A 64,832-nucleotide genomic window follows, 5' to 3' on the forward strand; every position below is an offset into this window, starting at 1 on the left:
AAGTTGAAAAAAATAGGATGTTACAGCTCACTATTAATGAAGATAGTGTTTTCTTCAAATCAGGTGATCCGCATGAGGCTACACGATAATGCAGAGGATCCCGTGCGTAGTTTCTTCATCCAGAGGATTGTTCTAGATTATCCTTAAACTACATTCTAATAAATGTTTTATGTATTAATATTATTAATATTATGTTATCTACATTCAAGTTACTTATCTTCACAATTTTGAATATGAAGTTACTTTTCTTCGGTTGCTTATTCTAGTTCTAGTACAATTTGCATTCTCTTCATTATATTTTATGTTGGTAGTATCAATGCCACTTATAGTTACCAATCATTAGTGATAGACTTTCACTGCCTCGATTACTGCACTCCTACCAGTGAGACAATCACTGCTAATTGTAGTTATGAACCAGCAATGATTGTATATCATTACCGTTTGTTTACTTGATCTGACAGTGATAGTGTCACTACCCTATATAACTATCCTTCTATGCCCATCTTCATCAGTTAGCTTCTCCGCCCTTCTTCCACGACATTGACTCCTCTTGTCCCTCCCTCGCCTCCTTTGTCTTGAAGCATTGGCTTCTACGTCGCGCTGCCATGGGCCTCCATGACACTGACTCTTCTGCTCCCTCCCAGGCCTCGTCCATCCTGAAGCATCGGCTTCCGCCCCGTGCTACCATGGGCCTCCACAACAACCACTCTTCCATGAACCATATGTGATTTTTTTTGTGGGTGTGTAATTATATCACTACCGGTTCGAGCCAATAACTGCCTGTGATATCACCACTTTCACTACCAGCTTGACCCACGAATAGGCAGTGATAGTGGAGACATCACTGTCGGTTCATGGATCCAACTAGCAGTGATGGTGGTAATATCGCCAGTTCTTGGCTTAAATCATAGTGATATTAGGCTATCGCTATCGGTTCGTGGCTCAAACCAGTAGTGTGAGCCTATTATCATTTCCAGTTCAGAATTCAGTAGTGATAATACTAGACTATCACTATCGATTACGCATTGTGGTTCAAAAACTGGTAGTTATGGTGGTTCTGAACCGACAGTGCTAGCAATTTCTGTAGTAGTGTTGTCTTCTAGAGATGATAGACCATAAGAGCATGACATGGATCAACACCCTACTTGCTCTCCACACGACGTGCTTTGGTGCCCTTATTCATCACTCTTATTCGCGAGTGCTCTTGGGTGATTCTTTCCTAAAGGTACTTCATTTTGATCCTGACCTACGCCTTGTTCGTCCTTCTACCTTATAGATTAAAGGGAGCCCTAAGGACATTCCACTACTACGGTAACCCTAATCAGCGACCGGCTATAAGCGCCGGTTTGGCTAGCACTAGCAATGATACGATATCATGGTTGGTTTATAACCACCAACAACCAAAAAAACTGATGAGTTTATTGGAACCAATAGTTATATCACTTATCACTGTCAATTTCTACCATGAACCGGCAGTACAAGATCACTGTTGGCTCATTGCATCAATCAACAGTGATGTATAAATGATGGTTTCTTCCACTAACTAGCAATGATGTATTAATGTCGGCTCATGGTATCGACCGACAATATTATAACCTTTATCACTGCTAGTTGATTACACAAACCAACAATGACATGAGACATGCCTCCAGATAGGACGTGTTGGCCAAACGTGGAAGTTCAAAGTTCAGATTAATTAAGCTTGGAAGCATAAGATTCTATTTATATATATATATATGGCAGATTACAAAAGAAGTTCTTGATTGCTAGCTTTCGCTTCTTCAATAGTTGCCCGTCATCCTTTGACGACAATGACAATGACTCCTTCTTATCATCATCATCGTTGTCAATGATGTTAGGGGTAATCGCAACCTCTAAAGGTGATGACGACCTCCTCCTCCTCAGAGCTCATCTTTTCGAGCTCGTACCAGTCAATTATTCCACCATTGTCATCATTGACGATCATCCTCCTCAGAGGAGGAGGATGCGTCATCCTCGTCCTCTGGTGAGTCCTCCGAGCTCACTGGTGCATGACAATTCTTCGGTAGAGGCCCTCACCTAAGAAGTTCTCCTAGTCATAGTCATGTGAGGAGGAGGACTGGTCATTGCCAGAGGAGAAGAAGGAGCGATCATCAGAGGAGGCCGCATTGGCTCCTCCTCATCCGATGAGTACAATAGTGGAGAAGGAGTAAAGCTTGGAGGTTGTGGCAGTGGAGGAGGTTGGGTGCCCACAATTGGACCGAGAGGAAGAACGAACTAATTTGTGCGTGGTGGATCAGAGGAAGAGGAGCGACATTGTGGATGGAATGAGGATGGCCAGGGAGGGCGAGGATTATAATGGCCATTCAAGGAAGATGACGGGTTGCCACGCATGCAGAATGAAGGGGGCATATGAGTTTAAAGGAGTAGTTAAGATATCACTTTCGACACAATTACTAACAAGCAGTAAATCAACGCGCTGGTATATCACTATCGGCGAAGTTTTAGGGGGCACGTGAATCAACATGTCAGTATATCATTGTCAGTTGGTAACTTTAACTAACATAATTATGACCTCAAATTAATCCTCCACCCTTTGTCATTTTATATACGCCAGTCGGTGTGAAGAATAATTGAGTGCCCTGTCAGGGGGGTCCACACCGGCAAATGCCAGCTGGCAGTTGATATTATCAAAACCGTGGTCCCATCGTACGACCAGGCGAGGCTCACACGACCAGTCCCCTGATCGCAGAAGGAAACCCCGCAACCAACCCTTGCTGGTCGTGGGGCAGGTAGTCACCTAACCACTCTAATCTCATTTAATGTCATCCACTCAAGTACTCTCCTTCCTCAGGCATATCCTCTCAGCAGGCAAAGTCGTGGCCAGCGTAGTGGTGCAGTGCCCCGTCCCATAGCATTAAATTCTACGGGATGGCCCTACAGGGCGGCCAAGCAAGTGGGATGGTCTCACAGGAGAGCGTGCAACATGCAGTGATGGAATAGCCACACATGCGAGTGTATAGTGTGCATTGATGGGACAAGGTGTACCGATCGATCGGAGTAGGGCAAACCTTCCTACCCTTTGTTATCATAGGCTAGGAGTAGTTGACTCTGTCAGTGTGAGACCGGTCTCAGGGTTTGGCATAGTCTGTTTGTATGTACCCCTCTCCTCGTACTATATAAATGGAGGAGGAATAGGCTTGTAAGATAAAAAGGGATTGAGGGAACTCATTCTATAATAAGTTCATCCAAGTGATAAGAAAATACACAGGATGTAAGGCTGTTATCCCATGGGAGGCCTAAACCTGGATAATTCCTTGTGTTCTTGAGTTTCCTTTGACACACACACACACACACACACATATCCACCAAAATTGTTGATCACGGAAACATTGTCATGGATTAACCCTTGACAATGCAGCAAGTGAGAATTCACTCTGACACTTGTGATAGGAGAGTTCTTTGTTCTTCCTTACTCTTCCTTACTTTGATTGCGAGAGGTTTGTGAAGATACATGGTTTTATTTTCATCATCTTCTGGTGCTTCCTTCTTCTTTACTTAGATCAATGTTCCTATTCTCTTATGTTTTGCAAATCTTCTTCTGCCATTGCAATAGCTCGTTTTAGTCTTCGAAGGGTTATGGTCAGCTGGATCATCGCTCATCACCTGGGTCTCGTTCCAGCACCCCCAGGAACAATTGCTTTTTATTTGGGGATGCCAAGTTCTTTGAACCTAAAGCCTGTGGATGACTATTGTTGTTGTTCTCCAGTATGCTGTGGGACCAAAAAAATGTTATGTTCTCTGCCTATTACCTGAAAATGTTCTATTTCTATATGGTCATCAATACAATGTTGATAACAACAGTGTTGTCTTCACCAGAGTGAGCCACATTAGACTGGAGGAGCGTGCACATGCTCCAACAACAAGCTTAAACAATAGGAGGATTTATTAAATTGGTGTCATGAACTTTTATGTAATAAAATTTTATGTATTATGGTTTACTTTGTATTTATTAATATAATATGGTTATACTATAGAACTAATAGTTTCTATAAACTTATTGCAATTGAACAAACTCATCACTCTTGTGTTGCCTAGTCATGTTTGGGCCAAGTGATCGGTGTCGTTGTGGGCCAATATTCACTCAATTTCACCTCCCCCTTTGCATCCCTGCTCATCGTAACTTGCTATACCTTTACTATCATTTAGAAATAAAGTGCCTATCGAGGAGAAACATGCACTCTTTATAAACCTCAACTCTAACTTGTGGAACTGAAAGGTTATGTTGGGCTTGGGCTTGCAATAGTTTGAAACGTACTAGTGGCTTTCATGGCCCTACAGCTCAAGGACCCTTTTTTAAATTTATTTTGATAGTATTATTGTCAGCTACCGGCTCTAGTTACCAACCTGTAGTGATGGCCTGTCACTGACACATCGGTTCCCACACCCACAGCATTCATACCATCACTGCCGTTGTTAGTTGTGAACCGGTAGTGATGTCCTATCATCAATGCCTCGATTCCTGTACCCCAGGCATTTAAACTATATACACTACTAGATCATGTCCATTATTGTAGGTTGGTTACTTGATCTGGCAATGATAGTATCTTTGTCCTATATGACTATCTTACCCGGCAATGATAGTATTGCCGCTCTAGAGCCACCGCATCGATGCCTCAACCTCCACCACGTGACCTCCTCCACTTCTTGGATCCAACGTTGCATCCTCATCCATCCCAACACTAGCCTCCTCCACACTGACACCTCGGCTCCCTCCACGTCACGCGTCTCCATGGACTCCTCCATTGTGCAATCTCCTTCACATCTCAAAGCTGACATTGAGTCCTCATCTACCTTGGCATCAACCTTCTCTACATCAACACCACGACTCCCTCCATCACTACGTGAAAAACAAACAAAGAAGACATGATTTAGTGATGAGTCATTTTGCGATCAGTCACTTATGTAGCCTCGAGTTGGGATCAGACCTTGACACATCACCGATAACAAATCATCAGTGGCGGGTAATAATGTTACTCGTCACTTATCACAATATTGACAGGTCATAACTACACCCATCACTTATTACCTAATCATAAGTGAGGGATCTTCCTACATCAGTTATAAGTGACGGGTCATAACTACACTCAGCACTTATTACCTAGTCATATGTGGCAGGTCTCCCTACACCAGTCATAAGTGGCGGGTCATGTTATGACCCATCACTTATGACCTGATCATAAGTGACGGGTCATGTTACGACCGATCACTTCTAACTGGTATAGGTGACAGGTTATATTGTGACCTGTCACCAATGACTTAGCTCTATTATAAGAGCTAGCTAGCTACTGTGTGCGCAGAATAGACTCAACAGCATTGTGCGCACAGTAGGTCTGGCGATTTTATTCGATTTCATCAGAGACTCTCCAATATCTTGTTGATTTGAAGTTTGAATTGTTGCTAGGTCTTTGAAGGTTTGCATCTCCCCCTTTCCTCCTCCTCTAACCCCTATTTAATATTTATTTTCTGTGCTTTGAGTTGTAATCGACCATTTTGCATATTTATCCAAAATCTTACTACAAATGAGTTGTATTTATGTTAGATTTGATACTAGGTTTGCACGATATACCGTGACATGCCATAGATCTAGTGTAATTGTATGGAAGTTTTAATTGTATCCTTAATCATGCAATTAAGGTAAATGTTAATGAATAATGAATGTTTTACATTGTAGATGGCGGACATAAGTTGGATGTACCTTGAGACCCAGACTTGTCTGAAGTACCTGAGTGGGATGAAGTATTTCATGAGTGTTGCTTTGGCGGATTTGAAAGATCATGGTAAAACGGCAATGTATTATCCATGTTGCCATTGTAGAATTGATAAGAAGTTCCCGAAACCAGACAATGTCCATGCACACTTGGTCATGCATGGATTTAAAGATAATTATACATGTTGGAACAAACATGCTGAAGAAGGCCTTAACGAAGGAGAGATGGATCAGGGCCTCTGTCGGTGACATGGGAACCAGGGGTCCCCGAGTCCCGAGGCCAGAATAGTAGAGTGCCACGTGGCGCCCTCCCTCGGGGGTTATCTCCCCGAGGTTCGAGAAGACCAAGTTCCGGGAGAGGGTGCTCGGGGCCATGAACAGTGGTCCCTGAGTACCCGAGTTCCCCAATGACCCAAGAAAGGCCAAGTTCCGGGAGAGAGTGCTCGAGGCTGCGAACAGTGGCCCCCGAGCACTCGAGTCCCCCGAGGACCCAAGGGAAGTCAGTTCCGGGAGAGAGTGCTCGGGGCCGTGAACAGCGGCCCCCGAGCACTTGGTTCCCCGAGGATGCAAATAGTCAGTTCCAGGAGAGAGTGCTCGGGGCCGTGTACAGTGGCCCTCGAGCACTCGGTTCCCCGAGGACCAAGAGATGGCATATCCGGGAGAGAGTGCTCGGGGCTGCGAGAAGTAGCCCCCGAGCACTCACAGTTCCCCGAGGGCCTGCTGTGTCAGGCCTGCTTTGACCGGGCGGGCACGCGAGGATGCTTGGTGGCTGCCCGGTGGGCCCTCCCCGCAGCTCTCGCCGAAAAGCCAAATGATGACCAACAAGACCGGACGGGGGCGCGTTTTCAACCCTCCCTGTCACCTCGCGCAGCAGCCCATGATGGTTGCTTTCCATTTATAGCGCCTTGGAACTCGCGCCATCCTTTCTGGGCACAGTACCGCCCCGGCAGGTATATAAGAGGGCGGGCTCCCCGGAGAACGGGAGAGTTTTTTTCCGAGAGGACGAACAACAACTGAAGCACGGAACACATCGACGAGTCTAGATCAACCGAAGAACAAGGAGCACGAAGCTCTAGACTTAGACAAATATTGTTGTACACGACAGATCCTCTGAGAGTCATTCTCAGAGCATTTATAGCATACACACAGGAGTAGGGTGTTACGCTCAGTGCAGCTCGCACCTGTCTAAAAATCCCCTGAGCATTTACTCCCTCCTGCATCCGATCATTCCACCTCCACCTGCATCTCATTTACTCCTATTTATTTCACCTATGAAGCGGATTCAGAATCATCCCCCCGACCAAATCTCAAAGGGGGTTCCTCCGGATCCCCGCTTGAGGAGTTCACCCTCCGACAGCCTCCATGCCGACAGTGTGGATCAAGGACTTACACCCGATGATATGGATCATGATCTCAGGGAGGAGTACATGTTAGGTTTCAATGATAATGATCTCGAGGATTTTGTGGAGAATGTGGAACAGATGGTGTGGGATGTCGAGCAGCAGGACGAGTATAATAGTGTTGAGTTTGCTAAATTCCAGGAATTTGTGCAAGATTCCAAGGCGCCCCTTTATCCAAACTATAAGGAGAAGTACACATGGCTATTTGAGGACCTAAAGCTTCTATTGCTAAAGGCAACCCGTGGTTAGACTAACAAGAGTTTCGAAGTATTACTGGATTTGCTAAGGGACATGCTACTGGAGGGGAACTTGGTGCCCAAGGGTGTCTACGATACGAAGAAGATAATTTGTACTTTAGAACTAGAAATAGAAAAATACATGCATGTAAGTAGGATTGTATCTTGTTTTGTGCAGAGCATGCATAACTGGATCAATGCCCCATTTCTGGAACATATCGATATAAGCATAGAAATGACGGTGGTGACGGGGATGGAGACAAGAAAAGTAAAGGGCCTCCTAGGAAGGTGGTGTGGTATTTTTCTGTAGTTCCTCGTATGAAGTGTTTCTTTGCTAACAAAAAGGAGGCACAATTAGTGCATTAGTATAAGGAGGGTCGTAAGAACGACGCAACGATACATCATATGGTGTATTTCGCTCAGTGGTGAACCATTGATTCTATATTTAGTTGGTTCGCTAAAGAATTGAGAAATATTAGGTTTTCTATGAGCATAGATAGCATGAATCCATTCGATAACATGAGTACCTCACATAGCACCTGGCCTGTTGTATTTTGATCTACAACCTTCCACCCTGGCTTTGTAACAAGCGGAAATACATTATGTTGTTGACCTTAATATCAGGACTAAAACAACCTAGCACAATATCGATGTGTACCTTAGGCCTTTAGTCGATGATCTTAGGAAACTCTGGTCAGAAGACCTCGAGGTTTGGGATCAGTACAAGTAAGAGTACTTTACCTTGCACGTCATGTTGTTCGTCACCATCAATGATCTGCCAGCACTTCGGAACTTGTCAGGTCAGAGCAAAAAAAAAGGTGAAGCTTATCCCCATTGCTTAGATGACACAAGCAATTTGAGGTTGAACAACTCAAAGAAATTAGTGTATATGCGGTATCGATGCTCCCTTCCCAGGAAGCACCCGTACGGAAGCATGGACAAGTAGTTCGATGGCACAAGGGAGAAAGCGTTACCTCCAAGGCATTTTAGCAGGGAAGATGTCCACAATCAGGTTAAGAATATGAATATTGTCCTTGGCAAGCAAAAACAATCCTCCAAGGATGATAAATAAAAAGGAACATGGAACAAGAAATCAATACTATTCGAGCTAGAGTATTGGTAAAATTAGATGTTCGCCACTCTATTGACAATATGCATGTAAAGAAGAATATCTGCGAGAGTCTGATTGGTATATTGCTCCAAATGAAGGGAAAAGGAAAGAATCATGAGAATACATGAGCTGACCTTGAAGAAATGGGCTTAAGGCCGGAGCTCCATGCACATAATACGGACAAAGGAAAACACCTACCCCCAGCAGCTATCACTCTTTCTAAGAAGGAGACAAAAGAATTCTATGAGTTCTTGCACAGTGTGAAAGTTCCCTCCGGTTACTCGTCTAACATCGCAAGACTTGTTTCGATGGAAATTAATTTCACCATGATGAAGTCCCATGATTGCCATGTGATGATGACCTAACTCCTTCCGGTAGCTAGTACGAACATCCTCCCAATTAAGGTTTGCAAGACTATCCTGAAGCTGTGCTTTTTCTTCAATGCAATTGAACAAAATGTACTCGATCCAGAGTCGCTGGAGGAGCTAGAAAAGAACACTTTGAGACTCTATGTATTATTGAGGTGTATTTCCCACCATCCTTTTTTTATATCATGGTACATCTCACTGCTCACCTTGTGAAGTAGATACACTACCTTGGCCCCATGTTTCTGCATCACATGTTTCCATATGAAAGATATAAGGGTGTTCTCAAGTCGTACGTACGGAATCGAGCATTTCCTGAGGGATGTATCGTGTAGGGTTACGCAACGAAGGAGCATTGGAGTGGTCTGCTGATTACATTGACCCAAATAATTCAATTGATGTGCCTAAGTCTCGCCACGAGGGGAGGGTCGCAAGTATAGGGGTTCTGGGGAAGATGACAATAACTCTTGATCCCAAGGCATACGACCAAGCTCATTTCCTCGTACTACAACAAATGAGCGAAGTGTGCCCATATATCGATAAGCACAAGAAGATGCTACTTGAAGAGAATCCAGGGTAGACCGAAGCTTGGGTTGCGAGTTAACATATGCAAAGGTTCACCACTTTGTTTCGAGATCGAATCAGACAATCAAGTACTCTTACAACTGCCCTGATAAAAAAACTTGCATCGGGCCCTATGTACACAATTGTGACATATCAAGGGTATGATATAAATGGATACACATTTTACACAGTTGCTGAAGATGAGAAGAGCATATACCAGAACAGTGGTTTTCGTATAGATGCTTATGACAACAACATGCAGAGAGGCACATACTACGATTAAATAGAGGAGATCTGGGAGCTGAACTACTTTGGATTCAAGGTAGCCCTATTTTGATGTTGTTGGGTACATGGGGCAAAGGGCATCACTAATGAAAAGTATGGATTCACTAGAATTGATCTCAAACATGTTGGATACAAGTCTGAACTCTTCGTACTCACTAAAGATGTTCGTCAAGTCTTTTATGTGACTGACACAATAAAGAAGAAACGCCATGTGGTTCTCGCTGGTAAAAGATGCATTGTCGGAGTTGCAAACGTCGTTGATGAGGAGTTCAATCAATTCACTGAAATTCCCCCTTTTGCTACTGCAATCATGCCACGTCTTTCACTGACCGAGAAAACTCTAGACTTGCGCTCCGACCATAACAAAGGGATCCATGTCAAGAAAGCACGAAAATGGCGAATTTGAATTTGAGTGTCAAATTTGAATATTAGGTTTCAAGTTATTTTAATTTGTAATTTAATGTAAAATTTGAATTTTAGGTTTCAAGTTATTTGAATTTGTAATATTAATGTCAAATTTGAATTTTAGTAAAATTTTATCTTCGCTGGATGGTCCAGCGCTCTCATTTTTGTCCTCAATGGATCATAAGTAATAGTTGATAGGTGGTAATATTCACCCATCACTTATTAGAAGTAATAGGTGACGGGTGGTAATATTCACGCGTCACTTATTATAAATATCATAGGTGATAGGTGGTACTATTTACCCATCACTTATTATAAGTAATAGGTGACGGGTGGTTGTCATAGTATGATCAAATATGTATATATATGCCATGTCATTTTCCCTAAATTATTTCCACTCTAGGGTTCGCTACCACCCGCTCCACTATGCCTCCAAGCCGCCCAGAGCCTCTCCACCACCCTTCGCCCTTCAGCACGCGCCTCCATCATCGACCTGAGCCGCCTCCAAGCACCCGGTCGCCGCCGACGCCCTCTCCTTCGTGCCTACGACCACCCTCTGGTCCCCGCCACTCTTAGAGCCTGCCACCCTCTGCTCTCCACCGCACACCTCCTCCATCGACCTTGAGTCTCCTCCGATCACCCGGCCGCCGTCAACGCCCTCTCCTCCGCGCCTCCAGTCACTGCCTCCGGTCACCCTTCAACCGAGCTGACCACACCATGATCTCCCCCCACACCAAGGTGAAGCTCGCGGGCCCCTTCCCCCCTCTCTCTCTCCCTCCGCTGCTCACCTCAGGTGTTTCCCTCTTTCTTCCTAGCATGTGTTTCCCTTCTAGCTCGAGCTCACCTCAGGTGTAGGCTTGGTTTCCCTGTGCGCAGATTTAGGAATCGTGGTCGCGATCAATGTAACTTTGTTTGTCAGCTTGGGTTAGTACTTAGTAGCATAAGTTTGGGTGCAAAGTTTGAAGGGTTATTTTTGTGAGATCTGGTTGGGTCATCCAGCTGCTCAGTAGCTTCATCGATGCTTGTGGGTTGTTTGGATTTTGAATTTAATCATGACAAAATTTTTGTTAAACTAGTTTTAAAGCCTAGGTACTTAAAAACTTGCTTAGATTGGAATAAAGCTTAGATATCAAAAATTAGAGTTCGCATGCATTGTTAGTGATGTTTAGTTTTTGCCGTCGACGCCCTCTCTTGTTAGTGATGCTTAGTTGATTATTAAGGTGAAGTTGATTGCTCTTTATAATCAGCAAAGCTCTCCATTGCATGCATTGAATGTTATAGCTTGCGAAGTGGTCACATGTCATGTACCAAAGATCAAAATTGCAATCCACGCTTTTACTGCACATATTGCACTATCTATGTTGTTTTCTACTTTTCTCCATAATACCTCTAACTAAAGTGAGCCATATATGATGTTTTCTATGGATTTGCACAATATCAGGTGCGTGGCGAACATGCAAAAACTAGGCCAATATTTTCTTTTGAAATTCTGAAGTGTTTTGACATGTGACTATGAAGCTATACTTATTTTTTGTTTACTAAATATGCTAATTTTCCATTAATATGCTGCATATACCAAAAAGTTTACATATGTCTTTCCTTGAAACCTACTTAGTTTATCTAGAGTTTTTTTTACTATTTATTGTATTTTTATCATGAGGCAACCATAATGTCCCCCTTGTTTTCTCTCTAAATGGAGGAAGCGCAGTTTCCAAGCCAGACAACCGGTAGTAGTGCATGAGCCTGAAAGCCAATGTCACAAACATAGTGGCCGACAGATAAGGTTACCATCACGTGAATCGATGTTGATAGATAGCCTATGGATGAAAAGGCCTTGAATAGATTTAAGAGGGTCACAGTGCTCATTGCTTGGGAGAGGGTGCCAATAACAACTAAGTTTGATGACCTCAGTGATGAAGCGAAAAGGAACTTGTTCGATAATGTTGTCAAGGAGTATTTGGAGTACCATGGAAACATGAGTGAGTGTCAGATGACCGCCGCTGTCAATGTAGCAATGAAAGCGATAGCGAAACTTCATCGAAGCTTTAAGGGCAAGCTTGTTAATCGGTACTTGGTTAAAGGGTTGGCTCCCTTCGAGAGCTATAAGCACTTGCAATAGAAATATTGGGATGTTTTTGTGCAAATAAAGAACTCAAAGTAGTTCAAAAATGAGAGTGAGAAGAAGAAGTAGCTTTGGGCTAGGAACGAGCACAACCACAGGACCGGCGCAAGCAGGTATGTGGAGAAAAGGGCGAAATGGCAGGTAGAGGATGAAAAGTTAGCCAAAGAAGGACGCGATAATCCTTGGTTGTAATTTCAGGGATGATCGCGGTCATATTTGCGTGCAAGGGGTGAGCTGTTCGAAAGCGGAGAAATCATATTTAGAAACAGCGAAACCCAGTCAATATCAGACAAAGTAAAAGAAAAGGCAGCCGAAGCTAGCCAAGGTTTTTTCATCGGGATCAGGAAACATGATATTCTCTTAGTGGCGCTGGGAATCTCGGAGCACCCAGGTCAAGTGCAAGGTGTATCCAGTTCCCAGGACTGGAAATACAGCTTTCCCAAAGACCTTGGAATGTACTAGAAGAGGAAGAGGTCGGGTGCAGTGGACGTGGATGTATTGACGTAGGACATCATCCAAAAAGTTTATGCAAATATCATGTAAATGCTTGCAGTACAGGGAATATAGATTCAGCCCAATGGAAGCAAGCCCCAAAACTGCACGGAAGAGTAGCTACGCCTCCAAAAAGATCAATCAATGAAAAATAATTAAGTAAGACTAATTAAGTAAAAATAAAAAATAAATACGCTCATACATAAAGTTTCTATATTGGAGCTTGCTAATTAAATAAAATATAAAAATATAATTGGAGCTTGCTACATACATGAATATCATAGCTAATTTTTCTTATTCATTAAAAATCAACCATAAATATGCTCATACCTAAAGTTTCTATATTGGAGCTCGCTAATTAATTAAAATATAAAAATATAATTGGAGCATGCTATATACTTTAATATCATGGCTAAATTTTCTAATTCAATAAAATAAAAAAATAAATATTTGCATGCCTAAAGTTTCTATATTGGAGTTTGCCAATTAATTAAAATATAAAAAAATATAATTAGAACTTATTATATACCTTAATTTTATGACTAATTTTTCTAATTCATTAAATATCAAAAATAAATATGATCATACATATAGCTAATATAAATCAATAATAAAGATACTTTCTACCATAAACTACTAATCGAAACTTTCATATCATTTAAATATAATTGCATCTACGTTGTCTTCTTCATCTCCCTCGGTGCATTCTTCTCCTCCTGCAGCACGCATATCGCAGATGTGGTACAACGCATCATGGAGGGTGGAAGCAAACTAGAAAGGGGAGAGGGAGGTGCTGGTGGCGGCGCAAATTATGGACGATTTGGTGGTCGTGGCATGCAGCGGTGGTCATCGTTGTTATGGAGGAGGTAAGTTCGGCTACAACTACGACTACAGGTATGACTATGGCGGCTATTGTTTTGGAGGTGATCATGGTGATGGATTCTTTGGCGGCCTAGGCTTCAATCCTAGATACGAGTGGTAAGTCGTAACTATGGTGGCACTTTTGGCGGGCGAGGCCACGGCTGGCTGTGTATGAACCGGGCCGACGTGGTGATGGAAGAGGACCTCCACAGGGAGCTTCGATGGGCCTCATGTGCCTCGGCATCCAGTGGTCGCTACAATTAATAAAGCAACGACTGCGGCCAGCATTCCGGATGAGGCTATGGTTAACGGTGCACTGATTGCAGCTGGAACTCCGGCAGTTGTGGTTCCAGCGGTGCAGTGTGTAACAATGGCCCCTGCTATAGTCTGCTACGATGGGTCGGTCTTGGGGCTCCACAGGCCACTGTTGTGAACACTCCTGCTGCGCCACAAGCACCCGCACTAACGGTTACGGCGACATGACAGACACAAGTACAGGGTGCTGCAGCAGCTTGTGTACTGCACAGCACGTGGCGACGATGAAGGGTCAACATGTGGCCAGCGGCTCTTGTGCAACAGCAACAGCAGGAAACGAGATGGTGCCACTTACAATTGAGAAATTTCATTATTTGTCATGGGAAGGTAATGTAATTTTCTATTTGTCGTCTTATAAAATAAACTTTCTTATTTGTTACTGTTTCTAATTTTCATTCTTTTCTCGTGACTGCCGTCTATTTGACACATAGAAAAGACATACTTTTTCTCGAGGAGGACGACAGCGGCCTTGGGAGCAGCCACCGGTAGCTAATCGAAGTTTACAAATCTTTAGATGCCGAATCTTAGAATGTGATCTTTTTGCTTCCATAGGGTATTTGGAAGAATATATCAGGAGATATGAATTTTTGAAGTTGTGTTGTTTGTAGAACATTAAGGGAGCTGCATGGTTACACTGTGACTATGATTAGGCATATCAAAAGCCAAAATTAATTTTTGTGATGAATACCAAAGTGGTAGATAATTTTCTGTAGATAATTTATGTGCTTATTTGTTATGTTTCCTATTGTAGAAAAATAGATATGAAAATAACAAGGTGATTGTACTGCAGTGGATGTATTAGTGATGTGATTATTTTTTAATATGATTTAGTTTAATATTCACATACTTTATAACTAGAAAATATGATATATTAAGTACGGTTTCTGTATATAAGTTGTTACATATGAATATACTTCTTAGTTACAAGTTTTATGTTTTTATACCATGTGGACAACAAGTCATTTACGTATGTGGCAAGGAAACAATGCTTTTAACGTGTCTGCCCGAGATCGCTGTCCTCCTCTCCAAGGAAAAATGTGTCTTTTCTGTGGGTCAAATGAATGGCGATGATAAGAAAGGAATGAAAAATTAGAAGTAGCAGCAAATAAGTTGTAGCGAACAAATAGATTTAAGTGAAGTTCCAATGGCTAGTTTGTAGTGTTGTGCACACCGGATGGTCTGGAGTTTATACTGCTGTTGACACCAGATCATCCAGTGTTCACAGTTTGTTGGAGTCGTTGGAGCAATGGCTAAGTCATGGGGTTAAGGCTATAAATATCCCTCCCTCTGCTTGGCCATTTGAGTGTGTTGGAGTCCAGGAAAACTCATAGACACTTGAGAAGATATCCAAGCCACCAAAGTACTTAAAGTGATCATCTAAGGCAATTAAGCACAAGGTTAGGGAGTGATTAGTGCTAATAGGCTAAGAGAGAGTTGTTACTAACTGTTACTACCTAGAGAGAGGATTAAAGAGTGATCCTAGCTTATACCAAGTGGTACGCCGACACCTTTGAGTCTTGGTGACTCGCTGGCACCTTGGGTCTTTGTAGCTCAAGCTTGTTGATCCTTCGACTTTGTATGGAGCGGCTGCAAGACTCTTGTACAAGGACGTGGAGACCCTATCCTTGGTGGATCAAGCTCTGAACTGATGACAACAGCAAGTGATAGGAAGAGAGACTTGTGGCGAGTCTTTGCCTTGGTGCCTTGGTGGCTCAAGGACCGTGACCGGGGGCCATCCGGGAGCTATAGCCTAGGTGGGTGCTCCAACATGGACTAGAGGTGGCACTTATGCCATAGATACCACGGGATAAAAATCCCTTATGTTGATTTTGCTCTCTCTACCTTATTTACATTTTCGCATTTACTTCTTGCAATCTATCCTTGCATATTTACCTTCATAGAGTAGTTTGCTATGATTGACTATATGTTGTAAACCTTTCAAACGGTAGAGTAGACACACTAGATGAACCTAGAGAACATTTAGATAGAAATTAATATAGGTTTATCTTATGAAGTTTTTAGACCCGAATAGTTTTAAGTGTCCTAATTCATCCCCCTCTTAGGACATCACCGATCCTTTCAATCGGTATCAGAGCCGAGGCTCACACCTTTCACAAGAATACGCCAATTCAGGTGGTATATGAGCCGTGTTCTCATTTTGATCAGTTAGGCTTCACTGCCTAGTGAGTTGTGCTGTCCAGGGTAGGGATGGATACTGGCAGTGCTCCACATTTTGACGGTACTCACTTTCCCCGTTGCAAAATTCTAATTACTTGTTATTTGCAAGCTAAAGATTCAGATGTTTTAAGAGTCACCGAAGAGGGGATGACGCAATGTGTCACAAACAAGGAGAGACAATTTGATGCTTTAGGCGAAGAGTATTCTTTTATCATCTGTAAGCATTGATGCACTTAACCGAGTTTATTCTCTCACCAATGCTCATGATATTTGGACTAGTCACATTGAAATACATGAAGGCACAAAGGATGTGTGCAATGAGAAATATCGTATGCTAGTCTCTCAACTCAACTACATTAAACAACTTCCCAATGAAAGTGCTATTGATATATACTCATGTTTGAATATTCTTGTCAACGAGATCAATGGGCTAGGGTTGACGCCAATTAGAGAACATGTGGTGAGAAGAATACATCAAGCTCTTCTTCCAAAATACAAGTTGATAGTCTCCATCATCTGTGAAAACAACAACATTAGCAAGATGACTCCAAACCAAGTTCTCGGCAAGATCACCGCTTATGAGATGATCATAAACATGAAGGTTGAAGGCTCTTCCTCATCTGATGCCAAGAACTTTGGCCTCACAAGCAATCAAGCTCCTTGCCCACACACGAAAGAAAAGATGAGAAAACAAGAGCAAGAGTCAAGCTCAAGCGAAGATGATTGTGATGAAGATGAAGAGAGCGGTGAAGAAGATGAACAAAGCATCTTAAGTGATGAAGAAATGGATCCCAAGATCGCCAAGCTCATCTCAAGATTGGACAAGAATCTCAAGAGGATCAACGCTAAGATTGATCATCCAATATCCATAAAAAACTTGGTCAACACAGTTGATCATATCAAGAAGGAGAAGAAGAACAAGAACAAGAGCAAGAGGGAGACAAGGGGAACAAGCAAAGCATTTACAAACATAGAATGATAGGTGAGTAAAGATGAAGATTTAAGCTTAAATGATGAGAACTTCACCATCCACTCCTCTAAAAAAAGCTCTTCCTCAAAGTTGTTATCATGCAAGTCATCATCAAACAAGTGTCTTATGACCAAAGGTATGAAAAGCGATGCAAGTCATGATGAATCTGATGAGGATTCACTCTCTCAAGAAGAATTTCTTGAATTGATCAAAGAGCAACAAAGGATCTTAAAGAAATAGGCTAAAGAATGTAAGAAATTCAATGCCCTTAATGAAATTCATGCTTCTTTTGTTTCCAATTATTAACAATTGTTGAACAAATTCTAATTGCTAAACAAGGAGCACGAAGAGCTTAAGGCAAAACTTGAGGGTATTGAATCTCAAACTATGGCTCCTTTGAAGAAATCTACCTCTCTCTTTGATTTTAATTCTAATATAGATGCTTCTAATTCTTGTGATGATTTGATTGATCTATTTAGTTCACCTCTTGGCAATCAGACATGTGTTAAGAATGTCGTAGAATCATGTAATGATCTCATTGCACAAGAAAATGATGAGCTCAAGCAAGAAGTGGAGAAGCTCAATAAGTACTTAGCAAGATTAAAGGGAAAGAATAATGTCCAAACTCCTCAAGATAACTGTAACAACATGGAAAACAAGCTTGCGTAAGGGTCCACCGTAACATGTTTCAAGTGTCGTCAAGAAGGCCACAAGTTCTTCCAATGCAAGCAAGTCAAGAAGCAGACCAAGGAGAAGAAAAACTGATGAATCTCTCAAACAAGACCTCCAACATCTACATCAAACCCAACTACAAGATCGAGACCAAGAGCAACCACTACAAGCTCAACAAGAAGGATAATGGCAAAGTGGTTACACATATGGTTGGGAGAAAGGATTGGAGGTGAAACCAACCATTTAGGTGCTCGAGAAAGTCATCAGTAATATGAAGAGGTCCTAATCGGTTTGGGTTCCAAAGAAGACTTGAAGTTCACTAGACAGCTTGGGGGATTTAGAGACTTAGAACACAACATGAAGTGCATGTTCAAGCAAGAAGACAAGTGTACAAGATTGGACACATTGATGAAAACATTGATCATCATATACCCAAATCCCCATCCAAAGGTTAAGAGCTAATGGTAGCTAGATTTTTATTTATGCATTTTGTTTGCATCTAGTACATTTGCCTTGTCTAGTATTGCATGTGCATATTTCATTTCTTTGCAATGCCTAGTGTAGGTTTTTCGTATGGTAGGTTGCTTGTGTTTTTCTCTAACTCATGAGCACCTACATGGTTTATTAGTTGTAGATTCTTTTCATGGCACTTGTTTTCAAGTCTTTTATTTATGTGCCATGAGTCAAATATATAGGGTAAATTTCTCATTATTATCAATGACAAGTGCATATTTCTCACAAGTATTCGACACTTGTATGAACACATTTAGGGGGAAAATATCCTGTGGATTGTGATTTTGAGACTAACATATGTTGCAAGTCATATCTTTTGTAGTCTCATAGAATAATCTACAAGTTCTCGAAGGTACGCAATGCTTAAAGGCTTCAATTGGTATCATTGTCAAATCATTCGTATATTTAATCTACCTCCATGCATAATATGGCTTAAACTTCCTATCTTGATATATTGTTTAGTGTGCAAGTACTGTTGCATATCTACAAGTTGTTCATCACAAGTGGGTCTAATCATATGCACACACATAGAGGGAGTTTAGACCATATTATATGAGTTTCATGACTTGTGATCTATATCAATTCCTACAAGTGGTACCATCTTATTGAATCATGATTTATGAAGCTTCTCCCATTTGTTTTAATATTTTTCCTTGAATTCAACATATGTTTGTAACCTTTTTGAGATTGTTGATAAAGGGGGAGAAGTTTAGTGACCAAAGCAAGATGGCATGCCTAGGGGAAGAACAAGTAACGAAGCAAAATGCCAAGGGATGCCAAGATTGACAAAAGGGGGACAAAATTGAAGGAGCTTTTGCATAGGTCAATCAAGGTAGATAGTGGTGATAGGAGGAGAATTGTCTCCATGGCGGCCACAACAAAAGAGGGATAAAATGAAGGTAAGAATAAGGTGTGACAAAGATGAGATCTTTCCCTTACAATTGCTATCATTGTTTGTTCTTACCATACATCCAAGTAAGTAGGTAAGGCCTTGTTCCATTTACATTTGGTTTCTGGTTTTCAATTGGTATATTTTAAGTATTTGCCGTTCAGCAGATACACCGCGTACACCGCCTCCCCCCAAAACCTTCCAGGCACGTTTAGGCTCTTGAGGAGGGACCTCGCCATCGCCATCACGGTCCTATTCCTCTGCTCCACCACTCCGTATTGTTGTGGCGTGTATAGCGCAGTGAGGTGTCGTTTGATCCCAGCCTCCTCGCATAACTGGATGAACTTAGCAGAGAGGAATTCGCCACCGCGATTAATCCTCAATGTCTTGATGCGTTGCCCGCTCATGTTCTCGGCCTGTAACTTGAACTTTCTGAACATGGAGCAAGCTTGGTACTTCGACTTGATCACGAACACCCACATCCATCGTGAGTAATCATCAATAATTAGCGTAAAGTAACTATTACCGACGAGTATCGAATGTGTGATTGGCCCGTAGAGGTCAGCATGTAGCAACTCCAGTGGCTTCTCTGCCCTGAAATTTGCCACTGTTGGGAACGGCAGCCTCGCCTGCTTTGCCAGCAAACACCTGTGACATAACTCATTCGGGTGTCTGATTGGCGGCACTCCTGCCGCCATCCCCTTGTCGACAAGCAGTTTCATAGCAATGAAGTTGATGTGACCGAGCCTCGCATGCCAAAGCCACACTAGGTCTTCAAGACTGTCTAAGAGACACACCAGCGTTGCTTGATGTAGCTCAATCTTGTAGAGGCGTTTTGGAGTTTGCATCACTTTCATCAGCAACCGTGCAGGACTATTATCATACACATGTAGATGTTTAGCATCCATGATCACCTTGTGTCCAACTACGGTAATTTGTCCAGGGCTGATAATATTGCTGCACAGTCTTGGAATGTAGTAGACTTCCTGCAACAGCCACTGGTCTTTGTTCTTGCAGCTGAACACAACAGACCCTAAGCCCATGATCTATACCGTGGAGCCATCACCAAATTTCACCTTTCTAGTGACACCTTCGTCCAGCTCTCTGAACTTCTCTTTGTCACCGGTCATGTAATTACTGGCCCCATTGTCCAGGTACCAGACCTCAGAGCTGGAGCCTCCCTCCATTGTGTCGCGCAGTTCCGACTTCACTTTCTCCTAATTTAGCATCACGGCTCCCCGTTGGTGCTGGTATTCTTGTGCTAGCTCTTCTGACACCACGAGTAGCAAGGCCAGCTCGGTGTCATCAGCACGAGTGAGATGTGTCTCTTCTTCCTTCTTCTTTGGAGCCATGCACTCATTCACGTAGTGCCCCATCTTGTGGCAGTTGAAGCACTTGATGTGGCTCTTGTTGCGGCGAACGTTGCCCGAGCCGCTCTCCTTGTCATTGCGCGACATCCCATTGCGACCACCTCTGCCACGGCCTCTACTGCGTCCACGACCACCCCGATCGCAGTTGCTGATATCTACAGCAAGGTGGAATTTACCCTTGTTACTTGATGAGGAGTTGCCACCATCCTTCTTCTGCCGCGCCTGCCACTCGGCCTGAGTGAATAGAAGCTGGCTGTCACCGATGCTATTGCCACCGGATGCACATGGGCGAGTACGTTCTTCAAATGCCTTAAGCCGCCCCACGGCTTCCTCGAACGACATCTTATCAAGGTCGTAGAACTGCTCGATCCTGGCGACCACACTCAGGAATCAATCCGACACGGTGTCGAACAACTTTTTGACCAATGCAGCGTCGTCGAGCATCTCCCATAGGTTTGCATACCTGATAGACATGCTATTGAGCCTTCTGACGTACTGGTCCAGGCTCTCTCCCTCCTGCATGTTCATGGCGTTGAAGTTGCTCTTCAACGTTAGAAGCCGCGCGTTCTTGATGCGATCCGCACGAACGAACCTTGTGTTCAGACAATCCCAAACCTCCTTCGCAGTTTTCTTCCTTACCACCTGCATCAGGAGATCCTCTGGGAGCGCTTGGAAGAGATGCGATCTCGCCTTCTTGTCCTTCTTCTTGTCGACTACCGCACCGGCCACTAGCTCGATTGCTTCCCAAACGCCTTGATCTTCCATCATCGCCTGCACGCGAATCACCCAGCTTTTGTAGTTTATCGTCGTCAACTACGGGTACAAGAACGGCTCACCGCCGCTCTCCCACGCCACCTCGCCCTGAGGTACGATCGATAACTTCACAAGTTAGTGCTACGCACTACGAGCTCTGATGCCAAATGTTGGGTCCGACCACTGGATCACGTGCACGACCACTGCGGATTCGCGACAATGCAAGCGACCAGGCTTCTCGACCACCCAAGCGACCAGCTTGAGCGACCAGTCGTACGTGCTTGACCATGACTAGTCTGGCTATCTGCCATGTACGTGCTGCTCTCGATCACGCCGATTGACCAGCAATGCCCAGTTACTCCTGACTCGCGTACTACTCGGCGAGAACAAACTCGCGTATCTCAACGAGAACAATAAAACAAGGCTCTATTCAACTCGTGACTTGCACGATTCTATGTCTTGCTTATAATTTATAGATTACAACTCATAGTTATAGCGACATGCTAACTCCGAATCCTAACACGAATCGTGCCATCACACGATCTGACTCTGACTCGAACTCTGCACACATACGAACGACGTTATAGCTGTATACGAACCGTGTACGAACTTCTTGCTTTCGCACTATCGTGAAACGAGTCTCCGAAACCTACGACAAGGATTAAGTTCAACACAGCCACCATTCCTTAGGCAGGAAATAAGGCTCGGATGGCCCTGAGATGCTGCTCAGACAGAGAATGACCGAAGAGCTTGATGTATGCCTGATGTAGCTGCGGCGAGATGGCCTCGCCCTCCTTGAGAAGGCCCAACTTGCGCATGAGTAGAAATTCACCCCGTTTGGACGATCTTACTGACGAAACGCTTGGCTGTGCAGCGAGGCGTTTGCTTCTCAAAACCTGAGCCGTGCGCGTGGACTGTACATTCCTGCGAGGAGGAGACACCAAAGGCACCGGTATCTCCCAGATCAATCCCTGGAGAAAGGTCCTGACCGCCGAGTCATCAGCAGGGAGCGTTGGGGTATCCACGGATGCAGAGCTATTTTGTAGTTCAGCGTGGTCGTCCGACAACGAGCACGCCAGTACTTGGAGACCTGTTAACCAGCCGACAACAGGCACGACGACGGACCTGCGAAGATGTGCAGCTGCGGCCAGCAGAGCGAGCATGCGTTCTACTTACTCGGCCCTCATCGCAAAGGCCCGAGGACGCGCGGCCCCCAGATCGTAGGCTAGCCCGGTCATGAGCCATAGCACCACCGCGGCACCGACGCCGCGAGTAAACGAGAGTAACAGGATGAAGTGTCGCGGACCGTAGAAGAGGATGGGCAACCATCTGGGTGCCCACAGGCACCATAGACGGAGTGTCATCATGGCCGCTGGAGTGAACGACCGCGGAATCTGGAGTGTTAGCTTCACGGGGAGGAGACAGCGCGCCGACCACGCGTGCAGGTTGCAAGGGAGTTTGAAGCAACCCATGGGTGTGAGAGAGTCCATCGCAGACCTTAAGGCCAAAAGCCTGTTGTGGAGATGCTTCACTGGCGCTCACGGACGCGGCCAACGGGTCCTGAAAGCCTGTCTGTGGAGAGCGGATGAGTCATGAGTGGCGTAGCACAGTCTGCGTCCACGGATGGGGCCGAGCGACGAAACTCGACAGTCATCGGGTCAAAGGCCCTAGAACAGCCAGTGTCACAGACGGGGAGTAGGAGAGCAATAGGATCATGCTCCCTAGCCTGCAAGGCTGCAACGCGCCGAACGAAGGGTTCAGCATGGCAGCGCGTACCGGCTCAGACATGTGAGGGCGCCTCGCCTCAATGGACGCGATCTGAAAAGAGCCGAACGTAACGTGCGTGGAAGTCGAGAAAGAAGGCAGCACTCCGGCGGCCCACCGGACGCCGCGAGAACGGCCATGGACCGACGAAGCAGTTTTTGGCCGCCGCGGCCGGCAAGGGTAAGTGAGACAACCGCCTCCCCCGAGGAAGGCCAGAGCATCCCATACCGCTAGGCAGCTCCCCGTCAAGGCCGCCGCCCCCATCACCGGAAGAGGCCGCGCCATCACTCTCGGAAGAGGAGGGAGTACGAAACTCAGCCAGCAAAGAGAGGTGAGCAGAAACGTTGTAACGAAGAGTCTTTGTTTCCATGACAAGCGGTGGAATGGCGCCGAACAATTGCTGCATGTCGGGCTCGACATAGCGAATGGCAAGAGCAGGTTCGGCCACCTCCATGATCACATTGCCGGGAATCCTCTCGGGGAAGTCACACCACGCCAAGACTCGGAGAACGGAGAGATCTGTCCGATCAGCAAGGATGGACTCGTCCTCCAGCCGCTCTACGCAACAGAGGTGCCTGAGAAGGTATTGGGCCATTCTCCTAAGATCAGGTCATAACTGTTTAGCTGGAGTAGCTTAAACGAATTTAGGAATTGAGTCCCTTGAATATAGTATTCCAAATTTTCAGTGGCCGTGTCCATTAAGAGTTCTCCTCCAGCTACTGTCACTCTTCTTCCCTCAATAGTCTTCAGTCGACAATTACTCAGTACAGCAAACTGGTAACTCATGAAGGTATTTGTGCTTCCACTATCCACTAGAGCTACTGCCCTCTTTCCATGGATGTGAGTGATTAGTGAGAAAGTCTGATGACCAGAGGTCCCTTCAATAGCATGTGTGGATATTAGCATTACCTGCTCCTGTTCAACTTCAGAATTAGTCTGCACTTCACCTTTGCCACCCAATGGACTACTTGGAGCTGTTTCATATGTTGGTATAGTGTGGTCCTCTTCCTTTTCTTCCAGGTCTTCACCAGAAATCTCCATTAAAATGGTATGCAATATTTTCTTGATTTTTCAATTATGTTGAGGGCTCTTGACAATTCCAATAAGTTTTCTTGTCTGCACCCCATCTGTTACCCTTTTCACCAACGGGTGTGACTTTCTTCTGATGCCCATTTCTGCTAGGTGTGGTATTTTGCAAACTTTGGGTGGTGGGTTGAATACCCTTTTGTATATACTAGCTTGTTCCAAAAGTTTTGCATACAAAAAAACTTCCAAAAGGTTGTTGGGTTGGTAACAGGTGACTTGGTGTGAATTTGATTCTTCAGACCCCCAATGAAACTGCTCAAAAAGACATTCATGTAGATATGGGTGTTCCCTCTTAAACGAGGCCATACACTTCTCAAACTTATCAATGTACTGGGTGACTGTCCCTATCTGTTGAAGATTTATAAACTTAAAAACTGCTTCATGAATGCTGAGCTGCTGCCAAGAAATCAATTGCCAAGGTACTCCTAAATTCCTAATCCCATGAACCAATATTCAACTTTGTCCACAAAATGAGCAGATGCTAGGTTAACCCACTGAGAGTAAGGAGTTCCTATCACCTCAAAAAAACCCTCACATTGCCTAATCCACCCACTCGGATTATCTCCACTGAATAATGGGATTTCCAACCTAGGCCCTTTTATAATTGCTTCAGCATATACTTGATTGTTACCCTATGGTTCGTTCCTAATTACTCTCTACTGCTCCATCACATTCACTCCAGGATAAAAACTATTTCCTGGCCTATGCCCAACATCATCGTGACTTGGGGCTCCCAACCCATATAGATTATAGTTTGGCACACATGGGTACCGATTTTCTCTCAAGGGAAAAACAGTGGGTACTGATGAATGGGTGTATATAGGCCGTGGAATGAATTGGGTGCTCTGAGGGATCCCACCATGCATCTGATTCACATCCACTTCCCTAATCACTCCAGGAACTCCCCTTGACGCAACAGTATCAGAGATAGCAGGTAGGTATGTAGGTTGGGATTCAGTATTCAGGATACCTGAACCACCAGAACTTGGTACCCTGACCATGGCTTCGTTGGTGCCAGCTTCTTCAGATTCTTTCCTCGTCATCACCAGCAATATCTTCTTGATCTCTGCAACGTCCAGATCTGCATGCTGCCTCCAAATCTTGTTCACTTCAGTCTTCCAGCCATCTTCAGAAGTTGATCCCATCTTCACAAAGAGTGGATCTACAGGCAGCTCAGAGTTACTCCTCGCTATAAGCCTGCAAGATCCAAGTCTACCGCCACCTAAAGTCAGCGATCGGTTAAGGAATTTTACGCAAGAACTTATCTCACAACCCAAACACGAATATGACTTCCCGCTGTCGCCACCACAGAGATTTCAATCTCTGGCTCCCAGAATTCTACACATAGACAACTATTGTGCAACCCTCGCAGTCAACTATGGTTCTACCGATGATCGCCGCCGATCTCCGAGGATCAGAGAGGCTCTGATACCCTTATGTCAGGCCCTGAAGAACTCGAGCTTTGAACACGACGAACACACACGAGCTGGAACACAGAGACGATGGAAGGTTCTGGAAACTTCCCCAGAACCAGGACTGCTGGCCTATGCTACCAACTACGAGACAACAGAAATGATCATCTTATATTCCCTTCCATTTCCTCTTCGGGTTTTAGCATCCAATGTTCAGACAACATCCGAGTCTTAAGATTACAAAGGCGTATTCCACCAGACAAAATGTAAAAAAGACATAACGAAAATGATGCCAAACAGTAAGAATCTGGGCCGTAGATCTTTCCTGCCTCGATGCTGACCGTCAGATCTTCATAACCAAACCATACCGCTTCGCGCCTTCTTTCTGCAGTCTCGCTCCCACCTTCAGAACTTTTAGTTTTCGTCAGACTCAATTTCTTCAGGTCTGACAAAACGCAAGCCAGATCGGAGCCGAGCTCTGCTGCTGCCATGTTTTTATCGTCAAGCCTAAAATGAATTCGATCTCGAGCTCTCTCTTACCCTCGGCTATAAATAGCGCCCAGGTCGCCCTTCCCGAGCACCCCGCTCCTTTGCCAAACCTTCTGCAAGTCCACGCTGCTTGAAAGCTTTTCAACATCATGCGCGCACTCGCCGGAGTTGTATCACTGTCGCTAGCGCAAAGGAGACCATCCCGACGGCCGAATGCTAGAAAAACGGGTTTACGTGAGCTTCACAATCTCTTTCCGCCGCTCACCGGAGGGAGAAAACCATCGCAGCGCGATCCGGGCGGGTCTCCGGCCGAGCGCCGCCGTGGAGACAAGTGTCGCCGCCGTCTGGATGTCGGAAAGGGAGAAGGTAAGGCTGCTGGCCATCCGATTCATGATCTTCGGTCTAGATTCAATGATCCATAAAACCAGTCAGTAGGCTGAGTCAACGCCACGTTTGCCCTATTGCCCAGGTGTCATCCTAGTCAGCAGAGCCTAGTCGGCATCCACCTCCGAGCCATGTCCTTCCCCTGTCACCGCCGCATCAGCTCTAGCACCTATTTTTCAGCCCAATCAGCTGCCATAGGCATACACGTCTGCCCAGTCAACCTTTTTGGTTTTCTTTTTGTTTCCTTTTCGGTGCTGACATCATAAATAGTTTAACAATGCAATAATTAGGTTTCTTGTATAAAAACAATTCTGTTATTTGGTTTTATTGTGATAATTGTTTTTATGTGTTTTCTTAGTAATATAATCTGGTTAATAATTTGATAATGGTTGTTTAATGCTTTCTTCAATAGAAAATAATTCTAGTAATGTTTCCTTGTATAAATCCAATAAATGTGCCTTCCAGTATAAAAGTAATTATTAAAATAGGATAAAGTCTGAAAATAGTTTTAATAGTGTTATATAAGGTTATCCAATTCTGTTTGATGTTTTAGTATAGTGTTATAATTCAAATAAATGCTAATAAATTCTAGAAAATCACAAATGACTCCAAAAAAATTCTAGAAAATTCCTAGCAATATAATTTCATCTGTAAATAATCTTTTTACCCTGTTTTAATCTTTCAAAAGCCGTAACTTGTTAACTGCAGCTCTATTTTGACCCTCTCGTTAGCGGATTGTCCGAAAAGTGTGATCTAGTGTGTGATGATGTTATTGTGTGATATTTGGTTCTTTTTGGATTTTGGTGTTTATGTGTGTCTTTTCGCTTATGTTCGTGAATAGACGTTAACGTTCGAGAGGAGCTGGAAGGACTTCAAGTACAAGACTTCGAAGACCCAACTAAGTCGAGTGAAGGCAAGTTGTGTTCCTGAACATATTTATCCTAATTTTTAAAATATTTTATTTTACAAACATGCATGCTAATAATTTATTGGGAATCCCAAGAGTTAGGTTTTACCCTAGTTTTCCTTTATCATCCTTACTGCCATGGATATGGTGTTTTAGGTTGTGGAAGGGTAGATGATGCTTAACCTTGCTTGGGATGTTGATTATGATAATGGCTCAATGAATATGATAATGGTCCTATGCAACCATGATAAAATATGAAGGTATAATTTCTATATCAACATGGTATAGGAATTTGAGCAATAGTTGGATGAGACCGGTATAGGATGTATGGTTGAGTTCGTGGTAACTTGCTCAAATCTAATGACCGATTTATAGAGTGATCTTTCCCTATAAACAGTGCAACCACAAGCCTGGTATGGGATAGGTCTATCCAATTAATTTGCTTACTCTCAGCATGGTGTAGACCATTTGGTGGTACGGAAAATAGAAGGGTGTACTTCCTAAAATCCGTAAGGTGCAAGAGGGGGCTTCTATTGTTGAGATGTATTCATGTGGCGGTGAAACCCTAGCGGGGATATATGTACTGAGAGGGGTATTGTAAAGGCTATGTAGTGATTTTCTAGTCGCACACCTTGAAAGTGTGTAAGTGTCTCACGAACACAGATATCATGGATAATCATAACTTGTGGGTAAAATGTACAATCTCTGCAGAGTTAAAATTGAATATTAAGTTGTACTCACGGTTACAAGCAACAAGGAAAACCTCGCATGATTAGAGTTTTATGGTATGGTCAAGTGTGGTCAACTATGGTTATGGGAACCATAGTTGAGGTGTTGATTAATCATGATGGTTGGAATCGTGGTTGACATGGTTTGATAGTTGGTCAACCTTGGCGGTGGGAGTCATGGTTGAGGTGTTGGTTGGTCAACCTTGGTGGTGAGAACCTTAGTTAAGGTGGTCAAGATGGTTGGAATATTAAGGTTAGATGTTTATTTATTATCATTCATTTAATTATTTACTCACTTTTCAATTGTTTTGTAATAAATGTTGCTTTTCTGCAGAAGAGCTAAATCAGCCTTATTGTTGTCAAAGCCTTCATATGCGTATTATTTCCTCACAACTTGCTGTGATAACATGTACTCACACTTGCTATAACCAAACACTCAGTTGAGAAAGATTTTAAAAACTTTGTGGAGTATGTATTCTAGGGGGGTGTTCTCTATCGATTTCCTATGGAGTTAATAGTAAAGATAAAGAATACATTTAGGATCCACTATAGTTTATTTGGTTCTTCGATTAAGGTATGGATATTACAATGATTATCATCAATGAAGTCACTATATGTTTAGATTGATTTCTAGGCTCAGCACATATATGAGATTAGTTTTTTCCTTTGACCGGTCTTGATAAGAACAGTTATTAAATTATGATACCAATCAATAAAGTTTGTTCTTGAAAGTTTTTCTTTTTCAAAAATTGATCGCAAGATAAAATTGGAATTGACATTAGCAGTATGTGCCATGGTATACAATAGAAACTGAACATGCAAAGTTGAGCACTATATTTATGTGAATCTTCTATTAAATAATATAATAAAAGACACTCCTGCTATATCCTTTTAAATTATTTCCCTCTAACAACATACAGCAGGTCAAGATCCATATTGAACTAAGTTCTAGTGTATCATTGCTAAAAACCTAGTGACATAAGTAAGCAACACTTTGCTAATCATATCATATATGACTCTTATTTGTTGGGTGACATCGAATGCCTCGGCGTCCAACTCCATACCCTAAAGCCCAAAATCATTTTGATAGCTTTATTAAGTAAGCCAATACTATGCATGTGAATGTTCGACATCCACTCTATCTGGTTAAGATAAATGATAGCACCCTGCTTTGGCAGACCTACCAAACAATAATCAGAACCTATGTAGGTGTAGCTATTGGAAGGGCATCAATTACTCTTAATTTTTCTGAGAAAAGCTATTCTATCATGTTTGCATATCCATCTCATAGCAAACATGAAGGAAATAGCATGACATGAATTTAGGTAAACATCACAGGCAATAATATTAAATGGTGATATAGTATAGCCGCTTCACATGGTGATCTCTATCACCACGTTCCATGTGCTCCATGCCATCATGCTTCAAGTTCCCATGATCATATACTAATGTAAGCATCACGTGTCAGCACGCAGACCATTATACAATAACATGACAACCTTTAGCTGCAATTAAACATGACACGCATGCCATAAAAATTATATACATGCATCACATACATATAAAGTCCATACTATTCACATCATTCCATTCAAAAACAAGTAAAGTGTAGAATTGAATTCTAACGGCGTGATGTGAACACATTGTCCTTAAAAGCCCTATATTTGTACATCACGTTATCTATAAAAAACACTATAAAAATTCCATCAGATTGATCATATCAAGCCGATTCTGAGCCATTCAGAATGCCTCTATTTTCACTAGTCAATTATATTGATCATCACGCTAGGTTCCCTTGAAAGAATAGCAACACACAACCTCGATCTACCAGCTTTCGACTTATGTCAGCGCATACTGTTATCCCCGATGGTGATTCCAACCGGTAGGGGTAAGTTGCGGCGCGCCCTAGTGGTGATGTGACGCTATCTATTCATACCTCAACTGACCCCTAAAACCAATTGACCTCATCAACTCGTGCAACAACTGATTCATAAAATGAACCAATCTCAAAGATAGCAATAGATCCAATCTACTACTACTACATATTAGCTATATGCGATTGATCCAGATCAAAAACTACGTAGGATGGCTCTGATGCCATTATTAAGGAACGGGTAGGATACGACAGCACAAAATAAAATTTTCTACCATGTTCAACCAGGAAACCATGTGAGTATGGGATCGTGGATTATTACCACTTGACGTGCAGCACAACGGAAAAGGAGTTGGAGAGACCAGTCCAACATCATGCGCTTTAATGTAGAGCAAGTAGCCAAACTCAACAGGGTGATTGTCCCATCCACCAAATCTCCTCCTCGAGTAGATGTAGGCCACTGGCTTCCTAGTCCGGTGTGTTCCGACTTCCTAGTCAGAATAGAAGTCAACTCGGTAGCCATCGAGTTCAACTCATTAAGCCGATCAGCGCCACAGTTGCAACATTGACCCTACGGTATCCACATGTCCTAAGGTTTTGGGAGGTTTGGTGGAGGAGGCGCGACTAGAGTTTGGAGTGGTTGAACCATGCTTGCGCTCTCCCCACACCCCTCTATATAAATCCCACTAATGGGCTTCCACATTGGTGGTCCATTAGAACTCTAATCCCACATGGATCAAAATCTAATCAAAACACCTAATGGATTCAATACGTATAGGTTGTTTCAACACATTAAGTGTATGACCCGTTAGGTTCATGTATAAACAGTATAACTCAAAAACCATTTTTCGAACCAAAATTAACAATGGTCTCTAGCAAGGTATATTGACTCCCAAATATACATAAAGATCATATTGGCTAAACAATGACATACATATGCACCAATCCTTTTGCCTCATGATACTAGTCAAGCTCAAGGTAAGACACGCGTCATCCTTATGATAGCTTAATCATTCACTCAATCTTGTAGTGGATTACTAAACTCATGATTAACTCTTTAATCATATTGGCATGGTCATGCACTTTCTAATCCAACCACATTTAGGGGCCCAAATATATCTCTCCCATAATATAGGAGGGGCAAATTCCATCTTGATCACGTTACAGAGTAGCATTTGATAGCTTTGTATACCATTATATTTTGGGAATCAATGATGATCTTAGGTATAAGGATCCTACAGTATACCATTTGAGATTAAAATTGATGGGATATCATATTACAATCTCAACAGTATCTCGAGGTAGGTCTATCCAACACCATGTTCTCTAACATATGTTCACATTATTGATTTAATATCTCTATATCTATGATCCATGAAACATGATCATTAATAAATACATGTGTTAGTCTGTGAATCATTATTATCCCATATAATGATATAAGACTAGGGATCATTTAGATAGTGCTAGCGAGCTATGTAATGGAAGTTGTGTAGCAACATCAACCTGACTTTATATTGGCTTCACGGTGCTGACCATGTTTTGGCTAGCTTTTGGGGGGTATAGCATTAAATTGTAGATGAATGTTACAGATTTTACATGAATGCTAGAGGTTGATTTTAGTTGGCATGACAAAGTTTTCTGTTCTCAAGCTATATCATATTTTCTTATGTTAATTTTATAGATTCCAATATGAGAAATAATGTTAGAGTTAGTTTTGTAGTTACCAATTACCTTGGTATCATTCCTGGTCCTCAGGAATGCCTTCTACTTGCCAGTGGATACTAGGCTCATCCAAATCAGTTTTTTACTGTTGTTGCTATTATGCAATATGGCTTAGGTCGTCCCAACTCTAATCTTGCATCTCATCATCAAGACAACATATGATTTGTTCTCTACCCTTTTGTTTAGATGCTAGCTATCTAAATGCATATCTATTTACTTGCGATTATGCCATGGTGACATTTAGCCTTGTTGCGGCATGCATCTTCTACAGAGAGGATGACAATCCTGTGTTAAAGAAGAATCTCAGGAGGGTTATTTAGATGGAAGTATTTTCAGGTGGGTGAAGTCTGACCTACTGAATATTTTGGTGGAGTGATCTGAATATCATAAATGCAGATATGTGTAATTATGTGTTTTAGACATGTTTAGTTCGAAACAATAGATCTTTGTTCTAATGATATGTGTAATTTTAATTATCCTTTGATATGATTGCATATATGTCGTGATAAATTGTGTTCATTATGATCCTTCAGACCCTCCATCGCTACCGCTTTGACCTCATCCCCAAGCCAGGTTCCTCCTCCACCAAGCCCCTCACTACGCCGACCGAGGTGCACTCCTCCCGTGTAGAATTTTAGATAGTGTTCAATATTTTTGATGAATTTTAGCTAACATTTAAATGAATTTAATATGTTGGTTTTAGACCATTGTACAAAATTTTAGAGGTTTTTATCTTGCATGGAAATTTTTACTATTATTGGGCATTGTAGTGGTGATATTATCATTCTTGTTAAACTTGTAGTTCAAATAATGTATGTGGTAGCATGGTTCTATGTGATGTGCATATATAAGCAGTGTGTGTGTCTTTGGTATGTATGCTGTTTTTTGCAGAGTGCAAGGCAGCCAGCTCCTGAGGGCAGCCAGGAAGTAGAAAAACCATACAGCTTTATACTTAGAGGCAGATGGTTTTAAGACATGATCCATCTATGGTCATTCAACGTAAAAGCAGATGGCTTAACGGGGGAACAATATGTGATATCACACTAAAAGCACACGGTTCCTTTAATAAGCCATCTGTGATATATAACATCACTGATGTTTATTGTTGGCTATGGTGACATGGATAGTTATCATCATAGATGGATCTTGTAATGAGAATTTTCTGTGATATATGTTATAGTAGACGTTTGATAAGTAGTCTATTATTAGAGGAGTCATCACAACACTTTATGACAAGCGGAAGAAAAACCATCTGGCATGATGATTTTGAGCCGTCTAGAATAAAGTATTTTGTAGTAGTGAATGTAAACATATTTTAGCAATTAAACAATATTTTTTGTTTGCAGAAAATAATTGAGTGCACAACTCTACACCCACGTGGCCATGTCCCATGCTGGGCCTGCCCCTGAGCATCCACCTATTTTTGCCGGTGTTGATTATAAACTATCCTAGCTTCTGATAGCGTTAGGTGCTATACTATATCTATTTATTTATTAGAATTTTTTAATAACTTATGATTCTGTAACTATTTTTAATTGGAGGATCCTTTAATCCAAGTACAGATTAAACTCTTAGAGGGATGCATGCCTCATGACGTAGTATATTGATCCCCTCTCAGTAAGCATAGGCCTGGCATCAGTCGGGTCAGAGTCGGGTGCAGTAAGAACGCACCTAATCTAAAATCCGAATCGGAAAACCCGATCCAGACCCGAATCGCTTAACGGGTGGAAATATGCCTCGGGCCCTGAACCCAGCGGGAATCAAACCCACGCGGGACCAGGGACACGGTGGTGGCCGGGAGCCTGAGGTGGGCACGTCAGTGCGGGCAGGGGCGGGTCAGGTGACGGTGGTCGGGAGGCAGGTTGGTGCGGCCACGCAATTAGGTCCCTAGTCCTCATCACCCACCTCACGTACTTGCACTGCTGCATGCCTATATTGCTGATCCTTCAAGCATCAACAAAGTCCAGACCAAACCATTACGATATGACCCCCCCCCCCCCCCGGCAGAGGAATCAGTACTGGTACTCAAAAAGCTCACACACACACACAAACAATAGCGAGGTAGTGTAGTGCACGATGACGAGCCCCATGCACGCGCGGAAGGCCAAGCTAAAGAACCACCTCGTCTCCGCCAAGGCCAAGCTCAAGCACCACGTCACCCCGCGCCGCGTCCTCCTCCTCGCCGCCGCCGCGTGCTCTGCCTTCCTCCTCCTCCTCACCCTCCGCACCCTCCACTCCCCCGCGTCGCGCGGCTCCAGAGCAAGCGTCGCTGCCTCCACGCCCGCGGCCGACGTCGATCACCACGCACCACTGTCGGCGGCAGCAGCAGCGCGAGTTCACGAAGGTGCTGGCGGCCGTCGCGGAGGCGCTGGTCCACTACGCAACGTCCAACGCGACGCCCGCGGCAAACTGAGACCGAAGCCAGCGCGGCTGCGCGCGTGCTGGCGCGGCGCGCGCCGTGGAACCTCCTCGTGTTCGGGCTCGGCCACGGCAGCGCGCTCTGGGCGGCTCTGAACCACAGGGGCCGCACGCTCTTCCTCGAGGCGGACGCGGCCTGGATCGCCTCCTTCCGCGACGCGCGCCCTGCCGGCCTGGACCTCGAGGCCCTCAGGCCCACCACATCGCGTACCAACAACACGCCACCGCGCTCGCCGACGACGGCGCCGACGAGCTCCTCGCCCTCCGCGACTCCACGGAATGCACCGTCGCCGCTGCGTCCTCCCCGACGGAACCTCTCTCACCTGACCAACTGGAGCGCTCACCGTGCAAGCTGGCGCCGCGCGGGTTGCCGGCAGCTTTCTATGAGGCGGAGTGGGACGTGATCATGGTGGACGCGCCGGTGCCGGGTTGCGGCGCAGGCTCGGCGGCCGGGGGCGGGGGAGACGAACGTGCTGGTCCACGGCGTGGACAGCATGGCGGAGGAGAGCTTCTCGAGGGCATTCCTATGCGAGGGGTACATCAAGGAAGAGGCTAGCAGACTCCGGCACTTGGCCATTCCTAGCCACAGGGACAAGGACGCAATGTCATTTTGCCCTTGAGATAGTCACTAATATGCTAAAATGATATTGATATATACAACTATTGCAGGAGTTAGAGCAAGAAAGAGACATCCATAATATTTAATTCTCAACTTCTTTCCTTTTTTTTGGTTGGTCTGGTGGAACAACTTTTGTGCTATTTGATATTTGTGTGTGTGTGTGAATTCATATTTAGATTTTGTTTTTATTAATGTCTGTGTATAAACACTGGGGGAGTAGTGAAAAATCAAGGGCCCTACCATTGAGTCAATGTGTTTTTTTGCATGTTATGAATGGGCACTAATCAGGTATCATGGGGTAGTATGAAACTCTTTTTTTACCTTGATGTTCATCCCTTCAAGATGTTTGTAGCCCTAAGTTCATCAATAGCATCCATAAGACTAAGCGTTATATACTAGTAAACAATGTTAGTCCTATTGACATCACTGCAGGTTATCACTATCGGTTGCAAAACCAACAACTACACCCTTATCACTACCCGTTCGTAACATGAACTATTAATGATAGTTATGATATCACTACCTGGTTTTAGCCTTGAACCAACAGTGATAATTTTGTCCCTCGAGATGCAAAACCTGTATTTCTAGCTAGTTTCAGGTATTGCTAGCCACACCCTTTGAAACAATGAAACCTATATATACATACACACGTTGTATAATCATCATTGTCAGGTCAAGCAACATCAATCATTAATTGGCCATTGATGTAAGGATGAGAGTTAATAAAGCTTCTATTATAAAAAAAAAATGGCCATGGGAGGTTATGGAACCTCCCAGTGATAGCTGGTCATCTTGGGGTTTCTGTAGTAATGTCAAGAAGATATAAGGACATACTATGTAGTCAAGTGATCATGGTGTTGATAGCATCACTTGTGTGAAGAGAGGTTTGAGTTTAGTAGCTTGATCTAGTATCTTTAGGTTAGTTAACTAGTAGATGGTGCACACTAGGATTGACTAGCCCTAATAGACTAGAATGAAGACCCAAGATATCAATAAAGAGAGGCTACGAAGATCAGGACTTGAGAACATTTGAATTGGACAAGTTCTCCTGGAAACCTAGTCATCGCATGATGTGGTGGCAGTGTATGATACGGTGGACCATGGGACGGTGCAACATAGTTCATTTCCAAAAGGTTTTAGGCTTCAGACAAGAAGGTCATGGCATGATGCGGTGAGGCATTGCATGATGTGGTGGGTTCTGATAAGGCTCTAACGGTCGAATTTCACGAGGTAACCACACAATGCAGTGAGGTCACCGCATGTTATGGTGATTAGGAATTTTGTAGATTCCTTCTCAACGGTTAATTTTGGGGTTGGTTCTATATATACTCCATCCACTGGCCATGTGAGGTTGCTCACTCCAACAACAATACATACGCACATATTGGATAGGGTTTGAGTCACCTTGGAGTTGAAATTGAAGATCAAGACAATTAGTATAAGATTAAGGACTTAATTAGTGCTAGTTTAGGCCTAGTGTCTATCTAGCTAGGTGATTAGCCTAGAGTTGGAACAAGTGAGTGATCCACACTTGTTACTCCTATTGTTTGCCTATACCTAAATGGCTTGACGGCGGTGAGTCTTGTGAGACCTTCCAACCATGTTTATGGAGCGGCCAAGAGAGTTGTGAGTCGCAGGAGTGTCCTATGCTGGAGCGATGAATAATTACCATAGTAAAAACGACAGTAAGTATTCGGGTGCGTCTAGTAGGAGACCCACCATTGTGTGGTGATCTCTAACGGAAAGAGCCACAAATTTAGCCGACCAGGGAGTTGACCCTTGCTAGGGCCTCCAATGTGGAGTAGCGGTGAGAAGCAAGTCACCAATACCAATAGAAGAAGTCATCGTGCAGAGTTTGTACTCTCTAACTTATTTACATTCCGCCCTTTTGTATTGCATCACTTTTACCTTTCCTAGAATTACATATGTAGTTGCTATGATTGAAACCTAGGGTACAAAACTTTGTTACAATAGTGTGGCCACACTAGATAAATCTAGATCATATTTAGATATAAATTGATTTAATTTTATCTTGTCAATTTGAGCCAAACAGGTTTTATAAACCATAATTCACAACCCCTTAGGGTGTCACTGATCCTTAAAATAGGATCAGGAGTTTTGGACTCTAGGACAACATGATGAACATTCCCTAATCTCTTTTGCACTTTGTTTTCTTTAGATTCCTTTTGTGAACTCTATTGAATTATATTAATTTAAGGGTTATTCACAATCATTAACAAAAATGAAACAAGTGAGACACTATGTTGAAAAGGGGCTTCAGTGATGGGTGATAACCAGCTTTAGTGATGGGTCCCGCACCTGTCACCCTGAACGCGTCACTGATGAGTCATCATTAGTGACGGGTTACGACCTGACAACTATGAGGTCATAGATGACGGGTCATAGCTGTGATCGACTTATAAGGTCATAGGTGATGGGTCATAATCGTGACATGTCACTAATGACTGAACGTATTTTTTGGACACGAAAAACGTCAAAAAATATTTTTTTCACCTGAACCATGCCAACGCAGGGGCCCATCTCATATGCCCCACAAGCCACACCATTTTTCAAACTATTTTTCACTCTACGTTTCGTGGGCCTCGAACCCTCGACCTCCCCTCGCACGCATAGCTCCCTTACCACTGCACCTATCATGTAGTGATAGACATCAGAGATTTTATCCTTTTAACCTTCTTTGCTGAAGGTGACCCATCGCCTATGACTGATTATTGATGGGTCAGAACCATGACTCGTCACTTATGACTGAACTTTAGTGACGGATCATAATCTTGATCCGTCACTAATGACTGATTTTGTCAAATTTTATCAAGGGTTATAAATTTACATATAGAATTTTTCTTTATCCAAATTTGTACAAATATTTTATGAATTTCTAAATATCTTATCTAAATGATCACAATTTGATTAGTGACCCGGAGTGCCTTCGGTAAAACGGGCATAACTTTTGCATATAGACTCTGATTTCAACTTTTTTTAATCTACGGACATCTACGGAAAAAGTTACATTCGTTTCTTTCTGACTTTGTCAGTTTTGACAAATTTTTTGAGGTCAAATTCATCTTGGAAGATTGAGTTCTCGCCCCCTAAAGTTTTTGCCCCCTTACATCAAACTTGAGCAAAAATGTACAATGGTTCCTATTCTAGTGCTGCTGAGGTGAGAAAAAAAATATAAAATAGTTTTGAATTAGTCATTAGTGAATATAGAACTACTTGGCTGGGTTTTCCCTCTAGAAAGCCTTATGGTGATTCTGCTGAAGTTAAAACTATCAAATTTGGAGTTGTTAAATACTCCCATTGTATTGCAATATGTATTTCTTTTCTCAAGCAGTTTTCATGAGCAATTACCTAAAAGCACCAACAGATCTAATAATGCATCTCTCCCATCACAATTTTTTTTCTCCTTTTCTTTTGTTATGTTCTTGATTTTGCTTATGTGTGGATAAATTCTTTCATTTTGCAAACTTAGATTTAAAAACTTGTTGACTATGGTTGGCTCAAATACCTTCATATTTTGTTGCAATTAAATGCTCATTTGTCACATTTATATTCTCATCAAGATTGGGCTTTCGGGCTTTCCTCTTATTTCATCCATAGGTCATTGGTGACGGGTCATAACAGTGACCCGTCACCAATAAAGTCATTGGTGCCGCACGAGAAAAATAAAATAAAAATACTATCATTAGTGACAGGTCACAACTTGACCTGTTACTAATGATGGGCCTAGGATGACCCGTCACTAATGAGTTTATTATTAGTAGTGACGGGTCACAACTTAACATATTACTAATAACTGGTCTAGGATGACCCGTCACTAATGACTGGCCTAGGATGACCCGTCACTGATAAATCATCATTAGTGATGGGTCACAACTATGACCCATCACTATTATCGTTAATGACGGGTAAAGTTATGACACGTAACTAATTTCGTGTTTCCATTGACTGTTTTTCACGTAGTAAGACTTATGTGAAATATTAAACAAAGAAGTGGGGTTAGAGATAAAGAAGAACTAAAGATCACTTACCCCATAATTTTGAAGAAGTGTAGAACCAAATTTTCACCACAGGAATTTGCCTTTAAAGCTTCAACAATGTGCCCAGCAGTAGTGCAATAGGGAAATTGGACAAAAAATTTATGCAACGCCTCTTTGCAGCACCGTCTGAATGGCTACCACTTATCCCCAATGTGAATCTCAAATCGGTGGACGAGGTCAACTCACACTACTACAGAACATGTCATAAGTAGCGCCTCATCGGTATCTGTCCGAGTGTAACCAGTATTGTTGACGTATCAGTACCGGTTCTTAAGCTCTCGCGTATGAACCCTCAATTAAGGCGCCAAGAACCAGCACTGATAGTGCCTATCAGTGATGGTTCTTGGCGCCTCAATTATTGCTCACGCGTGGGAGTTTAAGAACTACCACTGATAGTCACTATCTGTACCAGTTGAAACTAAAAGTAGCACTGATAGTCACTATCAGTGTCAGTTGGAACTAGAATCGGCACTGATGCCTGTGTTATATTTATATACAGCACTTAACCGCTCTCCTCGTTTGCTCCATTCAGCTTGATGCCGCTCGTCCTCCCCGACCGCCACCTCCTCCCCGTCCGCAGCCTCCTCGTCGCGAGTCGGCTCGTCGCCTCCTCGTCCTCGTCCTCATCGTGTGTCGACCCGCCACCTCCTCCTCCTTGTCGTGCGCCGACCGCCGCCTCCTCGTCCTCGTCGTGCATCATCCCACCGCCTCCTCCTCCTCCTCATCGCGCGTTGATCGCCACCTCTTTGTCCTCGTCGTGCATCGGCTCGCCACCACCTCCTCGTCCTCGTCGCGTGCTGACCACCGCCTCCTCATCCTTGTCGTGTGTCAGCCCATCGCCACCTCCTCGTCCTCATCGTGCGCCAGCCCACCATCGCCTCCTCATCGCCTCCTTGACGTCCCCATGGTGAGCAGCAGCGGTAGTGGACATGGAGGGCGTAGATCTAGGCAGCGTGGAGGTGGCCGCTCCATCCTATCCGACCGCCCGGCTCCGGGTGACCACCCTCGTACTCCCGGCCTCCAAATCCTCAACGGCGTATCCCCTTCCTACCCAGAAGGGCAATGAAACACCTGGGTTAGTTCTCAAATTTAAGTTAGCAAATTGTAGTTAGCAATTTTAGTTAGCCAATTTAGATCCTGAAATTAGATATATATTTTAGTTCAAAATATGTTAGCTTATTATTAGATGTGTATATCATGATATTAGATGTGTATCGCTATATCGGTGTTTTAGATATTACTATGACTTCCCAATGAGTAACTAGTTTGGTACTTCCTTGTTCTGCAATTGATGACTTGACATAATTGCGAGATATCCACATGTGCCGATTGATATGGCATTGAGTTTTTTTTTCTCTAGGCATGTAGACGTACCTATGACTTCCCTTAGGTATATCTACATGCTCAGAGATGAAAATCCCTTTGTTATAAATTATAAGAAGGTCAGTTAATACTATAGTTTGCAGCTAACAAATTTAGAAACTAACATGCTGATTGATATAGATGCTTCCTTATCTACAAGGGCTACATGACATTATTGTGGACATTGGTGGCACACCACATGTGATGATGACCATATTGGCTGATAACAATAAAATGAATATCACTATCTCTTTTAGCATTGCTTTTGCTAAAGAAAGATATATCACTTTAACAGCATCAAGCTCTAAAACAGACCAAAGACTTATGGCTGAAAGATGTGTTGTTCATACACTTCTACAATCGGTTAACCTGCAACTTAGATACTTATTTCTGGACTACAGCTATTTCAAATTGAAAGCGCTTGAACAGAACGAGGATGCTCTTGCAATGACTCCTAGGCTCTTGCGATTACATGCAGCTGAAACGGTTGGTGACATAAACCAATAGTTTGTAGATAGGATTATTCCAATGATATTAAATTTTTTCTCTATATTTTTGCTATTTGTCTATAGGATTTTTACTGGAACACTCGGATGTGGATGGATCGTAGCTTGACTTCAATGTTACATCTTCTTGCCCACTAGTGGGGGTATATATTACTTGGTACTCAATGCAAGAAGGTCCCGGAAGAAAATTACCATTTACACCTTAAGTTTTAGTGTGATAGTAACAGTTTCATTATTTATGGAAATCCAATGGAACTTTCGTTTGAAGCAACAGCTAGTGCGCTCATTTATGCACTGAATCATTTTGATGTAATATTTGGAGTTGAAATTTTTGATATCAACTATGCATATAATGATATTTGATGTAATTTTAGAAATGCATGTACTTTGAATTAATGTATTAAGTGTTTATTGTGACTTAAACATTAGAAGAATAGATGCATGTGCATGTGATGCATTTTGGATTGTGCAATTTTTTTGTTACCGAATATCTAAGAGTGTTAGTTCTATTTTAGAACCGATACTGATAATCAGTATTAGTGCCAGTTTCTAACAGGGAACCGGCATTGAGAATTCATTATTAGTGCTAGTTCGTGAATGGAACCGACACTGATAGTGATTTTCAGTGCCGAGTAATCATATATGTCAAGTAGTGTCAATGCTAATCATATATATGAGGTATTCTGCAGTAGTGTTAATGCTAATCATATATGTCAAGTAATTAGTATGTAGGATAATTTTTTAGTTGGAAGAGATCCACCAGTTTGAGATCCACATCGAGGACATATGATGGCTATCCAAGCGGTGCTGCATGAGCCATTTGCAGCACCGTTACATAGAATTTTTTCCCTGCAAATTGACATCTGCTACAGGCATTCCTCCATCAGTTCATCTTCTCGGTGCTACTAATTTTGTTTCTTTTATCACAAGTGTTAGATTTAGTCTGGAATACATATATTGTATATGACAGGATCACATATTTGCAACCGGTAGCGTCAGCAATTTTGACGCCTTTTGTTTCTTTCAGTGAAGTAGTTTTCATTGGGGAAATGTCATAGAACATACTATCTGATCTCGACGTTGCATTTCTTCATTTTGTTTCCTCAAAAGCTTCAGGAAGACAGAACTCCGGATCTGGAAAATGGCCGCGCAATTTCGCAGCCTAAATGGATCTATGAGAAGTTATTCTCTGAACGCCAAAATGGCAGCTCTGACTTTTCGCTTCTTCTGCTGACTTGAGAGTTGAGATACGGCAGCATGCAACATTGCTTCTGAGATTTTTCCTGTTCTTAACGACGCAACAGTGGGCGAAACACGCACCAAAATTTTGTATTGTAAGGTTAAACATCGAACGAGATTACAAACGGCTGCAGTGTTCTGAAAGCAGCCGCCGATCTGCTACAGGGAGAAGGGATGGGGGAACAAATTACATTACTTGACTACTCCATCCAATCCAACTGGTCACTTGAAGAAACTGAGGGCCAGTTGGAAAGATGGGGGGTTGCTCTAGGATTAGTACCCAATACCCTCTTTCCAAACAGGTCCTGAGAGTTTGCACAAACGCAGTGTCTTGCCATCGATCACAATCCATCCTCATCCCCAAATCCCCATCGGCGTTGACGGGCCAACAGGAATCCCCGTCCTGCGGATCCTGGGATGATGCTGCTGCCCGCCGACCCGCTCGGCCGCGCCCAACGAGGCGACAACCCGCCGACCGCCGCGCCCACACAATTCACTGAGATTCTATTGTGCAGTGAGGACGAAGCAAAGAAGAAAATCTCTCAGTCTGCACTACAACCTACACAGGGTTTGGGGCTTTGATTTTAGAGGAGTTATCGTACAAAGTTAAAGGTGAAATTTGGACTTGGACGGGTCTAATTTTATGTAAGATTCTTTTGCACAATGATGTTTGAATTGAATTTAATTTTGCTGATTTTGGGTGCTACCTGATTCATATTTGGGTGTTCCCAACAAGGATTATGGAGGAGGATTACGGAGGTTGGTAATTATTGTTTCTTACTTGTTCAGTGAAATTTCATTTGTCAGGCTAGATCCAGCCTTTAAGGTCCTTTCATGCTCCAAATTTTTCTATGTGTTGAACGTTCATCCTACAGTTGAGTTCTCATCTTGACCCAAATTATATGCTTTAGTTGTCGGCTTGTACTAAGATTAAAGCACCACTTGTGCCAGGTGATCTATTTATAGATGGCAAGATCATACACAGACCTCAGTTTCAATTCATAGACTTCAGTTATCGTCTTGTACTAAGATTAAAACTGAAGTTCATACAATTCTTTTTCAAAATGGACACCGAAGCTTAAAGTGATTTCCAAAATGCACTTGTAGCCATGCTAGAGTAGCTACATCATAGGTGATGGAATTTAACATTATGGTTTGGCTCCTATGTCCACTTTGTCAAATTGGACCCTCTGAATCTAAGTCAGATTTTGACACCCATATCGAATTTCAAGTTGTATTTTGTATATCCAAATTTTTTTTGCCGAATCGGACACCTAAATCTAAATCGAATTCCGACACCCATATCTGTGCCCTGATAACACTAGTAACTTGCAGCCAAAGGGGGCAAGCTTCATCCTCAACCTTCATCTTGTGCGCTGATCGTTGATTCAATCCCCTTCCTAGGTTCTTAAGCAAAGCCCCTACAAGTGTCAGCACACAACACAAATGCCCGCAGATCCCAATAGTGCTACGGACGACATCCCACACCTTGTCGACCGTGCATTTCCTCCAACAGCTTGCACGCACAGGCCAAAAGTCTGCAACTCCGCACCGACCACCTTTCCCCGTTCTTCAACGGGCGTCATGGCATTTGCTCAGGAACAGCTCATCGATCGGCATAGCATGAGTGCTGCTACCGCATTGAGCGATGATCATGGTGATAGTTTTAGTTCCTACACATTGAAATTTTTTATCTTTGGGAAAGACACTGCAAAATGGTAGACTTTTGTTGAGGAGAAGAGATAAGATAAACAGATTTAAATGACCAAAATACCCCCTTCTTCCTTCTTCCTTATTTCCATCTATCCCCTACTTTGCTCTCCTCTGTTTTCTCTGCAGCGCCAATAGACTATGCATCCATCCTATAAGGACTACTCGGTGGAATCAGAAGAACAGCAAGAATAGGAAGAACATAGAGAGAGGTTTTGGGTTTAAGAGGATTTAGAGAGGAATTGTATTGTGTATGTTAGAGGCATCAAATGTGTCATGTCCTCTCCGCCTCACGATTGTCTTTTTATCCTTTCAGTTTGCTACATGTGTTGAACCTGCATGCTCACTGATGGACCCAACTCGGCCCTAATGTGCGTGGATTGGGTTTCGGCTTGTGGTCCGATCTCCTGGCCTGATCTTCTCACATGATTCCTCCTCCTTGAGGTATCGGGGAGGCCCAGTGAGCAAATGTGTGCGTGCGTGCTTGGACGCTATGGGTTGAAATAAGATGGGTGGTCAGCTTGATCGAAGGTGATCGGAATGTCCGACCACTTGAGGTATCAGGGAGGTCCAGTTAGAGCTAGGTTGACCTCCCTTTTGACTGTCTTGTGTGCCAAGTTCTGGTGGCCCCGTAGAATTTTGGCTCATCATCCTTAGCGTCCGGCTTGATCTGTTTGCTGTGATATTCCGCAATAGCAACCTTTAGCTTATCTTCAAGCTTCTTGTTGATAACGTGGCACTTATCAAAGTCGTGCTGGCTGGTCTGATGACCGGGACACCACTTCCTGCCACTACGGTTCAGGCCCTTGTTATCTCCAATGTTGCATGGCTTGCTCCTATCAACCGCGGCTACGGTCGTGTCTTTACCCTTGCGCTTGTCACCAGGTTTGTTCTTCTTCCCCTCATTCTTTGAAGACGCGGACTTGTCCTTGGTAGACTGAGGGTTCTTGGTGTGTGCCTCAGTTTTAGCACGCTTTGCACATTTTTCGGCTACCTCGAAGAGTTCCTTGATTGTATTGATCTTCCATGTAGGCAACTTCCCGACCAGATCTCTGTCCTCGACGCCTCTCTTGAAGACAATGACGATTGGCCCATCGGAGATGTGCGAGATCGTATTGCGTCTGTCACTGAACCTCCAGATGAAGTCACAAAGAGATTTGTCCTTACTTTGGTTCAGTTGATGAAGATCTTTTTCTGTTCCCGGGCGCTCGAATGTACCCTTGAAGTTGGCAATGAACTGAGCCTTCAGTTTGGCCCACGATCGGATCGAGTTGGAGGAAAGGTTCAACAACCAGGACCTTGCAGGTCTATCGAAGGTGGTTAGTAGGTAATTGGCAATTACCTTATAATCACCGCCAACCCCTCAAATGACAATGGTGTAGATCTATAACAACTCATTGGGGTTGAGCATCCTGTCGTATTTCTGAATCGGACCTGCTTTAAACTTCTCGGGCCATCGTATCAATCGGAGCTCAGGTGCAAAGGCTTCCCAACCTCCGTTCAACTCCTCAGTAGGTGATGGGGGAGTGCTATCACGCTTGTTCCTACGGACAGGGGAATCATGTCGACCATCTCATCTTAGAGATCTGTAGTTGCTACAACATCGATCGTCCTCACGACGCTCCTCATGGCGATTGTCAATTACCTCCTGTAAATCGTGCCTGTTGTGAGGGATGTGGATCCTTAGGTTGTCCTGCTTTCTATGCATATGCATAAGGCAGTTACAGTTCAGCCTATAGGGCTGTGGTCGAGCTTGACAACCCGAGCTTCCCATTTGTGATCCCTCAACTCGGGGATGTTCACGTCCTTGACTCCTCGAACCAGTGCCTTGTCGGCTGGGGTGCCTAGAGCCGCTAGGGTTATTTACTTAAGCAATTTGGATCTGAGCTGTATCGAGCAGAGTCTTCAGCCGGTTGACCATCTGGGTTAAGGGATTCGCCGGATCCAACTCTGGGAAAGATCTTAGAATTAGATGTGCACCCTAGACATTGGCCTCGGGAGTACTGAAGGCACCACTGCCAATACTCAGCTGCAGTCGAGCCGATGTCACCCCATGGTCACTATTTCGAGGGAGCTCGTTTCTTGATCTTGGAGCTATTGCTAGGGGAAGCACTTGACCGGGAGGTGTTTCCATGGCAAGTCATCGTCGAACACCAGGGTCCAATCGACCTTCTGCGGTCCATCGATGAAGAGTGGTGTCAGGAACAATGCCGGTGGTACCTCCTCCGCAATACCAGCACCTAAGACAATGGCCGCTGCCATTGGATCTTAGGGATTCCCTCACCATTGTTTACCATAGCGTCTGGATCTTCCGAGTTCTGTTCAATAGGTGTATCATCGACAACTCCAGCTATGAACACGAATTGATCTGTTCGACTACTCTAGCTATTGGTGGAGTCGTTATCATTGCTCTCGTGATCATCGTCGTTGTCGATGTCCATGAACTGAAGAACGTTAGGCTCCTTGTGATCCCAGTCGAGGTGCCCCACCTTGTGGTATGCTTCTAATGTGCTAGACTCGATAATACCGGTGTAGATCAATCTACTTTGATCATCCTAGCGGTATGCCATAGTTCCAAAGATGATTTTAGAGCTGGTAGGAGGTGATGCGAAGATGACTGCCACCGACCTGAAGTGGTCATAGAAGCCGGTGTTGGAGAATTCGACGCGAGCGCGCACTTGAGACATGATTGAAACAGATGAAGGCCCCTAACTAGTGTGTCAACTATCGAAGATTAGTTCTCGACAATACATCCATAATTGAACTGGTGTACCTTCGAGATCAGGGATCAAGTAGGAAACAAGACACACAATGTAGACAGGTTTGGACCCTTGATGTGAAGTAATACCCTATGTCATGTGTGGATGATGATGTATATGAATTGTATTGAGTACAAACAAAGTGGCTAGACCTATTACAATAGAGAAGGTCGGATCTAAGCTAATCTAGGGTTGAAGTCACCGAATATCTCCGATGGCTATGGTCCTGCTGCTGCTTGCGTTGAGTTGCGTATGCGTTGGTCTGTTGAGTTCCCCCTCTAGAGGTCTAGGTCCCCGCCTTATGTAGGGGTCCTAGTGCTTCCCTAGGTCTAGCCGTAGTCGATAGAGAGTCATTCATCTTGTTAGCCAATGCAAGGCAACCGAATCCCATGTGGATACTAGTTGTGCTCGAGTCGGACAGAATTACAAACCGTCTAACAAGAATTTAGTCACCTATTCCTCAATCATCAATGACCATACTTCAAAAATTTGTCAACCACTACTAGCAGAGCATTGAATCAGCCTGAACGAGGTAAGCCTTCAACAAAATCGAGTGATATAACTTGCCAAGACTGAGTAGGAACATGAAGAGGTTGGAGTAAACCTAGATAGTTGGCGCGATCCTGTTTCACTTGTTGGCAAATTTGGCAGGATGTAACCAATTCATTGATTTGCACTTTCATGCCGCTCCAAGTGAACACCTTCTTTATACAACGATACGTGAATGGAAATCCGAAGCTTCCACCGATGGTGTTGCTGTGAAAGGCGAGTACTGGTGCTGTGATCAGTGCTTGTTTGAGCATTTGAAATGTTGCCTCCATCTGTGATGTCCAGATGAACGAACTGTGTTTGTGCACCATATCAGTGAGAGGCTTGCTGATTGAACCACATGGGAGCACAAACTTACGATAATAACTAGCAAGGCCCAAAACACTGGGCAATTCTTTAATGAAACTTGGTGTTGGCCAATCTCTGATTGTCGCAATCTTTGATTCTTTTGTCTGAACCCTAGCGGCACTGACCACATGTCCCAGGTACGCGATGTGCTGTTATGCGAAGGTGCATTTCGACAGTTTGGCGTTCCACTGATCTGTGCGAAGAATATGTAAGACCTTCTCAATGTGAAGCAAATGCTCATCGAAGGACTTACTATTGATCAAAATATCATCGAAGAATACGGGAACGCACTTGCAGAGCAGTCTAGACAATGTGGTGTTCATGGCGCTTTGAAATGTGGCTGGAGCACCCGATAATCTGAAAGATCATGACACAGAATTCATAGTGACTGGTCCACATTTGAAACATGGTCTTGAATTCCTCTCCCTCGCTCAGCCTTATAACTCATTGAGAAATTTGTCAATTATGGGAACTGAATACTTACTTTTGACTGATAGTGCATTCAACTGATGATAGTCGACACCTAAACGCCAATTGTCGTCCTTCTTCTACACCAGGAGATGAGGTCTTTGATATTAGATTGTAAGAACTACTCGGTGGAATTAGAAGAACAACACAAAGAACACAGAAAGAGGTTTTGGGTTTAGGAGGATTTAGAGAGGAATTGTATTGTGTACATTAGACATTAAATGCGTCGTGTCCTTACCTCCGCCTTATGATTGTTTTTTTATCCTCTCCATTCATTACATGGGCTGAGCCCGCATGCTCACTGATAGACCCAACTTCGGCCTAACGTGCGCGGGTTAGGTTTCGACTAGCGGCCCGATCTCCTGTGCCTGATCTCCTCACACGATTCCTCTTCTTGTCCTGTACGGTGTCGCTAACACATCCACCATCGGGGCTATGCACACACAGCATCAGTCTCGGCCAAGATGCTTGACCCGTCTCAGATCCAGCGCCATCCTCGCCTCTCGCTCTTCTCCTCCCACACTCACCAAGTCCCAGATTCGGTGCCTCGATTTGGAGAAGAAACCACTCCCAGGATCCATCGCCAGTTTGTGGGGAAAAGCGGCTCGTTGTGGCACGACTTCGGAGATAGGGAAATAGTAGAATTCTGCTCGATTTCTTTTGTGTGCATGCTCTCGTGGAGACCTAATATGGACTTGGCTTGATTCGGAGAGAGGGAGAGAGAGATCTGGGAGCCAGGCCGGATGCGTATTGGGCGTTGGGCCAATTTTGAGAAGACTTAGGTGTTTGTGCTAGTGATTTGGTACGACCACGGGTTGCTCCTGCCGTTGTACTATTTCTTCGGCGCCTTGCGCTTGCAGCTAGGTGAGCCCCATCAACAGCTCTGACAAGTGAGCCCCACCGACAAACATTACAAGGGCAAAATAGACATTGCACTGCGTTTCTCTCTCATGTTCACCCTTGAGAATATTATTTTATTGAATACGGTGTCTATCAGCAAATATCTATAGTTAGGCAGTGTCTTTTTGTAAAGAGTGAAAAATTCGGTGTCTTGCAACAGAAATCGCAAAGTGTGAGTGCCCTACGACAAAATTTGCTTAGAATATATTTACGCATAATAAACATTAGTGGCGGACCCAAGATTTCTAGGATGGGTATGGAAAATTGCTAGGGAGCAAACTAGCGAAGGGTAACTAGGCTGGTGGGTGATTATGTGTGTTTGTGCGTGGGCTGTAGACCGATGGGAGCATGCTGAAGTGAGGATGAGTCGACAGTGGACGTTTGATAGAAAGTTAATGTTATGAGTTTTAGATTCAATTAGATGCGTACTATATTTATGTCTAATATATGCTACATATAATCAATTTTTTCTTTAAAAAATAGGTATACAATTGCATACCTATGCACCAATATAGGTCTGCCACTGATAAATATTATATTAATACTTTTTCTATAGTCTTATGTAACATCTGTCCATGCGACAAAATGAAAGCTCGTCTCGTTCCAGGCTAGGGCATAGAGCAACCAAACTGGTTCTGAAAGAAAGCTTGAATAAAATAGAAATACTAAAGTTCTCTTGAATCCCACAAAGTTTAAACTATTTCATCGAATTCTCTTTAAATTTATATATTTCAGAAAAAAAGTTAGGAAAAAATATATAAATTCGAGAAAAGGCTCTAGATTGAGCGCGCACTGGTTCTCGGCAGTTGGAGGCCACTGGACAGCAACCTATAAAGGTGTCCGCTTCTCTTCCCCACGCTCCGTTTCCCGCTTTTATCCCCAACCTGTGGCCATGGACGCTCCACCCCGCACCACCACCACCCCCAGCCTCCCCACCTCCTCCTCCTCCTCAAACCCTAGCCCCACCCCTCTCTCACGCCTCCCTCCGCTCTCTTCTCCATGGCGGCCATCACCACAGCCACCGCGACCACCTCCTCCTCCTTCCTCCGCCGCCGCCCCGCCGCGCGCGTCCGCTACGCTGTCGCCGTCTCCCTCCGCGCGCGGCACTGCCACAACACCTCCAGGCTCGCCTGCCGCGCCGCCGAGGTGTCCGGGGCCGAGCCGTCTTCGGCGCCCGCGCCGCCGCAGGACGGGGGAGGCGGAGGTGCGTCTTGGGTGCCGGTGGTGCCGCTGGCGGCGCTACCACGCGGGGAGCGACGGGTGATCGTACAGGACGGGGAGGAGATCTTGCTGCTCTGGTACAAGGACCAAGTCTACGCCATCGAGAACCGATCCCCGGCCGAGGGCGCGTACACAGAGGGGCTCCTTAACGCCAAGCTCACCCAGGTGCGTTGCGCTCGTAACCTGCTCGGCCGAATGCCTGCCTGCGCGGCGCGTACCTGATTACTGATCAGCTGTCGTTTCGTGCCTGGAGTGAGCTAGGCGTTTGTATGTTGCATGCTTCTTTGGTGTATTGTTGGGTAAAGACAGATTCTATAGTCGTGCGAAATATCCGGTCTGCTTGGAACGTTGGATTCTTTAGTCATACGCTGAAGTTTTGACGTCTCCTTTCCTAGGAAATCCTCACATACAAACGGGGCGTGGTGAATCACGAAACAAAAAGATTGTGGCTTGCTTGTAGTTATTCTAGAATACCCTTCCATTACAAAATACTTCTGTAAGCATGACCTGTACTTCTATTCTCCTGAATGCTGTCTCAAAGTGTGCAATCTGATGGCCATGAACCACAGTAGCCTTAAGGTTGTATTGGAATCGTAAGAATCGACTACCAAACATGCGAAGTGCCATGTAGTTCCCTTGTTGATTCTAGAATTTCAAACAAAAGTTACAAAAGTGTTTCTACATTGTCTGCTTAGTGTGATGAAGTGTCAACTTTAGGTCTGTTTTGTCTGTACAAAAATGCATCTTTACGTGAGTTTAGGAACTTGATGTCCGGGAAAAATTGCATCCACCTACACCCACACATGCACGCCACACCCCACTTCAGGAAAGAATGAAATTTCTCACAAAGAAGACACTTGTCTCAGATACTCCTGTGTCTTGCCTATTGCACTATGTTGCTTCCGTTTTCTGTACATGTTACAAGTCTGAAATGTTTGAGATTGTTTTCCACTCGGCCATATCAAGCTTTAACCTCCTCAACTCTATCATGGAAGATTCTTAAAGTTTTCTTTCATGCATTGTGTCTACTCCACACTGCTGACAAAGAAGTGTACGTGATTTTTTCTTTGACTTTGGTGCAGAACACTTTTTTTATTTTCTCTTTACTGAATATGACTTGTCTAACTGAGATAATTCGATGTTATAGATGTGACCTTATGTTCTTTTTGTCTTTCAGGATGGCTGTATTGTTTGCCCTTCAACAGACAGTACATTCGATCTTCGTTCTGGGGAAATAAAAGAATGGTATCCAAAAAATCCTGTTTTAAGGGCTCTTACACCTGCTTTGAGGAAACTGTTCGTGTACCGTGTGAAAACCGATGAAGAAAACATATATATCAGCATCAGTGGAGCTGAAAGTGCAGGATCAGCAGAGATTGTTTTCAGTGGGAAAGCTCAACCTGGGGTTACTGCGTCTGATGTCAATGTGGAAGAGGTATCACTTTTCCCTTCTATGATCTATTACTCTTACACTGAAAACAATCTTTAGACATTGATTTTCTATGTTCCAGATGATTCCTTCATTTATAATTAACTTTAGTCTACCCTCATTGTCATGAAATGAGGATTTTACTGAACATTACAGCTAAATCATATCCCTTTGCATTTTCAGGTGAGAATGATAGTTGATGAGGATGTTGGAGGTTTTGGTTTCACCAGTGTGAATGAACTGATCAATGGAAAAGCTGCTATAATTGGCTTTCTCTTATTGATAGATTTTGAACTTTTAACTGGCAAAGGTTTTCTCAAGGGGACTGGTTTCTTAGACTTCATCTATGCTGTTTCAGGAGCTTTCAACTCATAAATATGTTTGTTCTTTGGTGTCACATTGTTATCAAGGTGCACTACTCTTTAAAATCTTGATTTTATAACATACGTTTGAGTGCATGAGTTGTAATCGAACATTATTTTCGCATGTGAAGTAAGGAATATGACAGATGCTTTTTCAGTACCTATTTCTATTTGACAATCTCTGCCCATAATAGTGCGTTCCACAGATCTTCCTAGAATTTCAAATGAAATGGTCCATGCTATATACATTTCCTGCACTGAATATGTAGCATTCTAGACTATTCATGTGCCAAACATCTAATCAATGAAAAAAATAACATGCACGGCCCATAAAAATCAATTTAACTGTCCATAACTGATTTCTGAACATGTGAGTTTCAGGTCATGGGAAAGTAAAGGTAGATGTTTGGCGAAACAGGAAAGCAAATGGTAATATAGGAACAATGGGTCATGGGAAAGAACCAAGCAACAACTATCGTAGACCAAGTTGAGTGATGGAGTTTCCATATGTAGTCTTGATTGTTTACCTGGACTCACACTGTAGTAGAGTGACTTGTAACAGCTTGGAGAGCAACCCTTGTAAAAAATGAAAAACAAATGAAAATGGTACTGAATGTCACTGGAACTTTCCATGCACTTCAAGCTGCTTAGGACATAATTCTTTCTGCACTTTGCTCAACAGAGTTACTCCACAGCAAAGATGTGAGCTGACTATTACTGAAACTCTGCAAATTCTGAAACTTGTTGTGTTGCGCTCCTTTCTTCTTCTTTTTTCAATGTCTAATGGCTATGGAGCCTTCTTCCCCACTTGTTTTTTTGGCCACATTTTCTCATTACCTGTTTTCCTACATTTCTGAATATTTAGGACTAAAAGACATTTTCGTATGGTTCAAAGCATGCATATATAGGACGAGAAGATCGAAAATGCAGGGTTCTTGGCTCCTAGCGAACTCACACCACCATCCTTGCCATGTGGATATATTTGGTTATAGTATTTCGTGGCTCTGTATGTTATCAAGTAGTGTGCCTAGGATTGTGGTAAACTGCTAAAACAAGTTGGCTTCTGCCTCCTTGGCGCTATGATATGATGCATCATGAATGATTTGCAACTGAAAGGAGCATTATGTAAAATACTATTATGAAATTCACCAGGTTATTTCAACTAATTATGATTCAAGAGTGACGTGTCGATCTTTCTGAACTTCCTTCAATAGATCTGCCTACATCTGATGAACTCTTGTTCCTCGATGATGACTGCAAATTACTCGGTAGATAACTGAAACTTAACCATCTTGGCTCATGAACCATATTGTTGATGACAATATTTGACATCTATAATGGTCATTACAATGATGATCGACTCAATAAGATATTATTGGACTTGGTCGAATATGTAGAGGTGATCTTCGAGCCAGCGACCAGCGACAACGACCAGCGACCACGGTGATCTCCGAACACAAATTTCAGCAGTTGGACAGGTGGAAGGACGGATTTGAGCACATGGGTACATCGACTGATTGGTCTCTAAGCAGGTAGTACACGAGCAGATGTTTGGCTCAAGCATGTAGTTGAATACAAGAACGTTGAACTATAATAAAGGATACTTGGATAAATATACGGGAGTTTACATGGTTGACTAGGAAAGATATGTTAGTCATAGAAAGTTCAGAGATTTGAAGGTCTGGTCAAATCATATATGTAAGTCTTGTTCGGTTTGAATTAGAAGTCCTGATCTTGTACGACTAAGACTTACCGTCCTTTAAATATGAGAGGGTCATGGTTGATTGAGACAAATCATCTAATCGATTAAACACAATTTAAATTAACTTTTATTTTTCCTAGTTCCTAAAGTCTCTTTCTCTTTTTCAATCTACATTGCTACCTGTTCTTGATCTCGACAACCAAGGACAAGCCGTCGGCCATCCATGCTTCTACGAGGTCCCTCCTGAGCGTGGGTGACAACGAAGGTATGACGACGTAGCGCCATGACCAAGGTATCTTAGGTGCTGCTCGCTGGATATTGCACATGAGGAGCTCAGTGTTTGGCGTGGCATATTTCTGCATTAAAGTATGAAACACTAGAGTTCTGGTATCCCGTATGGGTTCCGGTATCCTGTACGGGTCATAGTCGGAAGCAAATTTTAGGGTTCCTTTGCAAAGTACTGCATATATGTAGCCCCAAAGTTATGAAACACCATGATTATGTGCTACACTTAATGTCTCTACTCTGGTTTCACATTATAGCCGAATCAACAAAAAATCAGCAAACACGTATGGACCTACATGCTACATGAAGGAAATTTTGATTGTAATAGTGTTACAGGAGCATTGCATACAGCCGAACATATACCTAGCTTGAATAATGCTAAAATGGTGAATTCGGTTAGGGGGGGGGGGGGGGGAGGGCAATTTGATATGAAAAAAGGAATTTGGGCTTCATCATATAAAGAGCCAAATTCAAGCTCAAAAGAACAAAGGCCAGCTATTGTTTCTAATTTGTTGGTCACAGATAAAGGCATTTGGGTTGTACCCATGCGTATAACTGACATCAATAGTGGCAACATGTCTACGTTTGATGAATTATCTGAAGGAGATCATAGCGCGATTGAAGCAGAATTGCAAGAACAACGGAAGAAGCTGCTTTCGTGTTATCGGAAAAAAAGCAAAGCGTTGTTAAGATAAAGGAGTTTTCATCCATCAATACCGTGCTAAAAGAGGTATGATCTGCAAGTACATTATCTGTTTCCCAATCTGATTCTATAGCTTCAGTAGATAAATCTATTGGTGATACTATGCTTAATGATTCTAAAAGATTGGGTAAATAAGATAATGTAAGTAAACAATCAGGTTCGAGAACAAATATCGAAAAGCTGACTACTATTGTGTACAAACAGTTGGTTAGTGAAAAGGGAATGATGTCAGTAGCTACTAAGGAAAAAGAAGAGATGTTGGTTGCTAAGCATAATGAAAAGGGGTTGTCGACTATAATAACCAAACAACAGTTTGGTTCGATTTCAAACCCTAGCATTACACAACAAGATATAATAGCTAAGCACGATAATAATTTGGATACTAGCTTGAGCAAAGCCATAACAACAGCTATAGCCGAACAGAGGAATACTTTGGATCTTTCTAAAAGTAAAAAAGAAATACCCTTGCTGCTTGAAGTCAAACCATGTATAGAGTGTAGAGATGTTAATAAACAAATTGATAGTGCGTTGTAATGAGAATTTGAAATAGAACTTGATAAGATAATACTATATGTAAAAGACCGTACTCTGACCATGATAATACCCATACCCGCGAGGATTTGAAGTACTAGGGCTTGCACAAATCATGAGTAATGATGATGGAATTGATGTGGATTTTGTCGGCCAAGTTATTTCGCCATATGAGGAGACCGATAGTAGCGATATATTAAAGTTAGAATTATTTTCATTATCTTTGTCAGGAATTGTATTTGTATGGGTTACTCTACTTGTTCTAAATTTGGTCTACACATGGTCACGAATGGGACATAAGTTTTGTGATTATTTTGAATTTAGAGATATAAGGCTTAGACTGAAGGAATTTAAAGATACCGATATTAGTGTGATGGAAGATAATTCTAAGATATTGGGTAAGGATCGATCGGCTGATGAAAGAAAATTGAAGTTTGTTGAAAGTTCGAAGATCCAAGAAGGTACTCGGTCATTTCCCATCGACATGATCAAACTTGAGAGTAAAAGTATCCTAGTTCGGCCATCTCAGGCTAAGTCTACAAAAGACAGGGATATGGTTACTAGAGAGGAACATCCAAGGCCATCAGGAGAGAATGAGGATCTTTTGGGAAAGATGCAAATTTAAAATAGTTCGGAAGGTCGCAAGTCAATATCAACACCAAGTTCTGGGGGGCACGAGAGTGCTAAGTAGAAGAAGTCAAAATAAAAAAAGGCAAAGGTTGGTAGACGGAAAATTAATAATAAGAAGAACAGTGAGATGAACAAGATTAAAAGGCCGAAGACTACATTCAAGGAGCTTCTGGCTAAGTATGAGAAGGAAAAGACTGACAAGGTAAGTGCTAGTCGGTTTAATAATTTTAGACAAGCGAGGTCATCATCAAAGCGAGAATTCGGCGGTCAGCGTTATCAACAGAAGAGTGCCAATGAAGAGGTTCTATTTTCGTCATACATGCTGAACAATGCCCATGCCTTGGAGGTATTATCCAACTGCATTTCCTCCTTGCCCGACATGGGGTTTCAACGGTATGTCACCACCTCAAATGCATTCTACTTCTTTTCATTCGGGATGGGTGTCGCCAAGGGGACTCATGTTAGATAAATCATCATATCCTAACAATTACCATTTTAATTGAAGAAACTAGTCTAATAATAAATGAGAGAATAAAGTGATTAGGAAAGTGTATCGTGTCAAGGATAGTGGCAATTCTGATGGGCAATCTAATTTAGTTGGAAAGGAGGAAAAGCTGATTGATGTTGCTACAAGGACGATTATTATGTGAGGCAAAGGGGCTGAAAGAGATACAATCAATATAATTATTGCATATGCAAAGGAGGATTCAGCTAATTTAAAATAATGTAAACAACCATTTACTGTTGTTGTCCTGGTTGCTGGTGATGATGACAAAACAATGGCAGGAGCTAGCCACAAGAATGTTAATGATGTCCGAACTAGTATATGGCCTGAATGGAGAGGCAATGATACTGTGAGTTTGGCTAGGAACAATGCAAAAGCATCAGATTTGGTTGCATTTAAAAGAAAGTTGGATGTACATAAAAAGGGAACATGAGTGTCTATGCTGCTTGATGCGAAGCCACAACTGAGATGGTGTTCACTTGGTTTATCATATTCATAAAAGGGAAGATTGACGCGGCAACCTTGCACACAAAAGTTGAAAGAGAGGAAGATGGTTTCGGTCCCTAAGGGTAGAAAAAAGGGTTAAATTAATATTCAAACGTCAATTATCAAAGCTACCCAAAAGACAAAGCCGAAGTTGATATCCAAACAACTTCAGGACAAGCATAAGGATAAAAAAGCTTATCAACGTGGTCTAGGTCAGGCGTGGGGATCCAAAAGGCGATTATAATGTCAGAAGTTTGCATATGGATACCAAAATCATTGGCAACCATATCGTCACTTTGTATCATCTATTCTGCCAATGCATATGCCATTGACTCGTTATCCAGGTATGTTTGAATATCCATTGTGGACTGGGTATGGTCCATGGTTGTCGTTTTATGAGCCTTCATATTTGAGTTGGGTATCATCAAAAAGGGGATGAATGTGATCGGTTGTTAGAATCGTATCCATAACATTTTTATTATGTATTAAAAGCCGAAATATTTGTTAGAACTTTTTATTTTGGTTATATTAGTATGCTCAAAGGGATATCTAAACTAGAAAAATGAATTGTTTATGCATCCCGAGAGAGTGAGAGCTGGAGTTTAAGTAGTAATCATTATGGGCTTGTAGTCATGCTTGAGAGTCAGGTTTATTTTTTGGCACACAAGCTTTGCCAAAAAATAGTGGACATGTGTTGATGACAAGATTTGGCATCTATAATGGTTATAATAATGATGATCAGCTCAATGGGATATTGTTGGACCTGATCGAATATGTGGGAGGTGATCTTCGAGGTAGTGACCATCGACCAGTAACCATTGACTAGTGACCACGACCAATGATTAGCAATCACGACCAGTGGCTAGCAACCATGACCAGCGACCAGCGTGATCTTCGAACACGGATTTCAGCAGTTGGTCTCTGGACAGGTGGAAGAACTGGACGAATTTGAGCACATGGATACATAGAGCAATTGGTCTCTAAGCAAGTAGTCAGACTCAGAAGGTAGTACACGAGCAGATGTTCGGGTCGAGCATGTAGTCGAATCCAAGAATATTAAACTGCAATAAAGGATACTCGGGCAAATATATGGGAGTTTAAGTGGTTGACTAGAAAATATATGTTAGTCATAGAAAGTTTGGAGATTAGAAGGTATAACTGAATCATATCTGTAAGTCTTATTCGGTTTAAATTAGGAGTCCTAATCTTGTACGACTAAGATCTGTTGTCCTTTAAATATGAGAGGTCATGACCGATTGAGAAGAATCATCCAATCGATCAAACAGAATTTACATTACCTTTCGTTTTGCCTAGTTTCTATAGTCCCGTTCTCTTTTTTAATCTACATTGTTATATGTTCTTGATCTTGATGAATAAGGACAAGTTGTCGGCCATCCGCGCTCTGACACAGTCCCTTCTGAGCGTGGGTAATGACGAAGGTCCAACGACACAGCACTACGACCAGGGTATCCTGGATACTGCTACCGGATATTGCACACAAGGTGCTCAGTGTTTGGCGTGATATCTTTTTATGTCAACCCATATTGACCTCGTAAGCGCGAGTCTCACTGCTTCAGGAAATGTACTCCGGATACATTTTAAAGCCTTATTTGTATTTTTTTTCTTACGAGTGTGAAGCCTATGCTATTCAGTAGTTGAAAAGAGGTAATTGTTTTTCATCCTTGCGACTGATATGATAAAATGTATAGATACTTTCCTGTCTTTCGTCATTGACTCCTCATCCTGACCCTACATTCGATGAAATTGAACACAAAAATGTTCATAACCTATATGGACTGTGGTGCATAGTGATAAGATAGAGTGGAAGTATAAAAGATTTGCCTAAAATAAGAGTGAAAATAAGGGCATGGGCCAATTGTTGTTAGATTAAAACCATCTGAATATTGCGGTCAAATCTCCGTTCCTGTAGCCTGTTCTTGCTCAGCTGCAGCAGCTGCTGCAGAGATCTTATCTCATAGTTGTTCTGATGATATGCTGTGCTCCTACTCCTAGCTTCCAATGTCTGCCAATGTGTAAGCTCAGTAATGGATCCTCTGCAATATCATTAGTAGTAAATTCAGGTTCAAGTGAATGCCAAACTTATTAAGTCTTCTCGTGCCCATGTAGGTCAATCATGAGTGTCTTTCAGCTTCATTTCAGTGTGAAGGTCATTTCTGCTCATATTTAGTTACATTTCAGTGTGAAATTTTATCTTCATATACACCAATTCTTGTTTGCAGCCAAATAAACTTAGGTTTTTCTTATTGGAGATAGCCAAGGATTATTTAGAATTTCCTTGTAATTTTCATAGTACAAATAAGTGTGTGTAGGGCTATGTAGCACCGATATGGATACGTGTATCGGTATCGGGCCGATATGGATACGTGGATACGCTATTTTTTTTAAAAACCTGATACACAAATACGTTTTACTATTTTAAAAAAAGTAATATAGTGCATACAAACTATAATAACATAAACAAATTACCTTGTTCTTGTGCTGTTTCTTCTCTCTTTTTCAACAGTCAATCCAATGATCCAAGTAGCCAACAGTCAAGGCTAAATAAAAATGTAGAAGAGAGTTAAAATTACAAACTACAAGTACATAGTGTAAAAACTTGGGGAAAAACAGATTGAAATAATGAATTACATGATTGGCATTGCTATGAGAATGTCTCCAATGAGGAGCACCAAAAGGTTGTCAATCCCAGAACGGTACGCCCTGTGCTGGATAGGGTACATGACAATGATCTCAACAAACATCCCCACAGCAATGGAGCAAATACAAAAGTTCCCAATGGCTGTCAAGACCTGCATTTATCACATAATAATGAGGGTAACAATGTAGTGATGATTCAAATGACAGCATCAGATATGAATTTGAGGTTTCTCGATCTTGCCTTTAACTTGGTTTGTGGAGTCAACAAGATGTGCAGCCTTTCCAAAGAAAGTGTGCACACCAGTTGCTATCACAACAGCTTCAATCTCACCCTGCTTGACAGTTGAACCAGAGTAGATGCCATCACCAGGACCTTTGGTGATTGGCAATGATTCTCCAGTTAGTGCATACTATAAATAAGAGGTCAGATCAAAATGTGAGATGAAGAAGCCTAGGATGAAATAAATGGTGAAGGAGACAAAATGTCAAAGATATAAAGAACCTGATCGATCTTCAAAGGATCTCCATCAAGGAGGAGAGCATCTGCAGGAATGATATCTCCAAGTTTAATACTGATGATGTCCCCAGGCACAAGGATGGCTGCTTCTTCCTCAGTCCAATGGACATCACGAAGCACCAATCCACCAATACCCAACATGAGTTTCGATTTTCAAATAGACACCATAAAGACGATACATGGACTCATGGAGAAAATAATGAGATGTCACAAAATATTTTCTACAACGGATGTCGCAAAATAAGTGGATAAGGACCTTGGCTTTTAGAGCAAGACAGGCCATAAGTGCCAATTTACATCACCGAGCGGGCGGATGAAGGCAGGGCGGCTCCGAGTGAAGGTGGGCAGGGTCGAGTCGGGCGGCGCCAGTGGAGGCAAGCGGGGCCGAGCTAGGCGGAGGTGAGTGGGGCCGAGTTGGGTGGCAATAGGTGAGGCTAGCTTGTCCCGTCGATGGAGCAGGGAGGTCGGAAGCGCAACGGGGTGGAGTCGGCCAGCGTAGCAGACGGGCGGAGGCGGCCGACGTGACGACCATGGAGCGGGGGTGCAACCACAGAAGTCGGCGTGGAGAAGCAGAACCAAGTCGCCGACTCGCCTCTGGTCGTCGTTGTGGCATGTGGGCATGAAGGCAGCGCCAGTGCTTTGTGCCTGCACAGCTACGCCCGTGCGGGTGGGCGGCTAGGTCACGGAGCACCCGTGACTTTGTATCGGCTTCATATGGGCTGGCTGTATTGACTTCGTGGACCAATACATACCGGCCTAAGTATCCGATTTTTGTGTAATTATTTTTGGATGGATACTGCTTGGATATAAACGGCCGCATATCAGCTGCATATCCTATCAGATACGGTGTCCGATGCGGATACGCGACCAAATTGAAGTATCCGTGTTTTTGAGGTGTGGGGTGACGAGTCTGACGCGTTTACATCAATTAAAAAATAAAAAAACATATCATGTTCACCTAGGAAAATTAGGATTAAGCAGCACATGCCCCAGGTCAGCCCAAATCTATGACCAAATCAGACAACTGGACAGAAAGCTCTGCCCTGATTGTACATTAGTCCATTGTTTGGCAGCATCCTTAAACTAGACCCCTTAAGTCGCCATTATTTTAGCTAATTAAGAATGCGATGGGGAATTTGTTCCCATTATCATAATCTCTGAGTGCTCCTTTTTTGTACGAGCTGGGAAGCTTCCCAGACTGAAACAAGCTGCATGCCAACATGATCCACTTGTGATCTCATGTTTCGTAATATTTGCATCAGCATACTATTATTGGCCCGATCGAAATGTGAAATGCCTGTGCATACAAAAATGTGGTCCACAGCCATCAATCTTCTGCTCATTTTAACCTTAGGTGGAGCCCACATGTCACAGCTTGGTCGCATGCGATAAGGCCCACATGCTAGTCTCAGAAGCATGTCGGTGAACAGTTTGCTCAAAAGGTCTATGATAGCTTTCCTTTGGGACATCTGGTTCAAGCATCTCGTTTTCTTTGTGCCGTGTGGCTATTTTTTTTGTTTGTTTGATTTTCGAGTGTTTTTGTATTGGTGATGTTGACATGGAATCAGTAACTAAGATTTTGGTGGGTGGGGTGGGTGGGATGAAATCATCAGTGACGGCAATAAGGAGGGTAAGTATGGATTGATATTCTAGGGCTTTAAAGCTATTCATGATTCGTTCTGAGGTTTTTTTTTCTTTGAACTAGTATTGAGTGGGATCAAATTAAAAAATGAAATGCTACATTGTTATGCACGACTATTCATGTTATTGCCATCTTTAAGATCATTTTACACAAATGCTCTATTTGGCTTCGTGGTGCCTAGTTTTTCTAGATTGGATATAGCAGTTGGTTACAAGTATCTTTTTACTCTATATATACACCACCAAAATCGTATTGAAACTAGTAAAAGTTCTCTCCCCACATTTTAGCGCACCACAGTACCACTAAATGGCTAAGTTGCTTTAAAGTTACAAAACAACACTAACTAAGAAACTAACAAAAGAGATACCACATTAGTGATTAAGGATGACTGCTCGGTAAGCGTCACTAATGTGATATCAAGCTAGGACCGATCTCAGAACCATCATTAGTGACGGGTGAGGAAATGACGCGTCAGTAATGATAACAGTGATGGGTCACTTCACTAATGATTATATCATTAGTGACGGGTTACAAAGGGACTACTCATTAGTGATAGACCTTGAAAACATCCGTCACTAATGTGAAAATGGGAGGACACCCCCTTATAGGAGGGATCTGAAATTTTCATTGACTCCACTTTTGTCTCACGTCCTTCACGTCCGCTCACATTCCCTACCCTAAAAAATCTAAGTCCTAGACGTCCTCATGCTCTCTCTCTCAATCTTCTCTCCCATTCTCTCCTCTCCCCTTCTCCCGCGAGTGCTACACAACTCCCATCCTTCCCGAGTACCGCCCACTTCCCATCCTTCCTCTTGAGCTCACAACTGCCACCCTCACCGCCCTCCTCACAGCCACTCCCCTCACCGCCTTCTCTCTTTATTACGGCAGCGTGTCGAGATCGAGGACCACAGCGCGATGTGGAGCTCGAGGAGCTCACAGATAGCAAGCTACGACGGTGGGATCTACGCAGTGGCGACGGGATCTAGGCGGTGGTGGTTGGATCTAAGCTGTGACAGCCGGATGGAGGCTGTGGCGGCGGGGTTCGCATTGTGGCGGCGGCGGGAGGCCATCAGTGGCGGTAGGCATCCGTGGTCACCGTGCGCGCCGCCACGTCGACCTCAACGCTGGCCAGCCTCGCTGTGCTGATGAGCAGGGTGCCGCTCTTGACGCTACCACCGCTAGCAGGCCAACTTTGGGTTGGTGTGAGCGAAGCAGCTGATAACCTTGATGCGGAACACACACTGTAGGTGTTTTATAGCACGCACGCCACATCGCCGCAACGCACTGGCGGGTGCGGTGATAGCACACGCACCGGAGCCGGGGCCAGAGAGGAAAGCAGCACCAGTAGGAGAGAGGTGGCGAGCATTTTCTATGGTTTTCTATGTGGGTGCAATGTGCCTTTACTTGTAGTGTTTCTTGGAGGATGGAGGCCCTGCTTTTTCGTGTTGCTATTTTTTTTTTTGGTTGATCTGTGTGCAAGGGATTCGGCCAACAGCGAGCTGTGGGTGGCAGTGGAGGAGGGCTAGCAAGATGCTCAGCGATGACGAGGGCTACCCCAGTGGTGGCAATGCAGGTCCGACTCGATTCGAGCCTGCTTGTGTGTTTTGTTTTTGTTTTTTGAAAGAGGCTTCACTGCAGGTTGCAATACGCATTTGTTTGTATTTGCTTGTATAGTTGCTGAAACTAATGCATATTTGTTTGTAACCTATTTTATTTTGTTTTGTTTTTAAAAAGACATTAGTGATGGTTCTAGATTCGACTCGTCACTGATATATAGTCATTAGTGACGGGTCTGAATCTAGACTTATAACTAATATATAATCATTAGGGACGGATCTAAACGCTTCACTGATATACGTTATTAGTAACGGATCTAGATCTAGACCCGTTATTAATATATAGTTATTAGTAACATGTTCACATTAATAACATGTTTGAAGTACTGGGAATTTCACCCGCCACTAAAAAGCTATTACGACTTAGTGCAATAAATTCTCTCCCCGCATTTTATCGTGCAAACATTGACATGTAAGGAGTAGACACGCTTAAGCAAGACATTGGAAAAGACGAATCGTCGTTGGTGGATGAGATCAATATCACTCATGTAAATTTTCCTGCAAAAGAAATATATCACTCATGTAAACAGGCGTAACAAGGCCAACGAAAGGAAAAGGCTGTTGATCGAGTGCCTTGTGTTTAGACAAGTTGAGATGTGTGTAAAATAATTTATACGAGAAATACTGTTTCTGAAGGATTGTATAATTTACACGAGAAATACGACGTAGTGTTATGAGCACAGTACACATCAGGGCGTGTCAGTAAGACAGCACTGATGAATGATTGAGCCGAGGATGATAGCAGAACCTCAACTACCTACCACCTGCAGCCAGGCATGCAGATGCATGCACACGCGCACGGTGTGTGTATATATATATGTAGATAGATAGATAGATCGATAGATGCAGTGATGCATCAGATCGAGCGGAACACCAAATCTCTAAGCTGGCCCTGCCATCACCGCTAGCTAACTACTGACCATCTGCCATGTGTGGCCTGGCTTTGCCATGCCGCTGCCCTGATCCCTCCGTACGGCCTTGTCCATCTATCTGCGTTCTTCTTGATGGGACCATGATGATTCATTGATCCTACTTACTGTTACATTGTGATTGTGGATCCATTTTTGTTTCTTGGTATGATTTTGCAGTTCATGTTACAGTTTAAGGTTTCGGGTGGATCATAGGAACGTTCCCAATTTATACCAAAATCGGATTGTTTGGTGAAATTCTTGTAGAGAACTGTGCTTAGATGACAGCATTTTTGCTATAAGAAAAGTTGAACACTTTTCTTTTGTTAGTTGCTTCCACAATCCAGCAGCGTCCAGAGGTTTCCATGATTTCATCCAACTTAAATACTGATAAATTTATGAATGAAAGAATGGTCATATGAATTATTGGATGTACAGAACCGCAGCATCCAGGCTATACTATCTACATACTCGGATCCTACGCGCAGTGTGCCCCCACAAAGATCTACTCCTTGCTGTCTCTTTTGATTTGCGGGTCCTAGAGCTTTAATTTTAGATGCATGTGAAGTTACATATGGTACTGAAACAATTGGTGGCGTCTCAAGAGAGAAGTAATTTAAAATATTTAAAATTAATTAGTTCTAAAAATTTTATAAAATAAATCTATATTAATTTTTATCTAAATATGATCTAAGTTCATCTAATATGTCTACTCTACCATTCAAAATATTTGCAACCTATAACTAACTCTAGCAAACTACTTAAAAAGTTAAACATACCAGATCAAATTACAAGTATGTAAATACGAATACATAAAAAAGGTAGAGAGAGTAAACTTGGCATAAGAGATTCTTATCTCATGATATCGATGACATAAACGCTACTCCTAATCCATATTGGAACAGCCATCTAGACTATAGCTCCCGAACGGCACCCAGTCACGACCTTTGAGCTACCAAGACCTTAAGTAGGTAGAGCCACCAAGCCACCAAGGTAAGATCTTGTTGGGTCTAAACCTTAGCTAATCAACATGATGGCCTAGCTCTAGATCAAGCACCCGTAATTGCAGAAGCATGAATATGT

General features: G+C 43.1%; 2 protein-coding genes and 1 pseudogene across 2 annotated transcripts; 2 read left to right on the forward strand and 1 right to left on the reverse strand.

The window, feature by feature from the left end:
- The first annotated feature begins 33,625 nt into the window (after positions 1–33,625).
- LOC133886998 (glucuronoxylan 4-O-methyltransferase 3-like) lies at positions 33,626–34,886 on the forward strand (annotated as a pseudogene).
- A 14,555-nt stretch (positions 34,887–49,441) lies between these two features.
- On the forward strand, positions 49,442–52,202 carry LOC133886786 (uncharacterized). Its single transcript, XM_062326624.1, has 4 exons — positions 49,442–49,940; positions 50,953–51,210; positions 51,388–51,614; positions 51,948–52,202. The coding sequence occupies exons 1-3, from the start codon at positions 49,554–49,556 to the stop codon at positions 51,577–51,579; spliced, it is 837 nt and encodes a 278-aa protein (XP_062182608.1). The 5' UTR covers positions 49,442–49,553; the 3' UTR covers positions 51,580–51,614; positions 51,948–52,202.
- Positions 52,203–59,275: 7,073 nt separating this feature from the next.
- Positions 59,276–60,237, reverse strand: LOC133886309 (plasma membrane ATPase 3-like). The gene is made up of 2 exons (XM_062326055.1): positions 59,569–60,237; positions 59,276–59,476 (listed from the first exon to the last, which is right to left on the reverse strand). The coding sequence occupies exons 1-2, from the start codon at positions 59,722–59,724 to the stop codon at positions 59,276–59,278; spliced, it is 357 nt and encodes a 118-aa protein (XP_062182039.1). The 5' UTR covers positions 59,725–60,237.
- Between the last annotated feature and the right edge of the window lie 4,595 nt (positions 60,238–64,832).

The sequence above is a fragment of the Phragmites australis genome, chromosome 12 (assembly GCF_958298935.1).
Source record: "Phragmites australis chromosome 12, lpPhrAust1.1, whole genome shotgun sequence".
NCBI classification, from domain to species: Eukaryota; Viridiplantae; Streptophyta; class Magnoliopsida; order Poales; family Poaceae; genus Phragmites; species Phragmites australis.

Bases quoted from the DNA above. Each gene is read 5' to 3' on its own strand.
- LOC133886786 (XM_062326624.1), top strand. From the start codon at position 49,554: ATGGCGGCCATCACCACAGCCACCGCGACCACCTCCTCCTCCTTCCTC. The intron at 49,941-50,952 runs GTGCGTTGCGCT...TTTGTCTTTCAG, and splicing joins TTAACGCCAAGCTCACCCAG to GATGGCTGTATTGTTTGCCC. The intron at 51,211-51,387 runs GTATCACTTTTC...TTGCATTTTCAG, and splicing joins CTGATGTCAATGTGGAAGAG to GTGAGAATGATAGTTGATGA.
- LOC133886309 (XM_062326055.1), bottom strand. From the start codon at position 59,724: ATGTTGGGTATTGGTGGATTGGTGCTTCGTGATGTCCATTGGACTGAG. The intron at 59,477-59,568 runs GTTCTTTATATC...TCTTATTTATAG, and splicing joins ATCCTTTGAAGATCGATCAG to TATGCACTAACTGGAGAATC.